Source organism: Humulus lupulus, chromosome 8, assembly GCF_963169125.1.
Source record: "Humulus lupulus chromosome 8, drHumLupu1.1, whole genome shotgun sequence".
Taxonomy (NCBI): domain Eukaryota; kingdom Viridiplantae; phylum Streptophyta; class Magnoliopsida; order Rosales; family Cannabaceae; genus Humulus; species Humulus lupulus.
In genome coordinates, this window is record NC_084800.1 from 46,935,479 (window position 1) to 47,007,567 (window position 72,089).

General features: G+C 38.1%; 4 protein-coding genes across 6 annotated transcripts; all 4 read left to right on the forward strand.

The window, feature by feature from the left end:
- Positions 1 to 27,565: 27,565 nt before the first annotated feature.
- On the forward strand, positions 27,566 to 28,826 carry LOC133795358 (uncharacterized). Its single transcript, XM_062232812.1, has 2 exons — positions 27,566 to 28,341; positions 28,565 to 28,826. Exons 1-2 carry the CDS (start codon positions 27,566 to 27,568, stop codon positions 28,824 to 28,826), a joined length of 1,038 nt encoding a protein of 345 aa, XP_062088796.1.
- On the forward strand, positions 27,606 to 32,844 carry LOC133797087 (probable glycosyltransferase At3g07620). The gene is made up of 5 exons (XM_062234882.1): positions 27,606 to 29,386; positions 29,589 to 30,347; positions 30,439 to 30,569; positions 31,095 to 31,443; positions 31,731 to 32,844. Exons 2-5 carry the CDS (start codon positions 29,637 to 29,639, stop codon positions 32,397 to 32,399), a joined length of 1,860 nt encoding a protein of 619 aa, XP_062090866.1. The 5' UTR covers positions 27,606 to 29,386; positions 29,589 to 29,636; the 3' UTR covers positions 32,400 to 32,844.
- A 577-nt stretch (positions 32,845 to 33,421) lies between these two features.
- Positions 33,422 to 36,848, forward strand: LOC133797088 (probable glycosyltransferase At3g07620). Of its 2 annotated transcripts, none has more exons than XM_062234884.1 (5): positions 33,422 to 33,704; positions 34,223 to 35,100; positions 35,186 to 35,313; positions 35,457 to 35,805; positions 35,902 to 36,848. In XM_062234884.1, the coding sequence occupies exons 2-5, from the start codon at positions 34,231 to 34,233 to the stop codon at positions 36,568 to 36,570; spliced, it is 2,016 nt and encodes a 671-aa protein (XP_062090868.1). In that variant the 5' UTR covers positions 33,422 to 33,704; positions 34,223 to 34,230; the 3' UTR covers positions 36,571 to 36,848. The 2 variants fall into 2 exon arrangements, with proteins under 2 accessions (XP_062090868.1, XP_062090867.1); XM_062234883.1 differs by having other exon boundaries at positions 33,423 to 33,704; positions 34,151 to 35,100.
- A 587-nt stretch (positions 36,849 to 37,435) lies between these two features.
- On the forward strand, positions 37,436 to 42,179 carry LOC133797090 (uncharacterized). Of its 2 annotated transcripts, none has more exons than XM_062234885.1 (11): positions 37,436 to 37,559; positions 37,745 to 37,804; positions 38,489 to 38,550; positions 38,725 to 38,845; positions 39,029 to 39,293; positions 39,424 to 39,531; positions 39,731 to 39,859; positions 40,027 to 40,076; positions 40,175 to 40,272; positions 40,389 to 40,673; positions 41,322 to 42,179. In XM_062234885.1, exons 3-11 carry the CDS (start codon positions 38,503 to 38,505, stop codon positions 41,829 to 41,831), a joined length of 1,614 nt encoding a protein of 537 aa, XP_062090869.1. In that variant the 5' UTR covers positions 37,436 to 37,559; positions 37,745 to 37,804; positions 38,489 to 38,502; the 3' UTR covers positions 41,832 to 42,179. The 2 variants fall into 2 exon arrangements, with proteins under 2 accessions (XP_062090869.1, XP_062090870.1); XM_062234886.1 differs by having other exon boundaries at positions 37,446 to 37,543.
- Positions 42,180 to 72,089: the final 29,910 nt, after the last annotated feature.

Below are 72,089 nucleotides of genomic sequence, written 5' to 3' on the forward strand. Positions count from 1 at the left end.
AGAAAATTTTTTTACTTTCACTTTTTGATCCATTTTTCAAACTATTCGCATAAAACTTAGTGTTTCGGTTAGAATGCTGCTGGTCGTAGACACGAGCAACGTTATTCCAACTTTCAACATAAGCTCCCAGGCTGGGCGTCTTATCTCCTCATTTCTCTGTTCACAGTTTACATGCAAGACCCGTGGGGAGAAGAAAGACCCATCGACGACGACCTGCTAGCTCAACTGCTCGAGGACGAAGAACAACCCTCATCATTGATACCCGAAGTTCCATTTTCTCGTGCCAATCCAAACACTTCCCCTGTCTTGACTCAAAATATGGCTCGCACCAAAACCAAATCCCATAAAAGGAGAACTTTCGATCCTTCTCATCAGCCTGCTCCTTCGGCTGATGCTCCCTCGACTAGTGGTCGAGATGAAAATGCTCCCAACCCCAACATCCAAAGACACGCTCGACTCTGACACACCATTCAGCTAGATGTTGAGTGGCATTTGGTTCCTGCAAGCAGAGTGACGATCAGGATGATCACCAATTATCTCAAGAAATATGATCTCACGGGGGTGACCTTAGTCAGACCCAGCCAAGACCAAAGGGCGAACCTACCTGGGGGCGCCTTCAGCGCCTGGTCGAGGTTTCATATCGAGGCAGGGGCTACCTTGCCTCTTCACTCATTCTTCCAGGGGGTGGCCAACTATTTCGGAGTTGCCCCCTTTCAAATATCCCCAAATGGATATAGGATGCTCGCTGCACTCTATATCCTGTATAGCCAAAAGAAATGGCTCGTGCCAACGCCTCATGAGGTCAACTACCTGTTCGACCTCAAATCTAACCCCAACCAAGAAGGCACGGGGTTTTTTTACTTCTGTCATCAGGAAACCGGGCGCACCTTCCTGACTGACACAACCCACATATCAAACGTGGGGAGGTACTACCAGGAGTACTTCCTCACGACTGACATGGTCGCGGACAACCTGGCCTTCGCACAAGGAGGTAAAACTTTCATATCACTGGCTATCACTTCTTCACTTCCTGTTTTCCTCCACATTTTCTTAAACTGTTAATGTCTTCCAGGTCCATGGCTGCGACCAGAACCAACTCCAGACATGGAGTTGAGATCGGCGCTCCTAGCCAGCATGACTGACACAAAAAAGAGCGTCAAGCATCTGGTTACAGAGGCTAACCTTAGGCTGGTCGGCCTCTTGACCCCTCAACCGGACACGAGGGTGCCTTCAACAGGGAATGCATTTGCCGAGGAGGAACCCGAGCAACAACCTCCAGTGTCACCTCCACGGAGGAGGCCGAATAGGGTCATGATCAGGGAACCTGGTGGCACTCCTCCAGCAGAGAGGCCCTCGGCCCCCTTGGGGAAAGGAAAAAATAAGGCCACCGAGCCTGTCGAACTCTCAGACGATTCATCGGATGATAATGGTACAATTATTTCGCTTTTAAACAATTTGCCAATTCCCTGTCATCTATTCGACGGGGACGGAAATTTTAAATATGCTCCACATTTAGTTCCAGACTTCTTCTTGTCAAAGAGTAAGTATAAGACTAGTGGAGTCTATAGGATAGCGACCAGTAATAATAGCTCGGGTATTTAACTTTGCAATCCTTCTTTGCTTCTTTTCCGTATGTATTGTACGTGGTCATTTATGCTATCTCACTGTTCGATACTTTGCTTCTTCTTTTTCATACATGGAATCCGTCAATGTGTTCGACATCTACAACACTCCTGAGGCTGCTGCAGCTCCCCCGAGAAAGAGGAAAAGCAGTAAGAGACACCATGGGGAGAGCAGTAAAGCGCCTCAGGCGAAGAAGGCTCGAAATATAGGCCCTTCGGAAGATAGGCCCTTCGCCACCACAACTCCAACTTCTCCCCACGAGCAGCAGACTCCTTCTGCTCCGGCCGGATCGACTCCTCCTCCCGCGGCCCCAACCGACCAATCTCAGTAGGCTGATCCTGCTCCAACCGGGGGCAAGATGGTTGGTCGCGCCTTTAAACTGGTCAAGGAGAGGATTGTCAAGATAGCAAAGCACGACCGATGTCGAGAGGCAATGGCTGCTACAGAGATGATGGGAGTTGACCCGATCCTGAACCGTGCCTTGAATGAGTTCACCAATGTAAGTCTTCTTTTTCTGCAGAAACAGGTCTTCTTTAGTTTACTATTTTTCTAACTTCTATTCTGACTGTAGGCCATGCTGACCCTCACTGCCGGCCGAATCCACTTGGGCGCCATCACTGAGCAGGCCAGAACCTCGGAGCAACGGCACGAGGATGAACTTAAAGCTGTCGAGGCCAAACATGTTGAATAGTTGGCAATGGTGGTTGAGGAAAATGCCCAACTAGTTAAGGAGTTGGAGGAGAAGCAGAGGTCTCTGGAAAAAGTTCGCGAGCAGAGAGACCAATTTAAGGAGTCCAATCGCTTTAACTTCCACACGGCCCAACAACTCGAGGTGGACTTGGTCGCGAGCAGGCAGGAGACCACTGCTCTGGAGGGCCGGCTTGAGGATTTGGAGAAGGCCAACGCCAGCAACTTGGAAAGGTACAGGAGTGCCACTCTTCGATGCTTCTACGACTTCTGGAAGCATAACCAAGGTGCCAGCTTCGACTACCTTCCTGAGAATGCGAGGGTTGCTAAGCTTGCTTGCTACGCTGCTCAGTTGGCTGAGGAAGAAAGATCAAGGGTTCCTGCTTCCCCTGAAATCTCACTGGTCGTTGGGATGGACGGGGCAGACAACGAGGCCGCATATGTTGTCGAATAAAACCCTTCCCAAGATCCTCCGGCTCCTCAATATCCCTGAGCCCCTTAGTCTCTTTTTTTCTTTTGTTTATACCTCATCTTCTTTTAACTACACAACCTACGGGTCGTGATGTAAAGAAAATATAATTTTATGTTGCTGCATAGGCAGCTTTTCCTTTTAATTAAATGATTACATCCGAGCAGTGACTGCTCGCGGTGTAAAATGATTCGTTTTGATATTATAACATATTTACATATTATTATAACATATGTTCGCATGACCGAACTTAGCATAGTACTTTGGTTTGATTTAACAAAATATAAAATTTAGAAAAATATTCTAAGTACCCTAGCATGCTTTCACTTATTTTGCTCATGTGTTTACATACCTTTTAACGATATGCTTTGCTTACTTGTACCTTATATGCCCCTAAGTGATCGAGGAGCTTTAGGTCATTGGTCACTTGCCTTGACCAGAACCTGCTCGAACATTACTGCTCGTAGCCTATATGAACAGAATTATAATACAGCAAAACAACACACGTAATGAGCAAATACTTGTAATAAATACAATAGTTGGCAAGAAATGACTGGCTGAGCACAGTCCCTTTTATTTCTCGTAATAAATGGACTAAACATGTCTGTACGAGTGATCAATAAGATCTTACATTTTTTCCAAAACTTGTAAAAAGTAAATTTATACAAGCCAATTCTTTAAGAAGAAATGTTCATTGGTAATACTTGCGCAGGTGTTCTCCATTCCAATGGCGAGGAACGAGATCTCCATTTAAGCGTGCAAGTTTATAAGTGCCTGGGGGTAGGACCTCATCAATTTGGTAAGGCCCTTCCCAATTTGGCCCGAGTACTCCAGCAGCTTGGTCGCAGGTGTTAAGGAAAACTCTTTGAAGTATAAGATCTCTGACATTGAATTTTCTATCTCGTACTTTAGAGTTGAAATACCGGGCGACCTTCTGTTGGTACTCAGCTACTCGGAGCTGGGCTTGTTCACCCCTTTCATCAATTGAGTCCAGGGATTCCATCAGTAGCTGGCTGTTAGAGTCTTGGTCGTATGTCAATCTGCGGTGCGAGGGCGGATCTAACTCGACAGGCAACATAGCTTCATACCCGTATGCCAAGGAAAACGGGGTATGACCTGTTGCTATTCTGTGGGAAGTTCTATATGACCAAAGAACTTCAGGAAACTGCTCTGGCCATGTTCCCTTAGCTTCTTCAAGTCTTTTCTTCAGGGTATCCTTCAGTATTTTATTAACTGCTTCGACTTGCCCGTTCGCTTGAGGATGAGCGACTGAAGAAAAGTTTTTGATAATATCATGCCGTTTGCAGAATTCTGTGAATAGATCGCTGTCAAACTGGGTGCCGTTGTCCGAGACTATCTTCCTTGGTAATCCATAGTGACAAATGAAGTTCTTGACCACGAAGTCAAGAACTTTCTTGGTCGTTATGGTTGCGAGTGGCTCAGCCTCGACCCATTTGGTGAAGTAGTCGACGGCAACCGCTGCGTACTTTACACCACCTTTTCCTGTAGGCAAGGATCCGATTAGATCTATTCCCCAGACTGCGAAGGGCCATGGACTCTGCATCTGCTTTAACTCGTTGGGAGTTGCTCGTGGGATTTTAGAAAATATCTAACACTTGTCACATCTTCGCATGAACTCTATTAAGTCTTCATTCATGGTTGGCCAGAAATAGCCTTGTCTTAGGACCTTTTTTGACAGACTTTGCCCCACAGCGTGGTCCCCGCAAAAACCTTCGTGTACCTCTTTCATCAACTCTTTGGCTTTCTCCTTTGTAATACATTTGAGGAGTGGCAGTGAGTATCCCCTTCGGTACAGGATTCCACTGACCAGGATATACCTAGCAGCTTACCGCTGAAGGGTCCTAGCTTTGTTTCTGTTCGTTGGTAGCACGCCACTTGACAGATACTCTACATATGGTGTCATCCAGGTATCTGCCATCTGGATGACCAGAGTGGTTTCTGCTGCTTGGATGCTTGGTACTGATAATCGCTCGACTTGCACTATGTTCAGAGTATCAGCATCCTTTGCACTTGCCAGCTTTGCCAAAGCGTCCTCGTTGGAATTCTGATCGCGAGGTACTTGCTGGAGACTGTATTTGTCGAACTGGGCTAACAGATCATTTGCTTTGTTCAGATAGGCGACCATCTTTAAACCTCGCGTCTGGTACTCCCCCAAGACTTGGTTCACCACCCGTTGAGAATCGCTATAGATGTCAAGCACGTTTATGTTCATATCCTTGGCTAACCGCAATCCAGCGAGTAATGCTTCATATTCAGCCTCATTGTTAGAAGCAGTGAAGTCAAATCTAATTGCACAGTGAAATCGATGCCCTTCTGGCATTATCAATATCACTCCTGCTCCTGCATGGGATTCGTTAGATGAACCGTCTGTGAACAATTTCAACGAGGGTGCTTGGATTTGACATTTAGGCTCGTTGGGCTCCTCAATCTGCCCGCCACCCGCGGGCTTTGTGAATTCGGCGATGAAGTCAGGTAAGGCTTATCCTTTTATCATTGCTCGCGGCAGGTAAGATATGTCGAATTGCCCGAGTTCGACTGCCCACTTCAGTAACCTTCCGGCAGCCTCTGGCTTTTGCAGGACTTGCCGAAGAGGCTGGTCGGTCAATACCATAATCAGATGAGCTTGGAAGTAAGGTCGCAACTTCCTAGAGGCCAAAACTAAGCAATAGGCTAACCTTTCAATGGGGGGATACCTCAAGTCTGCTCCGATCAACATTTTGCTTACGTAATAGACAGCCTTCTACACACCTTCTTCTTCTCTTACAAGAACAACACTAGCAGCGTAATCTGTGATTACCAGGTAGATGAACAAAGTCTCTTTATCGACCAGTTTTGACAGGATGGGTGGTTGCGCCATATGCGTTTTTAGTGCTTGAAAGGCCTGTTCGCACTCATCTTTCCATTCAAACTTCTTATTGCCTCTGAGTAGATTGAAAAATGGGACGCATTTGTCTGTTGATTTTGAAATAAATCTACTTAGAGTAGTAATCCTCCAGGTCAGGCTTTGGACACCTTAATCTTCACTGGCGACTTCATCTCGATCAGGGCTTTTATTTTCTCGAGATTAGCTTCAATTCCTCTTGAGTTAACTATAAATCCCAAGAACTTCCCTGATCCTACTCCGAAGGAGCATTTAAGGGGATTTAGCTTCATCCTATATTTATTCAGGACATTGAAGCATTCCTGCAAATCCCTTACATGCTGTTCTGCTTTCTTCGACTTAACCAGCATGTCGTCAATGTAAACCTCCATGTGTGTCCCGATCAGCTTCTTAAACATGTGGTTGACGAGTCTCTGGTAAGTCGCACCAGCGTTTTCCAAACCAAAGGGCATCACCTCGTAACAATAGAGCCATGTATCAATTCGAAAGCTAGTGTGATCCTCGTCAGGGGGATGCATACTGATTTGAGTATACACAGAGTATGCATCCATGAATGAGAGGATCTCGTGTCCTGCAGTGGCATCGACCAACTGGTCGATCCTCGGGAGTGGGAAACAGTCTTTGAGGCAGGCTTTATTTAGGCCTGTAAAATCCACGCACGTACGCCACTTGCCATTTGGCTTGGGCACGAGTACGGGATTAGAGACCCATGATGGATAAAATGCCACCCTAATGAACCCATTCTCCTTCAGCTTCTCGACTTCTTCTTTCAAGGCCTTTGATCTGTCTTTGTCGAGCAGCCTTCTTTTTTGTTGCACTGGTGGAAAGTTTTTGTCGATGTTCAGGACATGGCTGATGACTGCAGGATCTATCCCGACCATGTCTTTAAGCGACCAGGCAAAGACATCCTGGTTCCTCCTTAAGAATTCCACTAGGGCTTGTTTTGTTGTTGTCTCTAAGACTTTACCGACTTTCACAACTCTGGTCAGAATTTCCTCATTGAGTTGGACCTCTTCAAGGTCCTCGATGGGTCCCTCTTCTTCTTCAAAATCCCCAAAGCAAGGATCTAAGTGTAATGCCCCGGATTCCCTAATACGGTTTAATGGCTTGATTAGTAGGCCGGGAGGGCCATAATTGTTTAATTATGCCATTAAATGTATGTATGCATGTTTATGAGAATTATATTATAATATGACGTTAAATGCATGCATGTGGGTTCACATTTTGTTTATAGGGGTGTTTTGGTAATTTGCCCGTTGAGGGCATAATTGTATATTTGCTCGCATGTCAATGATATATTGTGAGGTCACATTATAATGTGGATTGGTTCGAGTATCTTGGCATGAGACGATCTTTAATTATGATTTATCGGTTTAGTCATAACAGGTTTAAGCTCGGGGCTCGGGGTGAGTCTCGGGGTGTTTTTAATGATTAGAGCGTTACTGGGAATTATAGGGTAACGGGATATGAATTATTGACGTTTGAGAATATTGAGATTAGCGAGAATTGGGAAGCGTTAATTATGATTAACGGGATAAGTGGAAAGTACCAATTTTACCCTTGAAATGGTTTTAGAAGCCTTAAGTGACTTAAGGGCATTTTAGTCATTTGGGTTTGGATTTATATGACCTTAGATGGCTGTAGAAAAACAGAGCAAAAACAGGGTTTCTCTTTCTCCTTCCCGTGCATCAATTCCTTCCCTTTCTCCTTTGGAGTTTTTGAGCTCAAAGTGGGGTTTCAAGCTAGGAAATCAAGGGGCTGGGTTTGTGGACTTGGTTCAACCATTGAAGGAGGTTCAACCATGAATTTGAGGTGAGTTTAGCCATAGGTTTCTGGTTTGCACTCTGTTTTCCTTTAGTTTTTCAGCTTATGAATTTTTGTTGATAGTTTGGATTTGAGGAGGTTTTGATTGAATTTTAGCTTGGGTTTTGATGAGGGAGAGTTATGGGTGATGTTTAGAGGTTAAATTGAGTGTTTGGAGGAGGTTTGGAGCTGGTTTGAAGGCTTGGTTCCAAGGGAAAATGCAGGGGAGAGTTTGCTGGTGCGTGCTGTCATTTTGGCAAAACTGGGTATTGAGCCGCAGCATGGCTATGGTGCGCCGCGGCTCATGGCGTCTGGCAGAGAGGGTTGTCTCTGTCTGAGGGGCGCGCCGCGGCGCTGCTAGGGCATGCCGCGGCCCTTAGGGCAATTTTGGCCAGAATGGAGTTTTTAGCTTGGGGATTCAAGCCTTAGGCCTCGGGGTTGAACCTAGTACCCGGTTGAGTAGTGTTTGATGTCTCGGAGGCTAGGTTTTGGTGTGGGAACCTTCTGTTGTCATTTTTATTGATGAATCCTATATTTTTGGTTATGACCAGATGACCGTCAAGGAATTTAAAGGTTGATCGTTCTCAGGGGTCGTTCTTATAATAACTTTCACTCGAACCAGAGGTAAGAAAATAGTGTATGAATACAGTTGCACCCTATATAGGTATATGGCATGCATGGTTTGTTATTGAAGCATGTTGGTTGATATATGTGGACATGGATTGCATATTAAATGCTAGCGAATGTTGATTACTTGTTTATGGCACTGACTAGTCAGGGACCGACCCTAAAGTCGAGGAACATGCATTGAATGGCTCTATGGCATTAATGCTGGACCGACCCTAAGGTCGAAGAACTTATAAGCGCTTGCCTGGTGACCCTATCAATTAAGCCCTGGTGACCCTATCATCGCATGGCTAGAGGGAGTTGTACCCACTTTTGTGACTTTTGGCTATTGTCACCTATCTGTTTTGGACTGTTGGTCCTGATTGATTATTATGATCATTGTTGATATTATATCATGCTTTATTGTGTTTTCTTGCTGGGCCTTGGCTCATGGGTGCTACGTGGTGCAAGTAAATGGAGAGAGAAGCTCACCCAACCTTGAGTGGAGAGCTTAGGTGGTGTTGTGTACATATACGGCCGCTTGACCACCACGGCCAAGGAGTTCTCAGAGGAACTAGGGGTTTATCCTATTTTTGCCGCTTAGGTCGGCGGGGATTGTATATTTGGAATGGTAGCGACCTTTTTGTATTGCAAACATCTTGTAAACGTTTTTAATGGCTCATGAGCAGTTTATATACTTAATGCAGAATACCCTTTCCTTTTTATTGGTTTTCACCTTAACCTGATAATTACACTTAGATCACGTTTTTAACCAAAGGACTCAGGTAGTGAGTCAAATTTTCGGTTCACTGTTCACCGTAACTGTTCTGGGGTAGCCAGGGCGTTACACTAAGTCTCTATCTTCACTTTGGGCAATGCCTTATTTAGGGAGATTATCAACTGAGCGGGCTCGAACATCAGTTGCCATCTGCAACTCCTTCCCGGTGGCATCTCTCGAAACACCCTTCTTTTCCTTGGTGATCGAGGCGTTATAGCACTCCCTCACTTCCCTCTGATTTCCCAACACACATCCTACCCCTGCGTCTATTGGGAATTTCATGGCGAGGTGCCATATAGAAGTGACGGCCCGTAGGTCAACCAGAATTAATCTCCCTATCACAGCGTTGTATGCTGAAGAACAATCAACTACTATAAAAGTAGTGAGTAATGTGCCTGCTGTGACGGGGAGTCTAATTGACCCTACTGGGGCGAGCCCTTCTCCGGAAAAACCATAAATGGTTTGGTTGAACGGCTCCAGGTCCTTTACGGACAACTTCATCCTTTCCAGCGAGGACTTATATAGGATGTTGACCGAACTTCTTGTATCAACCAACACCCTTTTCACCATCATATTCGCGATCTGTACGTCCACGACTAGCGGATCGGAGTGTGGGAATCGCACATGTTGGGTGTCATCGTCAGAGAAGGTGATCAGTTCCTCCTCTGTTCGAGCCTTTTTTGGTGCACGATCTTCGACACTCATCATCTCGATGTCCTGGTCGTGGCGTAGGGTTCAAGCATATCGTTCCCTCGCTTTTCCACTATCTCCTGCAAGATGTAGGCCTCCACAGATAGTGAGTAGGGTACCTGCCATGGGAGCTGGCTATAAAGGTGGCGAGCATTGGCGTGCAGACGCCGACTCGTTGCCACCTTGACTCCTCCCGCGGTTCGTACATATCTTCTTAAATTTCCCTGTCTTATCAGGAACTCAATTTCTTCCTTCAACTGGTTACACTCATTGGTGTCGTGTCCGTAGTCGTTATGAAAACGACAGAACTTTGTTGAATCTCTCTTGGAGATATCTTTCCTTATTGGTGCGGGTCGTTTGTAAGGCATGCTCGAGCTGGTCGCCTAGTAAACCTCGGCTCGGCTTTCAACAAGGGCAGTGTAATGGGTGAATTTCAGTTCATACCGATTACCTTTGGGGCCTTTACTCTCGGAGGTCGAGGGTTCGGTGTTCGCCCGCTTTCCACCATTCTTACCATTTCCGTTTCCGTTGCCTTTGTCGTTGCCATTGGGCTTAGACCCATTGTCGGCTTTGGTGGGTTCTTCCTTAGGCCCTTTGTCTTTTGCTGGAAATTTCCCTTCATTGGCAATCGTGTCCTCGAGCTTGATGTACCGATCAGCTCGATCTAGAAATTCCTGGGTACTTTTAACCCCATGCTTTCTGAGACTACTCCAGAGGGGAGAATGGCACCTAACCCCAGCGGTTAGGGCCATCATCTTTCCTTCATCGCCCATAGTCTTGGCTCCTGCTGCAGCTCGCATGAAGCACTGAACGTATTCCTTCAAGGGCTCCCCCTCTTTGTGGCATATCTCGACCAGTTGGTTCGCCTCGGTAGGGTGCACACGTCCCGCGTAGAACTGTCCGTAAAACTCCTTCACGAACATCTCCCAGGATACTATACTTGCAGGAGGGAACTTAAAGAACCACTCATGGGCGGCATCAGAAAGTGTCGTTGGGAAGATCCTGCAGCAAGCATCTTCTGAGACTTTCTGAATGTCCATTTGTATCTCAAACTTGTTAATATGAGATACTGGGTCTCCATACCCGTCGAAATTTGGCAGAGTTGGCATCTTGAACTTGCTGGGGGTTTCTGCCACAGCAATCCTTTGTACGAAAGGGGTGCCTCTCCTCCGATCGTATTCAATGTGCGATGTCCGCCCCCCGACCAGCTGCTGCACAGCCTGGTTCAAGGCATCGAGTTGAGCCTGAACGGCTTCTGAAATTGCTGGGGCCGGGGGAATGTACTCGCCGTGCCTTTCTCGGAGGTCGTTGAGTACATCCTTCAAATCATCGTCTCTTCGCCGCTACTCGCTGGCTCTGAGTCAGATAAAGACATTATTTTGCCTAGGCTTCCCCCTAGCGTTATGACCTGCTTGTCGGTCTTCTCTAAGTGGGGGGCTCCTGCCTCCACCTCTTTCTTCGTTCCTCCGACCAACATTTCCTCTGCCTGAGTCGGCATCATTATAGCCGTGGCCATCATTGAACCGTGACTGGCTATGGTGCGACCGACTATTTCCTCTGTTGCCTCCTTGGGCTGGTATTTCCCGAGCGTTAGGGGGAGGTATGCGTTGGTCGGTGGGTCCCCGTGCATTGTCATGCCATGGGGGGCCCCTGACCGCAAAGCCTGTCTCTGAGTTCCTTCTGTTGGCAGAAGGACGCTGCCCCTTGCTCGATGGATGCGATTCTTCACCCCCTAGGCGTCTAAGGCTGCTGCCCGACTCTATTCTGCCTTGGGCGCGGGGGAATGCCTCGGCCAGTCTGAGACGGAGGTTGCGTCTCAGGATCCCTAGGTGGGATATCCTCCTGAGACATAGGTGGCTGCTCCGGCCTCTGAGGGCTTATTGGCTGGAGCGGAGGACTAGGATTGGGACCCCTTTAAGGTGGCCCGCTTGGGGGTTGATCAGGCTGGGAGGCTGGCACAACCTGATTCCTAGCCAGCTGGATGGATGCTTCAAGGGCTGCCATGGCATCCCTCTGCCGACGGTCCATCTCCACCTGCTGCTCGCTCAGCTCCTGACGCTGGCTCTCTATCTCCCTTTGCTGCGACACCATTATCTCGGCAGCATTCTCCTGATTGGCCCTCAGATTGGCCAACTCGTCTTGCAACACCCCTAGTGTTGTCTTCAGGGTCTCAGAGTCCAACTCCTCCTCATCAAACTCCAAATGAGGTTCGTCTTCAGCCACATTTGGGGGAGGAGGCTGGGATGGTGCAGCGGCAGCCTGTCCAGTTTTCTTGGTAGTTTTCGCCATTGGATCTTCTTGAGTTCAGTCTCTCAATGAAAGCACCAGAATGTTGACCCTCGTTTTGGTCAACGACACGGAGTCAAGAAAACGACAGAAAAATCGTACAAAGCTTGGGTAAACGATCTAATGGGAAATAAAGAACACAAAGAATTATAGTGGTTCGGCCCCAATGATTGGTAATGACCTACGTCCACTTGATACTATTATTAATATTGAACTTCAAAGGTGTGATCAAAGAACTAGGGTTCTTGAGTTTCACAGACCTTAGAAGGAGAAATCAATACAAACGATGGATAATAGTAATGTAATTCAGAGTCAAATCCAGAAATCAAAGGATAGAAAAAAGATCCCTCTCCTTGAGCTATTTCTTGTATATTTATAGGCTCAAGATGGGTTACATGAGTCAATTAGTTATTTCTTTCCTTAATAGACGGATCTTCAGGTCATAATGAAAAGATATTCTTGGATATCATTAATAAACGGAGTCTACGGCCAGGCTGGTCGTATATAAATCTTGCACTTCACATATGGAAATATCTCTGGTCGATATGCGAGCAATATCTTTGCCACGTGCCAAAAATTCTTGCCACGTCATTAACAGCTGTTTTTTGAATAAACATTTGGCATCTAGTAAGCAAAGCATATCAACAGGTATGTAAACACACAAGCAAAATAAGTGAAAGCATGCTATGGTACTTAGAGTATTTTTCAAAAAAAATTTATTTTGTTAAATCAAACCAAAGTACTATGCTAAGTTCGGTCATACGAACAGATGTTATAATAAAATGCAAATATTATAATATAAAATGCGAATCCCTTTACATCGCGAGCAGTCACTGCTCGGATGTAATTGTTTGTTAAAAGGAAAAAAGTTGCCCATGCAGCACTAAAGATAAAAATTGTCTTTACATCACGACCTGTAGGTCGTGTATCTACAAAATAAAATTAAAAGAAAAACAAAAACAAAAATACTATGAGGCAGGAAGGTCTTGTAGATTTTCCTGGTCGAGTGCAGCTTCGGCTTCATTATCCACCCCTTCAACGCTAGTGGCCAAAGAGATTTCGGGCGAGGCTGGGGTCTTCGCTCTCTCTTCTTCCGCCAAGCGGGCAACGCATCGGGCTATCTCAGTTTGCCTTATGCGCTCAGGGAGATAGCTAAAATTGGCCCCTTGATTATGTTTCCAGAAAGTGTAGAAACACTTGGATGTGACACCCTTTTACCTCTCCAGATTACTGGCGTTGGCTTTTTCAAGTTCGTCGGTCTGAGCCTCCAACTTTTCATCCTCTTGCCTGCTCCCGATCAGGTCTGCCTCGAGCTTTTTGGCCTCGTAAAAATTGATAAGGTTAGACTCCTTATACTTCTCCCTTGATTCGATGGCTTTATCCAAGGCAGTCTGCTTTCCCTTCATCTTTTCAGCCAATTGATTCTTTTCCTCGAGCAATGCCACATTTTCCTTCTGGGGCGCCTCAAGCTGATCGACATATTTCACTTTGACGGCCTTAAGCTCCTCAGCGTGCCGTTGCTCGGACGCCTTGGATTGCTCGGTGACGACCCCCGAGCAGAGCAGACCGGCAGTCATGGTCAGCATGGCCTGCGATCAGAGCAAAGGGTAGAATGACTATAATAGATAAAAAGATTGGATTTCAACAGGAAGAAACAACTTACACTTGCAAGCTCATTTAGTGCGCGGTTCAAGATCTGGTCGACCTCCATCGATTCTGTCCCAGCCATGGCTTCTCGGCTGTGCTCATGCCTCAGGATCCTGGTCATCTTGTCCTTGGCTGATCTTAAAGCACGGCTCAATATGTCATCACCTGTTTGAGTAGAGGCTGCTAGCTGTGTCTGGTCAATAGGATCCGGTGGAGAAGGGGTCGAATCGACCGGTGCTCGAGGGGAGAATGAGGTGGTGTTGTATTTGTTGAAGGACCAGCTACTGGAGGGTCCTCAATACGGGTTTTCTTGGTCGGAGGCGCTTTACTGCATTCCCCGTGATGCCGCCTGCTCGCTTTCTTCTTGCTCGCAGCAGCTTCAGGAGCTTTAGGTGCACTGTACATGTCGAACATCTCTTCGGATGGCATATCTGCAAGAAGACAAGTACCCGATCAGTTAGACAATATAAACAAATGAGTGTGCTATGTCAAAAAAGGAAACAAAGGCAATTGTAAGTAAAATACCCGAGCTATAATTACTGGTCGCTACATTATATACTTTACTAGTGTTACACTCACTCTCTGGCATGAAGAAGTCTGAATCTAAAGTGGGAGTGTACTTAAAGTTGTCGTCCCCGTCAAATAAGTGACAGGGAATTGGCAAACTATCTAAGAGCGAGAGATCAGTACTGTTCTCATCTGAAGACTCGTTAATAGGTGCAAGGGGTTCAGAAGCTTTCTTTTTTCCCTTTCCCTGAAAGGCAGGGGGCACGACTGCTCGTGGGGTGCTGGAAGGTTCCCTGATTGTCACACCAGTTGGTCTTATCCATTGAGGTTGTGACACATCTGGGTGCTGCTCGGGAATTTCCTCGCCGGTGGTACTCCTTGTCGTTGACTCCCTCACGTCCTGGTGAGGTGCCAGAAGCCCGACCAGTCTCAGGTTGGCCTTGGTGACCAGATGTTTGACGCTCTTCTCTACGTCAGTCATGCTGGCCAGTAGCGCTGCTCGGACCACTATTTCTGGAGTAGGAGCCGGTCTCAGCCATGGACCTGAAATACACCAATTCTCTAAGGGGAATGTGGATAAAATACAAGGAAAATAAGCGACCCGAAAAACGAAGAAGTTACCTCCTTGGGTGAATGCTAGGTTGTTGGCGAACATGTCGGTAGTCAAAAAGTACTCTAGATGGTACTTCCCCACATTGGATTTGAAGGTGGTATCACTCAGGAAAGTGCGGGTCGTTTCTTGGTGGAAAAGATGAAAGAACCCCGTATTTTCTTGGTTAGGGTTGGATTTAAGGTCGAACAGGTAGTTGACCTCGTGTGGCGTAGGAACAGGCCACTTCTTGTGACTGTAAAGGCTATAGAGTGCGGAGAGCATCCTATACCCATTTGGGGTTATTTGGAAAAGAGCGACCCTAAAATAATTGGTCATTCCTTGGAAGAAAGAATGAAGAGGCAGGATCGCTCCTGCCTCAATATGATACATCGACCAGGCGCTGAAGGCGCCTCCAGGCAAGTTTTCCCATTGGTCTCTGGTGGGTTGGACTAAGGTTACCCCAGGAAGTCCGTACTTCCTGATATAATTAGCTATCATCCTAACCGAGATTTGGCTAGGAGGAGCAACGTACCATTCGACATCTGGTCGAATGACGTTTCAAAGTTGGGCTTGAGTTTGGATTTCTGGGTCAGGGTATTTTCTTCTTGACCACTGGTCGAAGGAATTTCAGCCCGAGGAGCAGGCTGATTTGAAGAAGGATTGGCTAATTTCTTTTTTGAGCTGTAGATTTTACTCGTCCCATGTTTAGAGGTGGGGTCGAAGGATTGTTTGGGATATTACGAGAAAAAGGGATCTCTGGAATTATCTGTGATGGTTGTTCTTCGTCCTTGCGCAGTTGGGCCAGTAGATCATCGTCGATAGGCCTCTCACCTCCCCACAGATCTTGCATGAAAGTCTGCGAACAGAAAAGGGGATATGAGAATCTAATGGCCAAAAGCATTAAGATGTTTAAAAGTTGGAATAACGCTACTCGTGTATAAAAGTCAAGCTTTTATACGACCAGGAGCATTCTCACAAAAAACACTTCATTTCAAGCGAACAGTTTGGAAAATGGATTAAAAACAGAAGTGAAAAGTTTTTCAGAAAAAACTTTTCGACTCTGAAAGGACGGGAAAAACCCAGTTTTTTCTACAAGCTTAGAAATCGAAGTTTAATTCGATTTCATGCCCTACATTAACTATTCTGACTACCGAACTGATTCCTAACCCCAGCAAAGTGTCTTTTTCCTACCATATTAAACATCGATCAATATACCCATTTACCGCAAAATAGTTTTTGTCAAGAACATTCAAGAACTCAGGATACGAAATAGATATAAAAAAAAATTCATGGCATTTCAACGACTGAAAAGGTTGATAAACTTACTTGGGTAAAGGATGAAGTAAGTTTCTGAGACACTAAGTCGAGTGGTTGGGCAAAAACTCCGTGAATCGATGGAACCGTTTGGGTTTTCTGGGCTCTGAGTGTAGAGTTCTTCAGAGTTCTTGAGGAAGAGAAGATTGGTAAAAAGTGAAAAGTAAAAAGAATGGGTTATTTATATTGATCGTGACGCTGTAAAAGAGGTAATGATGGGATTAAATTTTCAAGGTATGGGGAAACGCAACAGCCGTCAGACAACTTTTGGGAAACTGAAAAGACATGATTTGTTGCCATTTTCAAGAAGACATGGGCGACTCTGACAGATTTGGTGGGGTACGCGAAGAGTCGGTCTCTTAAGTTTACTTTATGCTGGTCGCAGTAAAATAAACTTGGGGGGCAAATGTTCACCCAAAAATGGCTTCTGATGACATGGCAAGAATTTCTCACACGTGGTTGGCACGTGGTAACGTCAAAGTGAAGGAATGTTGTTCGATAGTCGACCAGGTGTTTCTTCCACTATCAGATCTCGTGATTAGATGTGACTAGTCTGGTCGCATGCTTTAGTTTAATTCTTTGAAGATATGTAATCTTGTAATAACTACATTTATTATTTTCTCTTTATTGCCTTAATACGTTGATATTAAGGATAATTAGGGCTTATGGGCCCATGTAACCCCCCTTGAGCCTATAAATATGAATGAGAGGACTCAAGGAGGAGACTTTTTTTGGACTTTTGATTTTTGAATCTTGAATTTGAATACTTCGAGAGAGAGCATAGTGTGACTATCCACCATTTTGTTGTAATTCTCCTAGGGCTTGTGAAACTCAAGAACCCTAGTTCTTTGATCACGACATTGTGATTCAACATTAATAAGAGCACTAAGTGGACGTAGGTTATTACCACACAGTTGGGGCCGAACCACTATAAATCACTTGTGTCACCTCTTTACCATTTGATTACACTCTTGATTTTTTCTGTTTATTTGTCGTTGGCCAAATCGAGGGTCAGCAACAATAAAAATTAAAAACTTATCTATAAAATTCAACAATCCTCCAATAGATCTTCTACGGTCTCTAAATTTCTAATAATTCACATAAAAAATAACATAATGCAACACAATACAACAAAAACATAACAATGACATTGAAGCACCAGGAATGGATCGATGTCATTTATTCATTTGTCACATATAGGTAGGTATAGGCGAATAAAAGATAACGATTTTCGAAGCTGTGCTAATGGTAAGAAGAGGTTTTAATAAAAAATACGGGGAAGTATGAAATTTTCCAATGTTCGACCAATCCCTTGTCTAGGGCAATAGAGGGTAATATCTAGCATAAAAACTATTGATATCACGTTTTCTTACCTATATTTTTTTGCAGTATTTAGTTTGTAACTTTTTTTAGCAAATTTAGTTTGTAACTTTTTTTGCCGCAATGAAATCTATTATCATTAAAAAAAAAAATCATAATCTCGTACATCTTATAAAAGCTAGGAGCAAAACAAGTTCTCCATTCACCCAAAGAGTATGCACAATTAATACATGGTGATGAAAATGAATCAATGATACTCTTAGAAAATTGGATAATGAACTTGCAATATCCTCTAATAAAGACATGAAATCATTAAAAATGAAGATCTCTAAATAAAGCAGTCACAATTGCTAAAGAGTCTTATGCAACAAAGTGCAAAGAAAGACCAAATGATAACTTTGAACCATTGCCACTATTAAAGACACATTCTGCATCCTTCTTGTGTAACATCCAAATATACAATGACAATTATGAATCTCTTTCAATAAATCTACAAAAAAGATAAATGGAAGATAGATAAGTAAATTTTTAAAAAAGATAATAATAAAAATAATAATAATAAACACTATACAATTAAGGTTAATCAATTGCAATTAAAATTAAATATGATAAAAATATGTTTAGAGTTAGAAAAACCGAATAAAGAAAAAACTAAGCTTATAAATTAGAAAGAAACAAGAAGAACAAAATTTATCTTTGTACTGATGCCTCAATGTCCAATAACTAAAACTAAAAATTGCAACCATGACTTACAATAACAATTCACTATATCAGAACTTATAATAACAAATAACTTAAATAACTTAGAATAACAATAATAATAATAACTAATATAATATAATATAAATACCAAACAAATTGAAAAATACTATAAAATTAATTCAACACTAGAAGAGTGATGACCGAAATAAGATTATTTTAAAACATTGACTGACCAAAATAAAATAAATAAATATCTCAAAATATTATATCATAATATTAAAATTTGATTATCTTATTTTATCTCAAACTTTTTTACTTTAAAATTTCTCACAAAAATACATTTTTAAAATTTTTTTCTCTATATAATTTAAATATTATATCTTTAAATAGATTTTATTCATTTTAAAGAATAAAATAAATAAATATAATAGTATCACACATATATACACAAAAGTTTATAAAAAATTAATAAATTATTTATAACTTAAAATGAATAGTGCTTCTTTACACGTGGAGAAGCACTATTCATTAAGGTAAAAAAATATATATATACTAGCTCAAGTTTACCTCATCCATTGGAAGACTCCTTTTATCATTTTTCCTCTATATTTTAGAGAATAAAATATATTACATCATCCATTGAAAGTGCTCTAACAAAAGAACCGGATATATATTAGTATATATTTTTAAATATAAATATATCTCATATAATATATTTATAAATAATTAATATGTAATTCTAATTATAAATATTTAATTTAAATGTCTAAAATCAATTAATATATACTAGATTTTGTCTCATTACCTGTTTGAACTCTGTATTTTAACAAATTATATTTTAGACCTTGTGTTTTGTAAAAAGATTCAAAAAAGTACAATACATTAATTTTTTTAAAAAATATATATTTTTTATTTAAAATTTTATTAGGGTACCTATGGTTACCTTATATATGTTAGGGTAATATCCGTTCCCCATTCGTAAAAAATAATAATTAGTATTTTTGCCCTCCAAACTAGGACCAATTCAGATTGTGCCCCCTGAATGATTCGCGAAGTTAAAAGTCCCCCTGAACTATACACATAATTGAAATGTGTGACTTTTGTTAGATTTCATCCTAGATGGTTAATGGAATAATGACGTAGCATCTTAGTCACTGATGTGGTAATGCCACATGTAGAATAATAAACAATTTCGCTCCTCGAACTTTGACCATTGTCAATCGTGCCCCTTTTATTTAAAAAAATATAAACCTTAATTAAAAAAAACATTTTTAAAAGATTAAGAAAATAAAAATACTAAAATCTTCAATATTAAAAAATTGAAGATCAAATTAATGAAAAATAACTATTTTTTTAATTTTATTTTCCAATATTATATAAATCTATTTTAAAATGAAAGTGAAAAATAAATCCTAAAATTAAGTTTTTCCTCATTTGATCTGCTTCATCCTTCCCAACCACCCCAATAACTACAGCAAGATGGACAGTTAGAGGACATGATAGAGACAGTTAGAGGATGCGAGAGATCGTAGGACGCAAAAGGATGGAGGACGTTTGTGCTACACAGATCTAGAATTGAGTGGTCGACAATGAATGAAAACCTATTGTAGATGTGATTTCCTACAATCGATTAGACGGACACCAGGAACCTGTCAAGAACAAAGAGAGAGACGAGAGTTCAATTGGGAGCACCGGTAGGGTGTCAGCCAAAGGGACTCCGACGCTCAAGTTAGTTGGGTTGTAACGAAAGCTAATTGAAAGTAATAAAATTATGATGTAAATAATGAAATAGTGATGGATGGATGAGTAGTGGAATGGTCAGAGTGACGGTGGCAACAACGGCGAGACTGGACGAATGGGTAAAATCCGGTCAGATCAGACAGATTGATTTGACTTGCTTGACTGGATCGTTGAGAGAGAGAGAGTAGCCTTCATTTCAATGAGAGAGTTAAAGAGAGTAAAATGATTATCAAATGTTCCTCCCTCAACCCATGAGGGATTTTTTTATAGTCATTCTCTTCTTTCCGTTCTCCTCTCGTCTATCTCGTCCGTCTGACCCTTTCTCCGTGGTTCCCTTTCGATTTTCATGGGAAGAGGAGTGGGTATTTCGACTACTTCAACATCTTTGGCTGACTGAATGCACCCAGACTCAGGTATAGATGCTAGCTGGCCCGCTTGGATGGCTTATTCAATATGTGCGACCCATTTACATCGGGTTGGGGCCTACTGGCTTATTGGGCCTGCTGACTATTTGGACTTTAATTGTAGACAAATTTTGTCCATTAGACCAATAGTAATGGTAATTGACATCTCTGAGATACTATTCTTTGCAGTCATATATTCCATTATGAGTGCATAGATTTGTGGTTGTTGAAGACATCCATTTGTTCAAATTTACATATAAAATTACTAACAAGATAAAACTTATTTATAATATGAGTTTGTGTTTGATGCACTACAAGAACATACCGAGAATAAGAAATAAGAAAAATATAACATGAATTAAATTATTTAATGTTTTAGTATTTTTTTAATTTTTCTTAATCTTTTAAAATGAATTGGTGGAAATAGACCTTTTCTATAGTGCATTTTGCACAATAATCTACTTTCAAAATATTATTTTTTTTAATAAAAGGGATACAATTTGGTAGTGATCAAAGTTCGGGAGAGGGGGAAATTAATGATTATTCTATACGTGGCATTGATGTGACAATGTCACTTCATCGACTAAAATGTCACTTCATATTCTGTTAATCACATGATGAAATACAACAAAAGTCTCACATTTAAATAACGTGTCTAATTTGGGGGAAATTTTTAATATTGTGAATCATTTTGGAGCACGATTTGAATCAGCTATGATTCAAGGAGAAAAATGTTATTTATTCCATGCAAAAATTATAGGATAATAGAATAGGATATAAGTAAAGCTCTTTTTATAGACTAGGGTCATGGAATGGAGATATCTTACCCACGCCCTATAGTTTAAAGTTAGAGCGTAAATTAATAATAATAAAAAAAATTGGTTTAATCGTGAACATGTAGCGTGATGCAACATGACAACCAAATCCGTTAAAAAAAGTTTATGAACAATTTATAAAAATGAACATACTGAAATAAATGAATTGGTTAGGTTATACATAATGAATAAAATGAATATTTTGGTTGTTGAAAAAATAAAATAAAACGTGAACGCGTCTTAGGTAAACATAAAAGTTTCTTTTAGTGACAATTCAACTTACATTAAACAATATAGTTTATTTACTTGTTTAATTGAATAATAAAATCATATAACAAACTAATTTATTTAATTTAATTTATAACCAATTAGTTTGATGCACATATAACAATATAAAAATACTAATTGGTTAAATTTGATACCTAAATTAAACTTGTTTGTATATTTTGTTTTATTTACAATTAAAATAAACATGATGATTGTTACGGATTTTCTACATGCAAGTATATGTGTTCATTTAACAAGTAATATAATGTAAGAAAGGTCGAACCCACAAGAATTATTACTAAGTACCAATCATTAATCCTAATATTTTATTTGGTTAACAATAATTTGATTATAAGAATTAAGTAAGCTATTGAAATAAGAACGTAATTGCAGGAATAAAATATAACAAATGAAATATAATTCAATAATTAAATGAACCAGGGCAATTAACTTCATCTACCATCCACTTTACATTTTAATAACACAAATTATACTATTCAATTCTATCTCATGATAGCAACTCAACAAAAGTAACTTATATTCGTACTAGGATATACAAGTCTCAACCTTATGTAAATTTTTTACATCTCTGTGATAAATGAACATAAGACGGGCATTAAGTAAGATAACCCTAAAGCAACACAGACCAAATAAGTATTCTCATCCTATAATGAAATCTATGTCTATTCAATTACAACATAATCAATTCTCACTTCTCAGATTTCGAATCAAAATCATATAAATCATGTAATAGATGACCAGTCAATCACAAGCATTAAGCATAAATTCGAATAGATCACAAGATAGAATATAAATCATAAAACTTGCATTAATTCAAAATAAAGTTTCAGGAGAATCCATTAACACCCTATAAAAAAGTTTAGTTCATGACAGAATTCATAATAACCATAGAAGAATTAAAAAGCATCCAAATTATAGAAATTAAAAGTAGAAAAGAAGAAAAACTATGATAAGTTATTTGATTCCACTTGCAATCCTCCACAATGTGCTTCTCTCTGTCTCCTAGGGGTAGTCAGATGCTTAAAAATGTCATTAAGAAAGCTTTTATTGTCCCTAATTGATTCTATGCGAAAGGACAAAATTGCCCTTGAAAAATACCCTAACTTCTGTTTCCGTATGGACTGGCGCTGCGACTTCATCTGCTAGCGCCGCGACTCTGGGTTGCTTCGAGTTCCAAATTTCGTCTCTGTAGTATGTAGCGTCGCAGCTCTATCTGGTAGCATTGCAACTTTAATTCTCATTTTAATAGAGCCTCAGCTATGTCTCCCTAGAGCCTAGGCACTAACTCTGGCATATTTTTTTCCTTTCTATGTAACTCTTAGGGCTACGACTCTACACCATAGAGATGCGACTCTAATTCCAATTTTTCTCCAAATCATCAATTTGACCCATGGTTTCGCCCAGTTTCCATTTCTTAGCCCGTTTAACACCATTTCTTCAATAATTGAGCGTTTTCCCTCCAATTTCAAGTTATTTCCTTAATAACCACACTTAATCTTGAAAACACAATAAACACACGCATAATATCGCACAAAGCCAAATAAAAGACTGTTACACCCAGATTTTGAGAACGGGAGTTTTGATCTCGAAACTCAGGCTCGTAAGGCGTAAGCTCGGGATTTGAACAATCTTCATGTGACCTGTAAGTCAGAGACAGTCTCGCTAAAGCAGTAAGGACAATCTCAGATTGGTGAGCTCGGAAACTACGTAGTCTCAGAGGTGCTCAGAGGTTATAAGTTAGGCTCGTAACTCATAGTAGCAATGGTTCAACACTTGTATAAACTTCTTGATTTATTTCCTACCCTCAGACAAGATGGTTTGAGCTCGAGAGATGTAAGCTCGAAGAGGATGGTTTCGTCAATAATTACTTGTTGGGAGCATAGGCGAACAAAGATGACGAGCTCGTAATAGGCAAACGGTTTCGAAGGCACGTGAATCTAGCATCCAAGCTCGTCAGCTGGGTGTGAATGTGTTTATTGTTGTAAAATCCCTATGTTTAAGGGATATGATGTAATTTGTTATTAAATCCCAAATATCATGGGATATTACTACGTACGTAGTAACTAATGCATTTAATGACATTATTTTATTTTATTTGTAGAATAACTTCCCGAAATCTATGAGAAGAGATTCAGAAAACTTCTCTATAAATAGAGTGAGATAATTCATTTGTATGAACCAAGAGATTGATATTGGGAAAACTTTGTATAATTGCTTCAAGAAAGCTATCAGATAATTCCAATAAGTTAATAACATACTCGTGGACTAGAGAGATTTTAACTGCTAAACCACATAAAAAATCGTGTTTGATTATTTGTTTCCTCTGATATATTTTATTTAATTGCTCTTTTTCTCTAAGTTCACGAAAAACGGCGTCAACAAATACTAAAATTGCATCTTAAACACACACCATAAAAACATACCAAAACTAATCCTAACAATGATCCAAAACAATATATATATAACAAAATTTAAACAACGTGAGAAAGTAAATAATTTGGTTTATTTTATTAAATTCTACATAAGAAATAAACTTAATATGCATAGTTTAAATCATTAGGACTAAATAATCACTAAAATAAAGTAATTATTTTAATATATTTTGTTTATATAAAATTAGTAATCTTCGTATATATTGATGATAATTTATACATATTCAAATAAATTTGTTTATACATACATAATAGAATGCTTATAAATAAATATACATAAAATTATATTTAAACAAAAAACTAAATTTAAAGCATATAAAAAACCATCAAAGTGGACAAAAAAATAAAATAAATGTTTACTTCAATAGAAATGAATGGTTTTTTTTTTAAATGAATGAGAGAAGTCTGCATTTTTTTTAAACGAGTTGTTTAATGTGTGTACCGAGTATATAGGCAAGTCTTACCTTTTCAAACACTTTTTTTTTTTTTTATAATTGTGGAAAAAATCATCTTTAATTTACCATAATTAAACAGAATCCAAATAAAACTATATACCTTAATATTTATGTATTGTGGTATGATATAAGTTTAACAATGTAATTAGAAATAATAATATTATTGAATAATTCTTTGGTAGGGGCATAGAAAATGCCCCAACCGTAAGGTCGTTTTCTATTTTTGATATCTGAAAAAATTATAATGCAATTATTTTTTCATGCAATTGTATATTATAGTTATATTTGTTATATATTATTTATAATATAATGTAATATTATATTATTTTATAATATAATTTTTTAGATTAAATAAATGTGACAAATAGCGTAACATATAATAGAGAGTTACAATATTTAGATATGTGTGAATATCCAAATATGTAACATATTTGGTGTTACAAATCTAGTCACAAATTTGTAACTTCCAAATATTGCTTATTATTGTGTAAATTTGATGTTACACAATATTGAGATGAATTTCCTAAAGTCATATGTGAAATGACTGTTAGAGATATGATTTTAACCCCAATAATGTGTTTTGGGAGTTACAAAATTAATTGGGAGTTACAAATTAATTGGGAGTGGATTGGAACCGTTTGGAAAAACAACACATTTTTGTGTGCTGAAATTGGTCAGTGGTCGCGGCCAGAAGATGTTGGTGGTCGTGGCCTAGGGAACAGAGCGGCCACTGATACTCCTGGTCGCAGTCACAGGTGCTTGACTGACCAATTTTCTTCAGTTTTTTCCAACCTTTTTGAACGGCTCAAAAAACCCAAATAACTCACAAATCCCATTTTTAATTCCATAAACATCAAATTAATCATTGGTAATAGCCATAAGGATGTGGAATTTGAAATTCAAAGGGTGTCTCTAAACTCTATAAATATGAGTCTATTACTCACTTGTAAGACACAACTTATCTATCCATTAGAGCACTTGGCTAGAAAACACCTAGGGGCTTGATTATTCCATAAAGCAATTTCCAAAATTTGTGGGAGATCCCTTAGTGCTTGAGTTAGGGGGAAATAAGCTTTTGGACAAATGTTTCAAACCTTGTTCAAGTTGGTGATCTACAACACTCTTCACTTTGGTTGTGTGAGTGAGAGTTTCTTGTTATTTGTTATTGTTCTTATATTTTCTACTATTGCTTTTCTTCTTATTCTTCTTGTTCTATTTACTTGTATTTTTGTTTAGAGTTGTAAGCCTCTCATTTCTTTTGTTACAAACATTTTTACTCTAATTGTATCATTTTGCTTAGAGTTATATTTCACAATTCTCTTCTTCTAATCCTTCTCTTATTTATTTGTATTTTCGGTTATAGAGTTGCAACACTATTTAATCAATCTAAAGTTTATTTGTATTATTTTGTCCAGAGTTGTAATATTTCTTACTAATTTCCATTGATATAACATATATTTTCGTAACAATATCAAGCATCCCACCAATTTTTAATAAATTTTGAATAATTTATAGTGCCAAAATTAGAGCTCAAACAGTCAATTGCACCCGTGACTAAGTTTTTTAATACACGTGGAAAACAGATTGTTTGAACTCTGATTTGACCACTGTAAATTATTCGAAATTTATTGAAAATTTGTTAGATGTCTGCTATAACTATAATATACACTGTCATAAAAAAATAATTAAGTTATATTTTTTGCAAATAGCAGAAATAGAAAATGACCCTACAGTAGGGGCATTTTCTATGCCCCTAATGTAGAATAATCCAATATTATTATTGTATATCTTATCATTTTTTGTTAACCAAAATGTAATTTTGGCATTTTTTTTCACACATATGAACTTTTTTTCTTTATTTATTTATTTTTTTTACATTTTTTTCTACCAATTTTTTCATTCATCTTTTTTTTTTCTTTACATTTTTCATTATTTGTCTTCTTCTTCTTTTCATTTTTATTTATTCATCTATTTTTTTTTCTTTCATCTATTTTTGTTTTTTTTTTCATATCTTTTTAGTTTTCTTTCCTCGGTTTTTTTTCCTTATTTTTTCTTCATTTTTCCTTCCATTTTTTCTTCTTTTTTTGTACTTATTATTTTCTTATTCCATTTTATTTTTTCACACATATTTTAATATTACATAATTATTTTACTATTTTATTATTTTAATTGCCTTTTTTTTATAGTTTTTTCCACTATATGTAAAAAAAATAAAATCAATTCTTTTTAGCATTTTATTTTACTATAACCCTTATAGGAACATCCAAATTTGGAAAGAAAAACAATAAAAAATATGAAAACGTGAATGGGAACATTCAAATCTAGAAAAAAAATATATATATATAAATGTGAATGAGTAACCAATTATCATAGTGGGAACATCTAAATCTGGAATATATATATATATATAGATGAAAACTTGAAAGGGTAACTAGTAACCTTGATAGGAACATCCAAATTCGTAAAGAAAAAAATAGACATGAAAATGTGAATGGGTAACCAATTACCGTGATGAGAACATTCAAATCTGAAGAAAAAAAATCTAATGAAAATATGAATGGGTAACCTGTTACCCTAGTGCAAACATTCAAATTTGGAAAAAAATTAGATATGAAAACTTGAATAGGTAACCAGTAACCTTGATAAGAATATCCAAATTTGGAAAGAAAAAATATTTATAAAAAACATAAATAAGTAACAAGTTACCCTGATGTAAACATTTAAATTTGAAAAAAAAAAATGATATGAAAATGTGAATGGGTACCTGGTTACCCAGATTGGAACATCCAAATTTGAAAAAAAATCATATATGAAAACGTGATTGTTATTAGTTACTTTACCCAAATAATGATAAAATAGTTAAAAAAAATGTAAAAAAAAAAGTTAGAACAAAAAAATTGATTTAATTTTTTTATGTATAGTAAAATAAATAAGTACAATAATAAAAAATTATAATAAATAATAAAATATTTTGAGTTAAAGGGGAGACGCTTAATAAGAAGTTTTCTCAAAAAAAGTTTGATAAAGAAGGAAGAGAAATAAGACGTCAACGAGAAGAGAAGTTGAAGAGATAAAAACTAAAAATAGTAAAGTGAAAATGTATTTATGATTTTAAATTGTAACATTAAATTATGAAAATAAACATTAAACTATATAAAAACAATAAAATAGATTAAGTTACCTTTTTAAAATACTAAGTAAATATTGTATAATAAAACTAATTAAATGAAAAATACTTAAATGATTAAAATAATATTCTCATTTAAATAAACTTAATTAAAAGTAAAACTACGACCATAGAGCAATTTATATATAAAAATACTGGAAATTAAATTCATAAAATTATATTTTTTTAAAAAGCCACCCAATAAGTTATTTTTGAAAAAAAGCAATATTTTTGTAAACTTGATAAAAGAACTCATAAAAGATGTAATTTCACGTGGAAATCAAATGGTGGAAAATCATTGGTTTGTCTAAAATGCAAAGCAGGAAAAGAAAGATACATATGGCGTTTCTTATGAAATGGGGTTGGAAAGCTCTTGTAGACAACCATAGTTTATGGAGCTCAATAGTCAATGCTAAGTATATTCATGGTAAAGAACTTATGGATTTAGAACCAAAGCCTATAGACTCTTATGTGTGGAACGCTATTCTAAACCAAATAGCTCTCCTGAATAGAGGGATGTGTCGGAAAATTAGAAATGGAAGAAACACTTCCCTTTGGTTTCACCCTTGGGTCCCCAATGACGTTTTCCAGCCTACACCGCTGCTTGATGCCACACTCGGAGTTAGTAGAGTTGTTGAATTCATGGATGAGTTCAAATGGAATGAAAGGAAAAGAAGGGATTGGTTTCAAGCTTCGAATGCAAGGAGGATCCTGGACATCACGCTCCCACAATCGGATGGAGAAGATGGATGGTTTTGGCCAATTGAGAAATATGGCCTATTCTATTCTCTATTAAATCTGCTTATAGGATGGTCTCAAACAATGACAGAAAATGGAGAAGTAAAGCACTCATACAAATGGATATGGGGGTCAAAAATCCATAGTAGATTAAAACTTTTGTGGTGGCAAGTTCTGTCGGATGGCCTTCTAACTAGAGTGAAGCTTAACAAGTTAACCAAGATGGGAGATGTCTCTTGTCCCTTATGCGGTGTGGCGGAGGAAACCACGGGACATTTATTTTGGGAATGTCCTGTTTCAGAATCAATATGGTTTGGGTGCCACTGGGGAATTCGCCCTACGACCATTTGCTTCACGGATTGGATTCGATGGTTCAGGCATAATAATAATAGGCCCCCAACTCTATCTTTCCAATCATTATTGATACCGTGTGGCAAGAGAGAAACCGCATAATCCATTAAGGGAAAGCTACTGCAAGGCAGGAACTCATTCGTAGAGTGAATCATAGACTAAACGAGATCGATACTTTGACTACTCACAATGTAGACTGCTGGAATCAGTGGACACCTCCTCCACAAGGCTGGATAATCTGTAATACAGATGTGTCTATCTCTATACTACCGAAGTGTGTCCTTCAAATCCTGCTACAGTCGAGGCTCTAGCACTTTGTGAAGGTGCAAAAATTGCAGTAGCCAAGCAAAGGAAAAATGTGGTATTCCAAAGCGACTGCAAGGAGATTACTGATGTGCTACAAAGAAGGGAGTTGGGGAACCAACCCATCACTTCTTTGTCGTCAAAGAATTTACTTAATGGGAAATTCAGCATATATCGAGGTCTTGTAATTATGCTGCGCATATTCTAGCTGAGTGGGCTAGGAAAACTCATCAATTTGGCTTTATCAGCGTGAATGAGGTTCCGCGGGGTCTTCTCCAGGATGACAAGGAATTTGACCCAGGTTAATCCAGGCACAAATGTTAGATTGGATGGCCTCTGGCCGTTATTCCATCTTGGTAGTTTCAGTGTTTTGTTGTTTGGTTTTTTTCTGTTCATTTCTGTTTATGTTGTTTGGGACTGATGGTTAGACTTTAGCTAGTATCTTTGGCTTGGGATCCTTTTGGATTCGGATTTTAGTTAATCTGTTCTGGCTGCTCTGTTTCTCGGGCACCAGTTATAAAAAAGGTACATATTCCATTCCTTGGGATTCCTTGTAAAATCACAAAATAGAAAGGGCATATTAGCAATAAAAAATTCAGTATAGTTAGCCGGTAGTAAATAGCCCATTACAGTAGCCAAATAATGCATCTTTCCCCTTCATCTTTTCTTTCTTACCGTTTAAGCACAGGCCTAGACGCCAGTTCAGTTATCTGTTGGCTGCTTACGATATTCCTTCAATTCCATTATTTTCTCTGGAAAATGTCTCAGGTACTCTCCTAACCTCTTATCAGTTGCTAGTAAGAAAGTTTAATCTTTTAGTTACAAAGAAAATTTCCTAACTTCAACTATACCTTTTGTAATCTCTTACTTCATTTTTGTCAGTGAACAGTGATTTTTTTTGGGGGTAATAAGAGATCCCAATTATATTTTATGGGTCTTTGTTGTAATAGATTTATACATTTTCTTTCAGCCATGTCAAAGCAATTGATTTAATTGGTTGGCTACCCTGCAAAATATTATGATTGTGGATATTTCTGCGTTTGCGCAGATGGTATTTCGTGCTGAAATGCGGAGACTGCTTTGCATTATCGGCCTTTTAGTTACTCTTCTTGTTGTTTCACAGTGTTTGACATTTCCATTTGGGAAGACCTTTTACTTTATATCTGCTAATATGGGTTCAAGTCCTATGCTCACCGACAATGCTGATAGCTTAAATAATTTAAAATCAGCCAAAATATATGCAATTGAAGTGGTGGCTGGTAATGATTCTAGTCCTTTTAACGAGGACAATGAATTTAGCTATGAAAATGGTGTGGATGGTGAGGATTACTATGAACTAGAATCAGATGGCGATAGCAATTTAAGCAAAATGTCCATATCTGAGAAGGGCGTAAGGGGATTTGGAATGGAATCTGATATTAGTAGGCATAATGTTTTTACTCAGGCTAGTAAGAAAAATGAGAGTTTTAAAAAAGACAGAGATCCTACTATTAGTACAAGAACAACTTCTAGTGAAGCTAAGAATCAAGCTATTTTGTTTAAAGACAGCACAAGAGATTCGGATATGAGAGGACAGACTGAGAACAGGAAGGCTGAGCTGTGGATAACCGGTTCAGAGAATATGAAAAACTCTAGTCTGTTCATGCCAAAGAGGCGGGCTAAACATCGAACAACAATATCACAAATGCACTCACTATTGCTTCAAAGTACTCTTTCTTTTCGCTCAATGGTATAGGTTTATTGTTTGAAGATTCAATTAGAGTGATAAGCATTATTCAATATGTCCTAGTATCTCACTCAATACATTTTGTTGGTGATAGAGGCCTAGGTGGTCTTCTGTTCGCGATCGTGAACTTCAATCTGCAAAGCTGGAGATTGAGAATGCACCAATCATAAGAAACTGTCCAGAACTTAGTGCATATGTCTTCCGGAATGTTTCTAAGTTTAAGAGGTGAGCATGAACTTTTTTTTTTTTAAATTCCTGCTAATGGGATGAGCATCGACTTCTTTTTGCTATTATAATAGTGTTACATGGTCTGTTAGTTAAGTTTTGGGAAGTATCGTACTTTACTTTGCATAACATGTTTTATTGGAATAATGCCTTTTTTTTCCTTTCATATTTTTGTTATTAAACACAGTGTTTCCTTTGAAAGTAATGTTTTCTAATTCTTATTTTCAATTGCAATCTCTTCCAAATGTACATGGTCTTGCCAATAATAATTTACTATCAGATTAGTAAGTGGCATCTGACAAGCAAGCACCCTCAATGTGTTGTTTTACAGCTAATTTATCTGTTTTCAATTTTCCTTAATTCTAAGATCTGCAAGAGAATGTTTTGCTAATTGGTAAAGAGTTGATTTCTCTAATCTATGAACTACGGATTACTTACAATATTGTTTTGGATAATGATATCTGGTCTTCTATATGATCATTGCTCTTAATCAGATATTCTAAAGTTTTCACATTTCTTTTGCAGGAGTTATGAATTGATGGAGCGCTTGCTCAAAGTTTATATATACAAGGAAGGAGAAAAACCTGGATTCCATCAACCTAATCTGAGAGGAATTTACGCTTCAGAAGGGTGGTTTTTGAAACTGATGGAGAGAAGTAAAAAGTTTGCTGTGCGAGACGCTAAGAAGGCTCATTTATTTTATTTACCCTTCAGCTCAAAAATGCTGAGGATAAAATTTTCTGGACAAAAATTTGGGGGGAAAATGGAAATTGAGAAATATCTAACGAGCTATGTGAGTTTAATCTCAAGAAAATATCGGTTTTGGAACAGAACTGGAGGAGCGGATCACTTTCTTGTTGCTTGTCATGACTGGGTAAGCTTCCAGTGCAACATTACACATCTTTTCTGTATTTTATTTTATAGTTTTCCGGTATCAAGTAAGGCTGTTCTTAATCTTCAAATTGAAATGGTTGGGAGCTTACATGTTACAAGTTTTTTGTACCTTGTAAAATTGATAGGCCAAGCTAATTAATGCTCAAATGGTAGTATACTTATGTCTGATAATACACCTTGCTAAAAGTATTATCAATTGCAAGGTGACAAGGTGACCTTGGAAAACCTATAATATTACTTACAGCTGTTGTGCATATGAAATTTCAGGCCCCTTATATTACAGAAAAGTGCATGAAGAATTGCATTCGGGCTCTTTGCAATGCTAATGTTGGTAAAGACTTTAAAATTGGCAAGGACAGTAGTCTACCTGTTACTTATATTCGCTCTGGAGAAGCCCCTCTGAAGGATGTTGGAGGAAAACCGGCTTCAGCGAGATCTATCTTGGCCTTCTTTGCAGGCGGAATGCATGGCTATCTCCGGCCAATTCTGCTGCACCACTGGGAGAACAAAGAGTCTGACATGAAGATTTTTGGCCCAATGCCACGTGATAATGAAGGCAAAAAGCTTTACAGGGAGTACATGAAGAGCAGCAAGTATTGCATATGTGCCAGGGGTTACGAGGTTCATACACCAAGAATTATTGAGGCCATCTTTTATGAGTGTGTGCCTGTCATTATATCAGACAACTATGTGCCTCCTTTCTTTGAGGTATTGAACTGGGAGACATTTTCGGTCTTCGTTCAAGAGAAGGATGTTCATAACTTGCGAAATATTCTACTCTCAATCCCGAATGAGAAGTACAAAGCAATGCAACTAAGAGTTAAGATGGTTCAGAAGCACTTCTTTTGGCATAAAACACCCGTAAAGTATGACGTATTTCACATGACACTTCACTCAGTTTGGAACAATAGAGTTCTTCAGGTAAACCCCAGATGAATATGAAATCAGAGAGCCTTGAATGAAAGGAATAGTAAAACAAGCCAAAAGCAAAAACATGGCCTTGACAAGTCTGCTGGGGCTGTTTTCTCATGCCATTTTAAACAATATAGATGTAAGTCTAGTTGGCACTGCCTTCAAAAGTCACCCTTGAAGTTGAAGAAAAGTGATGTGAGACAATCCAAGCGTATAAATTTCTCAGCTGAAATGAAACTGAAAGGCCCTTTTGGGCTTTGCTTATTCTTGAATGGGTGATGTAAAAAAAATTACATGGTCATATACTGTTGTCTCTTTACGTGAATATGTATGTATATTTTTGTCGGTTGTAATATAAATAATGGAAAATTGCTATGAAGTGCATCAGGCCAACTCCAATCATAAAAGTCTTTTGGTATCGGTTCAATACCAAAATAATAAAATTTTAGTATCATATTTTTTTTCTCTCTATTCCAACCACGACAGAGAGCATCCTTGCCCCAAAATACCACATTATTTTTTTATTAAGAATAGTCAAATCATTTTTTTTTCTTTTTTTAAAACAAAGAGCAGGTGATTAGCTACTCTTGATATAAATATAATGTGTGTTCTTTTGGGTAACTTGGAAAGTTGCTTGGGTGTATATATACTCTCAAGATATTAGTTTGGGGCACCATCGTTCACTAACTACAAATCCTCTTATTTTACATACCAAATTACGGGTTTGAAAGAAGATCTTTTTTTTTATTATTAATTATCCATACAGTTCCTATAACAAAGGATAAATTTCATAAAACTATAAATAATAATTAAGCTTCTTAATTTTCCGTTTAAATATTGTTGAAAAATAATTATATTGCGACTTTTTTTAATTAATATTACGAATATCTATTATTATTATTTGGGAAAAAGAAAAAAATACTTAAAATTTCTAACATTGTATTTAATGCTGATTTATTGTTTGTATTTATTATTATTGTTATGTTTTTTTTTTTTGGCCAAGAACAAACATTTTATTACTTGTATAATGAGGTAGATTCCCTTATATTATTGGCAACCTGTTTTTTTGATTAATCTATCAAAGTCGAGTGTCGGATAAGTCAAAAGATCGATCTTTGCGGTATCATTATCAATTCTTTCCCTTTGAGATCAAAATCCCACTTCTTTCAACATAAAAACTCCAAAGGATTCTTTCGCAGTTTGGCTTCACTCTTACACTTTCACTACACTCACCTGTTTTCCATCTTTGGAATTCTCAGTCTCAGCTCAAACCTCAAACGTTTTATACTACCTCTAGCCTCACTCTCATCTCATGGAACCTTCGGGATAGTAAGTAAATTTTCAACTCAAAATGTCTTTTTCTCTCGACTAGATGTATGTACTTTTTTTTTTAGTTACAGATATTAACTTGAGTCTTTGTATTAATAATGGTGGGAGATTTCTGGGTTGTGGACGTTGCTTCTTGTTATTTATCATACTCGTGTAATTATTTATGACCCCTTTTTCCCTATCAAGATTAATCTGTTTGCTTAAAAGTGGTGGGTTGTAGTTACTAATTTTTGTACCATTAGATTGTAACCTAGCATTCACAAGCAAATTGTACATAAATATGCTTAAAATAGTAAGGGTTAGGGTTGGACAGTTTATGTTTAGCTAAACTTCCTGTATGATGTATTCCGCTCGCAAATGGGGAGTACCCATATACATTTTTCACTTGTCAGTGTCATAGTCTGATCTTCGAAAGCTTAGCTTAACTGCTTCTAAAATTTATGCAGCAACTGAGAAGCAAGTTCAAGTTTGTGTCCCCTAGCATGATGACTTCCACTTAACTTGGGTTGTAAGTGTAGGGTGATTCATGGAGCACCGGTTTCAGTTTCGCAAGCTTGGCCGCAGTAAAGCTCGAAGATGGATTTTTGTGGTGGTGTTAGTGGCTGTTACTCACTTGTTGTTTCAGTCTTTCCTGATTCCATATGGGAATGCCCTTCGCTCTCTGTTTCCTGACAGAGAATTTCCAAGTAATGTGAAATATAATGTGCGTGGTACTGTTCACTCTTCCTCCAAGTCTACTATGATTCGAAACCCTCTTACAGTATATGTTTCAGACAACTTTGATGCTGGAGGAGAACTGGGGTTTGGTACAAAAGAAAAGGGAAATGACATATATAAGCAGCTTAGTTTTAGCATTGAAGAACATGGCCTTGATGGAACTTCTCGTAATGTTCTGGATAGATTTGTAGATAACAGTTTTCCATCCAAGAATTCTAGAGATGTAAATGCGGTGTCAGCACTGGTAAGCATAAAAAATGAGGAGAGTGATCCTGTTGCAATGGATGATGCTAGCAAAGATCAGCCAGACTTCTCTGAAGAGCAGATTAAGGAACAAAATGCTGAAATTCCTAAGGAGAATGTTTTGGTGGAGAATATAAGTCTGATGCGGGAAACAATCGATGATGGCTCAGACACTCCTTTCAAACCTTCCATGCTTGTATCTTCTGCATCAGCTTTAATCAATACAACATATTCAACTGCTTCAACATCCAGCAAAAGCACTTCTTTGGCTTCTACTTCCAATCAAAGTGATACTCAAATTTCAAAAAACAAGTCTGCAATTGTGAGTATCCCTGGAAAAAAGAAGATGAGATGTGACATGCCCCCGAAGTCAATAACCACATTTCAGGAGATGAACCACATATTAGTAAGGCATCGTGCTAAATCACGTTCAATGGTATGAAAATATAGGTTTTACTGATCAAGCAATTTCCGTAATGCTTTTTTCTAACTCAGAACTAACGTAATTAGATTTATTGTAGAGACCAAGATGGTCCTCTGTACGTGACCGTGATATTCTAGCTTTGAAGCCACAAATTGAGCATGCTCCTACAACAAATGATCGGGAGCTTTATGCTCCTCTCTTTCGGAATGTTTCCATGTTCAAAAAGTAAGCAACGTAACAATTTTCAACCCTTGCTTGCTCTTAGTTTCATACCGTGCAAAATTCAATGTGTTAACATTAGAGGGTGAATTAATGCAGTCTCTTTCTGAAAATTGTTTAATTTCAAAACTTACATATTTTTTCTCCAGGAGTTATGAACTCATGGAACGCACACTCAAAGTCTATGTCTACAAAGATGGCGAAAAACCTATCTTCCATCAGCCAATACTGAAAGGATTATATGCTTCAGAGGGATGGTTTATGAAACTGATGGAGGGAAATAGGCAGTTTGTGGTAAAGGACCCTCGGAGGGCTCATCTGTTTTATATGCCATTTAGTTCGCGAATGCTAGAACACACCCTGTATGTACGGAACTCTCACAATCGAACTAACCTGCGCCAATATTTGAAGGAGTACTCAGAAAAAATAGCTGCGAAGTATCCTTACTTCAATAGAACTGGTGGAGCAGATCATTTTCTTGTTGCATGCCATGACTGGGTAAGCTCTTTGTGCAACTCTTGTCGATAGACAACAAATGTCAATTAACTTTGACCAATGTTAACTGGATGAAATTATCGAATTCTTACATTACAGGCTCCATATGAAACAAGGCACCACATGGAGCGTTGTATGAAGGCCCTTTGCAATGCTGATGTAACTGCGGGCTTCAAAATCGGAAGAGATGTATCTCTTCCTGAAACATATGTCCGGTCAGCAAGGAATCCTCTAAGAGATCTTGGTGGAAAGCCTCCATCCCAAAGGCACATTCTTGCCTTCTATGCAGGGAGCATGCATGGCTATTTACGTCCCAACTTGTTGAAGTATTGGAAGGATAAAGATCCTGATATGAAGATATCTGGTCCAATGCCTCCTGGCGTTGCAAGCAAAATGAACTACATCCAACACATGAAAAGCAGCAAATACTGTATCTGCCCCAAGGGTTATGAAGTGAACAGCCCAAGGGTCGTCGAAGCCATCTTTTATGAATGTGTTCCAGTGATCATATCTGACAATTTTGTGCCTCCATTTTTTGATGTCTTGAATTGGGAAGCATTCTCTGTAGTTCTTGCTGAGAAAGACATTCCAAGGTTGAAAGGCATTTTACTTGCAATACCGAAAGACAAGTATCTCGAGATGCAACTTGCGGTCAGGAAAGCTCAGAAGCATTTTCTATGGCATGCTAAGCCCATGAAGTATGATCTCTTCCATATGACCCTTCATTCTATTTGGTACAATAGAGTTTTTCAGATAAAACCCAGATAAAATAACGAGTATGATAGCCTTTCAGAGCCAGCTAGCTCTAAGAAACTGAAGAACTCGATAAAAATGTAAAGAAATGCTAGCCCATGAAAGTTTTTTTTTCTTTTTTCTTTTGTATAATGTCTGCCTTCTGATTGTGTATCTGTTGATTTTGGTGATTGGTGGAGGTTTCTGTACATATGTTGTTGTACCATTCTCAATCGATTTTGTGAAACTAATATAAATATAACTGTTACCTGTTGTAATGTCAGGAATCATGACTCTTTCTCTGGATTACTCAACCAATCTAGTCCATATTTACATTTCTTTTTAAAGCGTACTGATCCTCTTAGGTTGTGAAATGATTTAAACGAAGTGAATATGGATCGGAGCCATAAGAATATTCTTTATTAATTGGTTATTTTCTTTTTACTAAGCGACAAATTCTCTCCAAGATACAACATTTTCAACAACCACGCATGCCGCAACTAAAAGGGTTTCAATCAAGTAACCGTTTTCATGGAACCTTATCCAATGACGTTAGTCCACGCCACCCCTAAGACGGAGTACCAATACAACACGTGTCCCTTTCTTCAAACCTGAGCAATCCTGTTTGTTCCAGACCTTTTGGTGGGTCCATTCCCAAATCCTTTTTTCCTTCTCATTTTTATCCCTAGAGAAAGTTATCACCAAAATATTGTCTTATGGCGTTACTTGACTGAAAAGATATCTGAGACTAATATGTTACCATTAAACTTGATACTTTTCTCGATTAAACACACACTAAACCATGTAATTATTACTTCTGGGTCGATCCTTATCTTTTCTGAACATTTTAAAGAGAGGAATTTGAATCTACCGATGTACGTAGTTCAATGGTGTGTGTTTTTTTTAACTAATAATTCTTTTTGGTGGGCCATAGTAGATATTGAAATTAAAGCAACTGGATAACGATCATCAATTGCTCCATTCCTTTTCCCATGACTAAATCTACAGAGTAATTTGATTGTTCGGTTGGTACTCTTTTAAATGATGTTTCTTTCACGTTCTAACTTTAATTTATTACTTTGAATTTCAAAACTTTATTTTCTTCGAAATGGGTTCCTGATCTTTTTTATTCTTCCCTTTTTCCCGCTTTAAGTTCGATTCCGATTTGGTAATTGGTTTCTGAAGGCTAACCCGTTTCTGGGTTTTGCAGATTTGAGTGTCTTTTTCGTTGTTGGGCTTCCAAGTTCAGAGTTGGGGAGCTCTATTTAGTGTAATTCATTTTCTTATGCCTTTGTCTATAAGCAATTTTTTTTTTAAAGATTAGTAACATACCCGAATGTCAGGTAGTTTGGTGGTGGAAAGTACGCCAAGTGTGAATTAGGTTGTTTTTGTAATGTCGTTTCTATGCATTTTACAATCTCTCTTGTAATTCTCTTCTATTGATTTTTTGACTAGTTGCAATTTGATGGATCTTCAACTCCAATGAGTTTGAACATGAATTTCTGTTTTTGTTCTGTATGAATGTTCCAATAGTGTTTTTGCCCCGAAGTGTTATGAATTGGGAACCATATTAATCATTGTGATTACTTTGCTGATGCAAACTTGGAACCGTGTATTGAGCCTGTCTGCCGAGTTTCATTTCATTTCGTCTAATTCGAAATATCTTTTTGAAGTTTTATCTTTCCCTTGTTCAAAGGTCAGTAGTGCCATAGAAGATGTCCATTCAAATTGTATGATCTGATTGAATAAACTGAGTTTATCTCTTTCATCAACTCTCGTACCCTTTTAGCCTTATGTTAATGATAAAGTCTATTTATTTTGGAAGTATTTGTTATGTTATCATAGAAATTTTTAGGAGATTTCTTTCGCTCTCTCTTGTGTTTATATAAATAAAGTTTTCCAAAGAATATCAAAATAAAATTTTTGGTTTTCTTTTGCTGTTGAATGACTTCAGGATCAGAAGAATTGATGGGACATGTACGTGTCAGGAATGAAATATATGAAATACCTTCAGCTGTAAGTGCCAAAAACTCAAATCATCCTTTTATTTGTTTCTGTGTGTTTATGCATCTCTTTTGACAAGTATTTTAGTATTTCTTTGCCTAATGAGTGATGCATTTCTCCCTGTTCGGTTCTTCAGTTTGGTTTTATTGATTGCCTTTTTAGTTCTAATATTCGTCCTTGTATCAGGCCCATGGAAATGCTGTGAAATATACAGATGTTATTGAACTCGGCTTGTCAATAGATGACATTTTCACCCGTCTGTGGACATTGGCCAATTGTATAGGCGACCAATTGATGCAATTTATTGGTGAGTTGTTTTGCCTTTAATGGCTGTTTACGTATCTGTCACAATTAGATCAAATTCTTTGATATGCAAGATGTGTTGTTTTCTACATGTCATGGATTCACTTAAGTTTCTCCATTATCTATGTTATTTCCACGAAACCTAATTTTGTTTTGGTTTTTTTGGGGCTTGATGATGTTATTGCAGAGGATCTTGTGCTCAGAGATCTTAATAGATGCCTAGAGAATTTAGTGGTCAATTCTCCTGAACAAGATCCATTAGCTTTGAGAAATAGCATATCTGAAACTTTTTCAAAAAGTTCTTCATCATCCAAACCGTGTTATGACTGTACATTCCCCAGAATACCTGCAAGAAGAGCCCAAGAATCCAAGGAAGAGTTTACTGTAGATACAAGTTGTGACATTATAGAAATTGTTGATTTTTATGCGGGTTCTCTTCTCATTTTTCAAGAGTAATTAATATATTTTCTTCTTTTATATAAAGCTCTAATGGATGAATGGTTGAAATTCTTTGTAATTTTAAAGCATAAGCATTACTTTTAATGCATTAGCTGATTTTATTTACATTTTCTTCGGCTGAAGGTTGTTGATTTTCCCAATATTCGGATTGCAGTTTGCCTGGAGGTTGTCACTGACCTCTTGCAGATGTTGTTTCTCTTACATTAGATGTGCTCACCTTCGTCTTCGTAGGTAAAAGAAGTAGGTCTTTACTATTAAACAAGTGGGTGTATTATACCCATTGAAGAGATTTTGATGGCTTCTTTCTGCTTTTTATTTTAGGACTTGGTTCCTTTAACTTTCTAAGAATTGTGGCTTATTTACTCTTACTGTTATCTGTAACTTAATCTGACATCTCATAAGTCACTAACACTCATTCTTATAACTGCAGCATCCTATCTCGAGTACAGAAGACATTGCGTGGTTCTTCTGATGATATTGGATGGTTACAGAAAACTCCAGGAATGCCTTCTGTGACAGATGGTACAGTGCGATTTCTGGAATTGCTGGCAGAAATAAGGTGCCATTTCCATATTAATTCGATACTTCTTAACTATTCTTTGATTTTCATAATATGTTTTTGAGTCATGACTTAAGGAGTCTAACCATTAGGTGCTCTTCATTGATCATCCTTATTATTAGCTCTTCGATTGCTGTTAGTTTAATTATTACTTGTACTGACTTTAGGAATGGAGAGCACTCCCTCCCTAATTCATATGTTTATCTACTGGTACCTGGTATGGGAAGATCCCTTTGTCACGATATTTAACAAGATTTTTGCTCTGCTTTGGACATGTAAAATTAGTAACACCTTGCATAAATTTTGATTTTCCAGGCCTCTTTAGTAATCATGGTCCTTTGTACTTCGTGGGAACTAAAAGGTTCTTTTCAAAAATGGGTCTAGCTTGCCATATCGCAAAGATTCACAGTGAGGTATCAAATGATTTTCTCTTGAATAAGTGCGGATTAAACATCCCCAAATTGTCAAATGTTTTCTCCAACATTTTATAATTCATCTTCACTCTCTTTGCTTTCTTGTTTGTATAAAGGCATCTGTAGAACACAATGCCTGGGAACTTAAGCAATACATTGAGGAGCTATATTGGGGATCTGGCAAGCCCGTGATGCTGCTAGGCCACAGCAAGGGTGGAGTTGATGCTGCAGCTGCTCTATCAATCTATTGGAGTGATTTGAAAGACAAAGTGGCTGGTTTAGCACTGGTACAAAGCCCATATGGTGGCACGCCATTAGCTTCTGATATTCTCCGCGAAGGCCAGATTGCTGACAAGGAAACCAGGAGGATTATGGAGCTTTTGATATGCAAGCTGATCAAGGTAACGATTTCTTTTCTCAAAGTATTGATGTCTGAATTAATTATTTATTAGTGAGGAAAAAAACTGAAATTTATGTGAGTAGCTTAAGTTTTCCTTAGGAACATTTCAGAGTCAAGCAGGAGATAATGGAAATGAAAATAAACTTAAATATCATTTGGGCCTGGTTAATGCTTATTTTGGGCTGTCTATGTTTATAGACCTTCATTTTTAGCCTCGGGTTAATTTAGTGTTCATTACTACACTAAACTTCTATGATTTGGGTTCCTTGTACCCAGAAACTTCATGGATCAAAGGTTTAATATGCATGAGTTGCATGTCCATGAAGAGAATGAACCAATCCCATCTTATTCTTCTACTGAAGGAGTTAGCCACTAGGAAGCTATATTTGATATAGTTTAATGCATTAGCCTCAGGGGTTAATTAAATGTGAATATGCACGGAATCACTTTCGCTCTGAAGCGTTCTTGGAATGGCACGAATGATGTTTGGATTATGCAGTGTCTTCGTTGACATGGAAATGCATGTCATGTATTATATGTGGATGCTATCATTCGTTATCATATTCCAACTGTCTCAGATTGAGTTATCGGTTTGATTTTAAACTGATCTATTTGTAATTTACATGTAATCTCAAACATAACATTAAAGGGTGACATACGAGCACTAGAGGATCTGACATATGAGAAAAGGAAGGAATTCATCATGAAATACAAATTACCAGAACAAGTTCCTCTAATCTCCTTCCACACCGAAGCCAGTATTGCTCCAGGAGTCCTTGCCACCATGACTCAGATAGCTCATGCAGAGCTTCCTTGGCTTCCCCTTCTGACGTTTGACAATGAAGAGTCTGATAGTTTTCTTCAAGCAGGACGCCAGGTGCCTGTGGTGATGCCTATATCTGCTGCCATGGCTTTGTGCGCGCTACACCTGCAGTTGCGGTACGGAGAGAAGAGTGATGGTTTGGTAACACGCCGGGATGCTGAAGTCCCAGGCTCAATTGTTGTCAAACCAGATAGGAAGCTTGACCATGCTTGGATGGTTTACTCTTCTTCAAAGAAGAATCCCACAGAGCCAGATGCCTGTGAAATGTGTGAGGCTCTTTTGACTCTCCTTGTGGAGATTGGGAAGATGAAGCAACAAGAAATGGGACAAAGCTGAGAAACAAGCAACACTTCAACAGAAGCAATTCTTTTGGGGGATTAAACACATATACTTTTTTGTTTTACAATATTATATTGTTTAGCAAAACATTGATTGTTTTGAAATCAGAATCAGAAGTATTTTGATATGCAATTTATGGACTTGCTTTATTCGTATTGAAGCTCTTGCAACAAAGAACCTGTAGATGTGGACATGATTTTCCTCCCAAGTGGTGGTTTTCCTTTTGATAAACCTGTTGTTTTGATTTAATACTCGGATGGAAAAATAGTGTTTATAAAACATTGTACTTTATAATGGGCGATATAGATCAAGAAGAATTATTGTTTTCTTCTTGTCGTTTTTCAATTTTGATGTCGTTTTGATTTCTGTTTGCTAGTAACCAAAATTGAGGGACACCTCCACAAAGCCAAAAAATAGAACAAAGCTACCATAAATTACTAAATCCTCTTATATACTAACTAGCCCAACAGGAGTTAAAAGACCTAGTTTAGCAAGAAAAATAAATAATCGAAAGAATATTTTTTTTTAAAACAAAAAAATCACATTTTAATCCCATATATAAAAATAAAAGATGTACCATGCAGTAAAAAATATATATCAATTTACAAAATATAAAATGTACCATAAATCAATAAAGACAAAAATAAGTTTACTTAAAAATATGAAAATTTTGTTACTTTAAGTCCACTATTTTGATAATTTGTCAAGACAAAATACGAATTAGTAGAATTTTGAGGTGCACCCTACTCGTGTTAGTAAATAATTTTATCCCATTTTTTTTTTATAATGGTGTATATTAAAGTCATTAAGTACATTCTTATAATAGTATAAATTTATTATAATTTCAATTAACGTGGTATATGATTTTACTTTAGTGTTATACAGATTTTGTACAATAGTATATAATTTTTTCAATAATGACACAAATTAGAAGAGTGGTTTATTTAAAAATAAATAAATAATAGGCATTGATCAAACTCGTTTGAGTGAATATATCATTAATTATCATTTCTCTGAATCTTTATGCTTGTTATGAGTGTGGACTGGAACTGAAAGGACATTTGTAAGGTACATTATTAATGTTTTATTTTATAAAGGAAACTTGCAGAAATATCATTAAAAAAATGAAAATTCATATATATAAAAGGAGTATTCTATTGTAGGAGCTTCACAAAGAGTCTCACTATTGAGGTTCTTTTGTATTTTCAATCCGTGAATAATTTTTGGCGCGATTTATTTTTATGATCGTGTATATTGTAGTTATTTAGAGCATCCTGCAAATTTTCAGAAAATTCTGAATAATTTACAGTATCGAAAGCTAGGTTCAAACATGTTATTTTCTATGCGCATAAAAAAATTAGTCACGCGTGCAACAACTTATTTTTAAACTAGTTTTTGGCACTGTAAATTATTCAGAATTTTCTGAAAATTTGCAGAATACTCTAAATAACTAAAATATACATGGTTATAAAAAAAATCGCGTTAAAAACTATTCACGAGTTAAGATTTCAAAAGAATTCCACTGGTAAGTTTTTTTTTAAGCCCCTACCATAGAAGTTTTTCTATATATAAATATACTTTACAAATTTATGGATGAGACAAAATAATGAGATTGTGTTTTGCAAAACGTACTTGAACATTGTGCTATAAACTAATAATAGAAATATGTCTACAATGAGTTAGAATAACACAACTATTAACCATTGTAACTATTAATGATTCATAGTAACTAAACTATAAACGATCAGTAACTTGTGGGATCCATCGCCTTTTAAAAAAACCACTTTATTTCACGTGTTTTAAAAATGTCAATCTATCATATCACATACTATGTATATTTTTACAACTTCCTTATATCTTTAATTGATTTTAATTTTTCAAATAGTTGAGAAAAAACAAAAAGTTTTAGAAAACGAAAGAAGTACAGATTGTACAAAGTAAAATGGATCTGATAGGCTGTCATTGATATAAAAAAATCTCAAGATGGGTCACCATAGACTATCACTAGATACGCATGAGAATGGTAAGCTTGACAATACTTGGACAATCAGTATTGGTGTGTTTACTTGTGTGATTAGGTAACGCGTATGATTATCACTGTTTATTCATTTAAATTTATCAAAAAAAAAAAATGAATTATGTAAGTCCTACATAATTATGAGATTGACAATCTCATAAAATTAGAGGAATTTCCATTTCCATTGCCTCTATAATTATGAATTGACAACTTTATGTAGTTTTAAAATTTAATATCAAATTTAACAATTTTACATCACTAGGAAATTTTAATTTCTAAAAATCAAGTAAATAACTTATTTTGATTTCGAAACGTCAATAAAATTGGAAGTGATTTACTAAAATTTATTTTAATTACGTAAAAGTAACGCCCCATAAATTCTAATTGCGTAGAAGTAAACGGAACTTAAATTTTTTTGGTAGTTAAGAATAGAAAGGAATTATTTTGCTGTTACGATCATTGAAAACATTTATGGGCCACCCCTATACTCATTTTTCAAGGCCCATAAAATGACAAGATGCATAGTCCAAAACATTAAATTAAGTAGGCCCACTGTGCCCAGGCTTTAGTCAAGAAGTTCTTGAAATATTAAAAAAAAAGTACAGCACAAGTCGAAACAGCTAGCAAAAGGTTCAAACAAAGTACGAGAACGAGCGTGTTCATTTTTACAATGGAATAAGCCATAATTTACTATTTCTGATTTTCCGTTCACAGATGGAAGCAATCTCATCATTACGATCATGTCTGGTAGTAGAGAATCCTTTGTTAAGCAGTAAATTTTTTGTTATGTAATTTTTTTTATATATATATATTTACAAAAAATAAGTTTTTATAATGAATTTTCTCTCTAAAAAAAAGATTTTGTGATGAACTTAACCTTCATAAATATACTGGGAAAAAATAGGTCCAGAATGTGCTGCCATCTCTCGACATAGTTGCAAAAACCTAGGTGGCAGGAAACCTAATATGGTCACATATATATACATGTACAAGTACAAGATATACTTATACATTTTAAAAAAGAATCAAAATTCAAAATTGTGACAACTCTACGAGAACTATAGTAGTATAATATATAGAAAATCATTTACGTTTGAGCATGGGTGACACATGATTCGCATGTGGATGAGATTGCATAAAATTGGTATTTATAAATTTATTGGTAGAAAATCAGAGATGACATAGAAAATCAATTAAAAAAGAAAATAAAAGAAGGAACAAATTATATAAATAAATTGGCTCCACAGTATTTAAGAGATAAAAATTGTTGTTGGGCCCTGCTGGGCCTGAGATTCATTAATTACTTAGAATATCATGCACTTCAATCGCCATCTCCATTAATATCATCAATTACTCAATACCAATGATATTTTCCTACTTTGAATTTTTTTTATACAAGAAAGAATTGTTTCAACTTACAATCAGTCTAAAAGATAACAAACCCAATAAATATATTTATTAACAATATTGTATATATATAAAAATATTATGTTATTGTTGATCCTAAAGAATATTATTGAGGATTGATTATAACATATGAATAAAATGACTTTGCACTATTTGAATTTTGTATCAAAACCGGTGAAGAGACTATAAAAAATAAAAAATAAGTAGTGTTATTTGTCACCTTAAATTACCCAATATCAGAAAAGGTGTTTAATAATTATTAAATTAAAATGTATGAGGTTCAATATTAAATTACACCAATAATAATATGTCACATTTTTGTGGTGTTGGACACTGCTGTGTCCTTTAGCAATTATCATAAAAATAATTATATAGGTGTTAGTTAATAACACGATGTTTCAGTCTGAATTAAATATAATTAATCTCACTTCACAGCTGAGCGTTAATCACTACACTAATTGCTTATAAGGCCACTTGGTATAATCAAGAAAGAAAGATAAGATGCTACATATCAAGGCCAATAAATTTACTTTCCCTAAAAGATAGTATGAAGTAATGGCAATAAAAGAAAACTATACCTTAAAATTGTGTTAAAAGCCCCTCATATATATACATGTAATGTATTAATATTGCTGGTAGTTTTCTCTCAATAAAGGCTTTTAAACTTTCACCAATTTGAGAGAGAGAGAGGACCTTATTGGAAGGGAAAAAAAAACAAAACTATTTATTATTGTACTTCATTTAAAACCCAGCAATTCAGTACTACTAGATGTACGGATTTCTTTTGAATTAGCAATTATTGCAATTCTTTTTATTTATTTTTCTCCCAATCCTCCTTTTTCATTATTTAATTAATATAAGATTATTCTGGAAATCACCTCCAAATTTTGTCACATATTCAAAGTCAAATTTGTTGACAATATGCAAGTTTGAAAATGCATTAGTACGACACAACACTAGAAAATATGAGTCTAAGTTGATATTATCATGATAGTATATTGTGAGTTATGTCTCGCTTAAATATTAAATACGAAGACACAATATGACATTGCATGACAAAACCGAAAGCACGATGTGTAATCATAGACAAACTAGCTCAAAAATACAATATGGATAAAAGCTCAAATGAAGCTTGATAAATTGACATTAATAATAATAATAAATATTTATTTTTGAATTATATTTAAATTAAAATGGTAATAAAATCTAATATAATTTTGATTTTTTATAGTTCTATATTTAAACAATTATAAAAAAATAAAATTAAAAATACATTGATTTGATTTAAAATTTGTTAGTTACAATTTTGAGTATTTATTACTATATATTCACATTATAATAATTGATTGTCATAAATATCTGTAATATAATTAGTGAAAACACCATTTTTGGTTTGTGCTATGGCCAAATACCTGCATGAACCTTATTATTTGTTAAATTACATTGTAGATCATATATTTTGTAAAATAGATTAAAATAACTAAAATTGTAATTTAAACAAAAAATATATATATTTAGCTTACTGGTTCAAATTTTCATCATTATTCTAATTTAGGACACAATATGATCTAAATAAAACGGTTATCTAGCCGTATTGGACTTATCTTTTCTAAATATAGGTTAGGCTGATATTGTTAGACGATATAATCTTACCTGTTTTTAAGCTAGGTCCAAAATAAGCCCAAAATGGATCATACTAACCCATATTTACAACTCTACATATAATTATAATACTTACATTGAATCACTAAGTTAGGAATTTAATTTAGGGTAATTATGTTTTTAATTTTTTTTAGAAGGGCATTGCCATTGTTTAAAGGTTTTTTTTATCGCTATATCAAGTGACAGAGCCAGTGAAGCGGACTAATTGTGTATAAAAAAATTTAGGGGGGTTTTATTGCTATTTTTTGGAAAACTTTTACATTATAATAATTGTTTTTGATGATTTAATATAAAAATTTTAAAAAAAACTAAAAAATTAGGGGGCTTGATAACTGGCTCCGTGCATGCCTATATCAATATATATGGTTTTCTTTTCAAAATAAAATTTTTGCTCTCTATATATAATAAATATAAGAAAACTTCATAAATAATGTTGTGCTATAATTATCTAAAAAAGTTATTTATATACAAAAAAGAAATTTTTGAAGCTATCTTTTTGGCTCTGATGGGTACGTATTTATGTGTTATATCATGATTTTGATAATTTTGTTTAAATTAAATGTGAGTCGAGACCACATTGAGTTGTAGTTCACGAATTAATTTAGAGATGTGCAGCCCAGAAATTAATTAATAATGTCCATTCTCAAGGACCCAAAATATGAATATGAACACGAATATGAATATATAAAGTCCTGAAAATGTATACCAATGGATAATTGGAAAAAACACAAAAAAATAAAAAATTGAACAGAAGCCTTTTAGTTTTGACAGATCACATTCACAGACATGGTCCGTACACTTGAAATCAATTATCACTGAGATATTGTCTTAGAAATACGAGTAAATTATGTGAAAATGAAAACTTGGGTAAAAACCAATCCCATTATATGAATAATACATATTAATATTTATGTAATTGATTTACAAGAGATGTAAAATAGTGTGTAATGATACATTTATATAATTATTATATTATAATACATTATTCAATATAAAATAATGAGCAATAATAAGTGTCCACAAAATATACACTAAAACATTATAATAGTAGATCTTATGATTGGTTGAAAAAATTGACACATTACTCTAATATGTAATATTTTTGTGCATGTTTTATGTGCACTTATCATCACTCTCTATTATGTTGTTACATAATTATTCAAATAGAATCAGTCAGTCAGTGAACTACATCCAAATATACATATTTATTTAAATAGAGTCAGTCTCAGTGAGTGAACTATATATACATCCAAATTCTCAAATGTAATTCCAAAATAATTTTTAATTTTTTAGCATTCATAATTGAGTAATCCTCTTTTTGACAAGGATTCCCTAGGACCCAATGTATGATTAAAACAATTTAATACCATTTTCATGAAATGTGTAAGTTTTTGTTTCTGTACCAACATAAATTTGGAGTGACACAGAAAATTTGAAGAAGAATACATAGGGGCCCTTCAATAAGTATTTGAATTATCTTGTCTGTACTTGATAAAAAGATGAAATATTACTGTGACAAAGCTATTTTGTACTACTCTCTTGTAAGAACGACTTTTATTTTCATTCTATTAATAGAGAGATTCTTAATTTTCCACAGAATGGAAAGATTCCCAATTTTAGTACACTACACTTAAATGATTTTCACTGTTAACTTTCTCATTAAACTTCCTGATCATATCTTAATTTGGTTAATTATTATAGTACTTTATTTATGATAAGGAAAATATCATTTTGGCCTTTGTATTTTTTTCGAATACTCGATCGACCCATGTGTTTTGTTAAATAATAATTCAGATTATGTGTTTTATAAAATGAATCAAAATAGTACCCTAGACCCGATTTCGGTTAAAATATTTTCAATTATAAGATTAATTCTTAAGTCGTTAGTGATGCGATAGATTAAGAGAAATAGAGAAAGTGATCGAGGAGCTGATAATGAAATATTATATTTAAATTTTTTTTTATCAAAAATTGGGTATAAAATACTATTTTGATCAATTTTGTAATACATAGGATCCAAATTGTCATTTAATAAACCACGAAAACCAATCGTCTATTTAGAAAAAATACAGGCCAAACTGATATTTTCCCTCCATGATAACTCATAAGTATAACACACCATAATTATGTGGCCTTTATATATAATTATTGTTATTATATTTTTTGGGTGGTAGAAGGCATACTACACCTCATCTAAATGTAATACTAAATTAAATTTGAAAATTTTAAATTAAAAAGATTAAATTTTACTAAATTAAATATATGTGCAGTGTAACGTATAATTGACACAATTTGTCAACGTCTTAAACCACTTCCTACCATATGGTGATATAAAGAACAATAATAATCACATATCCAGGCCATATATAAAGAAATTTAATCACATAACATTATTATGTGATGCAATTAATGTGGTATTATTGCTTGCATTATTGTTAGAAATTATATTGAGTTTGGTGCAATTGTATGAACTTGATTCGACTCCAAGAAATAATGTACTAATTTGTAAACCAAGAAATAATGCACATACACATTTTGGAAATGTAAATTTTGAAAAAATTGACAAATGCAAAACATACATCATGTTCAAGATATATTTTGGTATGTTTTCAAGTTATAAATTTTGAAAATTTGTATTTAAATATTTAAAACGTGTAGATCTAAAAAAAATACCAAAAATAAAAAATAAATTAATCACAAACGGACACTCGAGTGAAAAATTATGTCTCTTACAAAAATTACATCGAACCACCATCAAACAACCATCGAACCACCATCGAGCAACGTCAATTTTTTCATGAAAATCTTGATTTTAAAGACCCCATTGAGGTAGCGTCGAACACCATCGAGTTGGACATGCTTTTTTGAGTTATTTATCAGATTTGAAACTCTGAAATATGTAGAAAATTGACTTTGCTCAAACCACGCCGATTTTCTGCATATTTTAAAGTTTCAGATTTGAAAAAAATCACAAAAAAACCCAAAAATCATGTCCATATTTGTTCGAAATATAATATTTTAGTGTTCTAAGTGAAGAATACTCGGCGTCCCATTGATTTCTATTATATTTTACCTTACCCGTGGATTTTTTTTCTAGAGAGGGAGTTGAGAAGAATGAGTTGAAGGAGAGAGAGGGAAGAGAGCAGAGGAAGTAGATTGAAAAAAATTACGAAAGGTGTATTTTAGGTATTATCAAGATAATTGGTATTTTTTTTAAAATGATTTAAATGACTAGCATTTTTTTTTTTTACTTAAAACTTATCTTTAAGCATAAAAACTCAATTTTTCCGGATTTTATTATCAAAGTATGATAAATAAAGTATTTGTTATAAGAAATAATTTCTTAAATATTTATAAATATATTTTTTTTTACTTAAAATAATTGATTTTTTAAGCAGAACTAAAAAATAATTCTTACAAAAAGTGAAATAATATTTGCAAAATTATTATTATAAGAAAATTGTAAAAATATTTATATTATAATTAGTGATCAATAAATAAATCAAATAAATAAATTGATGGTATTAGTATTTTATTAAAAATAATTTTGAAATTTGTTCAAATATGTATTTTGTATTGTTCCTAAAATACAGTTGTGTAAGTAGTAGGATTTTAAACAAAAACAGTGTAATTTGGTATTTTTAAACATAAATTATTCCTTGGGTTGAGGTAACACAACAATGAGAAGTTGACGCCTTACAGGTAGTGATGCACACGGGGCGGGGAATTGCCTGGGAGTGTTCCCCCCATCCCCGTCCCCGTTTATATTTTTAGTCCCCATCCTCGCCTCATCCCCGCTTATCCTCCGTAAGGGGTGGGGTGGGGAATGCCCTATTGGGGCGGGGTATCCCCACGGGGAAGCCATTTATTTAAAAAATAAATTTTAAATTAAAATTTTAAAATGAAAATCATAAATTATAAGTAAATTAAAACATTTGTAACGCCCTGGATAGCCAAGACCGTTACACTGTGTGTTTATAAAGTACCAGACTTGCTAATCAAGTCATTTAATTAAAATCGTGTTGCAGAAGCTACAAAGGATCTTGGGTTAAAAGCGTTTTGGTCTTGAAAGCCACACTTTTCATTAAGAAACATTATCTGGTTACACGGGATCCCAAAAATACAAGTTTAAAAATCGTTTTACAAAATTTGTGAGACTCAGATACAATAACCAGCCACACTAAGGCAAAACAAGCAGTTAGGTTATCCCTGTCCTGGTCCACTCCTCGATCGTGGTGATCGAACAGCTGGCTATGCACATTCCACCTCGGAGCTCTCCACCTCAGGCTTGGTCCAGCTTGCCCTTGCCTTTACCTGCACCACGTAGTACCCATGAGCCAAGGCCCAGCAAGAAAACACAATATCAACAGAGCATAAGCAATTATCAGACAAGTCAATATCTCACGTTGCATCACATAGTCTCAGACAAATAGCCGTTCAATATAGTCAGGTATTCCACATATTTGGCATATCAACTCATAACATGCACAGTTTATAAACGATAACCAGGGCTAGCGCTCACAGGCTGCTCCCTCTGTTATCCTAGTGTTCATGGCTCCCAGTGGCCAAATCGCGCTCTGTGCGCTAATAGTATGTACGACACTCTTAGGCCGCTTTTACATGTCCCATGGCGTGATACCAACATTGACACGATACAATTCTCGGGAGCACTTAGTCCCATCACAATCATACAACCGGGTGCAGTTTTCTTACCTTTCAATTCACAAGCTTTAACCCCTTGACTCCTTGAGCATGATCCCCCTCGAGCCCCGGAGCCCTAGCGCTCACCTAAACATAATCATAGCCAAGGTCATCATCAAACCTCAAGTTCAAAACCTAGCCCCGGGGCCAAACCCGAGCCCCCAGGATGTCCTAGTTCCACCAAACAAGGTGGTGGAACCAAACCCCAAACCTTAGGTCAAAAACCCTTGCAAATAACCCTAAAATCCCATTCAGAAGGCAGGGTAGCGCTACAGCGCTACAAGCAGAAGCCAAAAACCCTTCAGCAACATGGCCTAGCGCTACAGCGCCCAAAGGCTAGCGCTGTAGCGCTAGTCACAGACAGCCCAGCACCAAAATTTCTCTTCTGCGATTTTCTCGAACCAACCTCAACCAAACCTCTTCCAACTCTTACCCAAACTTAAAAACAACTTCATGAACACACTCCACTCATCCCAAGCACCCCAAACACCTAAAACCCAAGCACATGCATCCACAAACTCATATTTCACCATAGCCACTCCTAAGCTCTAAAACTCAGTAAAAACCAGCTGATCATCAAAGTTTAGAGTTTAGACCTTATAACTTTGATAGAATTTCGACCACAAGCTGCTTCTAGACTCCTTTGGCTTGCTCCTCCTCAGCCTCAAGTCTGAATTCCCTAAGGTTCCACCCAATTCCAACTTAAGCACCACAACTCAAAAACCAGAAACTGAAACTGAAGAATTCTAAGTCTTACCTTAAGTGTTGATGAACCCTTACAAAGCCTCTGTTAATTCCTTAGTCTTAGGTTAGGATCCTTGATGCCTAGTTAATCCCAGCTCTGCTCTGAGCTTTACTCCAGAAATCCTCAAGAAACAAGTGAAGGAAGTACAAACCCACCTAGAGAATTCTCTCTGTGTTTCCCTCTTTCTTTTCCCTTCCTTTTCCTTCTTTTTCAGGCTTCTTTGATATTCTACAAATTCTACTAACATAAAGCCTTAGTATAATCTAACTTCTGTAAAGCAAATGTCCATTATACCCTCCCTATTAATTCTAACCCCTTTAGTCCACCTAAGGGTATCTTAGTCATTTTACCCAATTCCCGCCAATTTCTCGAGTGTCTCTATTATTCCCCGCTTAATTCCCGATACCTAATTAATCACCAATGGTATTCCTCAATGTCAAAATAGACTCCAATATATCCGCCGGACTCCCATTTATACCCCTAAGCTCACCCCGAGCCGGGTATAAATCCCCGCTATGACTTTTCCGCTACTTTGCTCACTAGGATCGTCTCGAGTCACAGATCACAGATATATCCACATAATAATGTGGTCTCGACAATTATCACATATATCAAAGCAGTTATGCTCATAATGGCCAAAATTACGATTATGCCCTTCTAACCTAATCAGGGCCTATATGCATACTAACACACATAGTCATGCATCTCAAATATTCAAGTAATCATATAACATGCTTTAAATCATATCAGGCATCTTAATCATTAAATTCACACGTAATCCCCATTATGCCCTCCAGGCACACTAATCAAGGCCCTTAAGCCTTATTAGCGAATTTGGGTTGTTACAACTATCCCCTCCTAATGAGAATTTCGTCCTCGAAATTTACTTGAACAACTCAGGATACTGATCCCGCATCACCGTCTCAAGCTCCCAGGTCGCCTCCTCGACCTTACTATTCCTCCAAAGCACCTTAACTAGAGGAATCGTCTTATTTCGCAACACTTTATCTTTTCGATCCAAGATTTGAACTGGTTGCTCTTCATAAGCCAAATCTGCCTGTAACTCCAGATCCTCATGCCTCAACACATGAGTCACATCTGAGACATACTTCCGAAGCATGGAAACATGAAATACGTCATGAACCCCAGACAACGATGGCGGCAAAGTTAACCTGTAAGCCACCTGACCAATCCTTTCCAGGATTTCAAATGGTCCAATAAATCTAGGGCTCAGCTTGTCCTTCTTACCGAACCTCCTCACCCCTCACAGAGGCGAAACTCGAAGAAAGACGTGGTCACCAACCTGAAACTCCACGTCTCTACACTTAGGGTCAGCGTAGCTTTTTTGTCTACTCTGTGAAGCGAGCATCCTAGCCCGGATCTTCTCTATGGCCTCACGTGTCTTCTGAACCATAACTGGCCCCAAATATCTCCTCTCACCCATCTCATCCCAATGAATGGGTGATCTACACTTCCTCCCATATAACATCTCATAGGGAGCCACTCCAATCGTTGACTGGTAACTGTTGTTGTACGAGAATTCAATCAACGGAAGGTACTTACTGTTGGGGTTTTATGCCCTAATTAAAACTCAAATTCTTTGTAATCTCATTTTATTATCAATAAAAGAATAGAGATCATTTTTTGACTTAGTCAATCACTTTGCTCACATGTTTTATTTTCATGATTATTTGTTTAATATAAACTTCTATTAAATCCTGAGCATATAGCTAATCTTATTTATAGTGACGTAATCACAGTGGAATATAAATATGATTATATGTTCAAAATAAGTTAGTCCTAAGATTAGTCAGTGCACCGGATTTACACTGACTTGCCAATCTACGATATGATCTACTTACACATTACAGTGTTATGTTCTTTCCAGAACATTAGCAAAGTAGATAATATCGGATGTATTTGTTACATCGGACAAGACCGATATTGACAGTTGATAAGATAAGTAAACATACCGTTATTATCTATTCTAGTCATATCATATAGTTGACCATAGGTCAATTCAATCTCAATTCTGAGTGGTTAGTATTCTAACTGATTGTATTATTTGAGTTCTTTGACTTGTTCGTTACCAGCTTACCCTACGGACTAGCCCATACTTACATCTCGGGAACTCGGTAGTATAATTGAGTGGGAGTGTTAATCATAGATATGATATCTATAGCTTCTGATGAAGAAGTGAAACGATGGTTTCCTTTTAGTTTGGTTCAAGGTGATAAATGATAGAGATCTCATTTCAGTAATTAAATTAGTTTACTGAAATATCATTTACAAGGAACTAAGTGTTTTAAGGATAAAATACAATGAGGGGTAAAACGGTATTTTAGTCCTATCTCATTGTAGACCGTCTATAGAGGATTGAGTGAAAATTATGGTTGTAACAATGGATAATTAATAGCGTATCTATATTTGTTATAGAGCGTTCTATGAATTCAAGAGTGCAATTCCAAGTCTATAGTGGAGTCACGAGGAATTAATAAGTTAGTAAATTTATTTGTTAGATTTATGATAACTTATTGGAGCTTGATTTCATAGGCCCATGGTCTCCATTGTACCTTGTATAAAATCATCTAGATAGTCTCAATTAATTGATTTAATTATCAATTAGAATTATCAAAGTTGACCAGGTCAATTTTGGATAGTTTCACAGAATTGTGTAATTTTGAGAAGAAAAGAGAAATTATGGCAGATTTATTAATTAAGATAAATTGGTATCTAAATTAATAAATAAGTTTAAATCAAGGTTCAAATTATAAATAATTAATTTGATAAATGATTTAAATAATTATTTAATTAATTAAATCAATAGAAAATAATACAGGCCTTGATTTTAAGTCCAATGGGCTTATAATCAAATGAGAAATTTCACGGGCTTATAACCCATGATAATTTCGACCTAGGGCTTCAAAATGGCTATTATTTTATTGATTTTTTAATTAAATTAAATGGCCTAATTGAGTCTATAAAAGGAGTGCTTAGAGAGAAGTCAAAACAGAAGTTTAATAAGTCTTAAGTGAGATTTTCTGATAGTTTTAGATTCTCTCTAAACACAAGTCCTTTTCTAAGCCACTTTGTTATTTTCTCTTCTTCTCTCTATATCTATCTCATGTGTTGAGAATTGCCCACACTAGTCTAGGTGGTTCTAAGGATACATTGGAAGATCGTGAAGAAAATAGAAGATCGGTTCAGTTTCTTGATAATACTCTGCGACAGAAAGGATACAAGAGTTAGAGAAACTGAAGGAAGGACTCTTAATTCCGCTGCGTATACTGTAAGTATTATATTATTTGTTTCTCTTTGAATTCAATTTTAGAAACATGTTTTAGGCTATCTCGTATTAATTTTTTTAATATTAGATATACATGAAAATAAATAAAGATCCTGATATAAGATAATCCAACACTTACTCCATGAACCCTCAAAATCAATCACACATGCTCTGAGCATATCCTCCAATACCTGGATCGTCCTCTCAGACTATCCATCAGTCTGAGGATGAAAGACTCTACTGAATTTCAGCTGAGTTCCCAAAGCTTTCTGCAAACCACCCCAAAACTTGGAAATGAAGATAGGATCCCGGTCTGACACTATAGACTTAGGAACCCCATGGAGACGTACAATCTCCCTCACATACAACTCAGCATACTGATCCACAGTATATGTTGACCTCACCGGAAGAAAATGGGCTGACTTGGTGTATCTATCCACTATCACCCATACGGAATCATGAAGTCCTACTGTCCTGGGTAAACCTCCCACAAAGTCCATAGTAATATCCTCCCATTTCCATTCGGGAAAACCCAAAGGCTGAAGCAACCCTGCTGGTCGCTGATGCTTAGCTTTCACCTGCTGACAAGTTAGGCATCTGGCAACGTACTCAACTACATCCTTCTTCATCCCGGGCCACCAATACAAAGTCCGTAGATCCTGATACATCTTCGTGGTACCCGGATGGAGCGAGTACGATGTCGTATGAGCCTCATCTAATATCTCTCGTCTGATCCCCTCTTCAGCTGGAACACAGATTCGTCCCTGATACCGAAGTAAACCAATCTCAGAAACAGAATAATCCTTAGCTACTCCCGCTAAGACATTATCTCTAATCTTCTGTAACTGAATGTCTGCCAACTGCCCTTCTCTGATCCGCTCTAGCAGGGTCGACTGCAGAGTAATGTTGGCCAACTGGCCCACTACTAATTCTATCCCCGCTCTAACCATTTCATCAGCTAACTCCCTTGAGATCTGAACAGAGCTATACAACTCTCCTGGACCTCTGCGGCTCAACGCATCCGCCACCACATTGGCTTTTCCCGGATGGTAAAGAATATCACAATCATAGTCCTTTACCAGCTCCAGCCAACGTCTCTGTCTCATGTTTAGGTCCTTCTGTGTAAAGAAATACTTCAGATTCTTATGGTCAGTGTACACCTCACACTTCTCCCCATATAGATAATGTCGCCAGATCTTCAGTGCAAAGACCACCGCTTCCAGTTCCAAGCCATGAGTAGGATACCGCTGCTCATACTCCTTCAGCTGTCGCGATGCATAAGCTATGACCTTCTCATTCTGCATCAACACACAGCCTAAACCCAACCTCGATGCATCACAATAGACAACAAACTTTCCTTCCCTCGAAGGAAGACTCAACACTGGCGCTGTAATAAGTCGTCGCTTCAACTCCTGAAAACTGTCTTCACACTTATCTGACCAGATAAATTTCTAGTTCTTTCTTGTCAATTCTGTCATCGGTGCTGCTATCTTGGGGAATCCCTCTACAAACCGCTTATAGTAACCTGCTAACCCAAGGAAACTTCGCACCTCCGAGGCATTCCTTGGCCTCGGCCAATCCCTAACTGCCTCTATCTTAGATGGATCCACCTTAATCCCATCTGCACCTACAATGTGCCCAAGGAATGTCACTTCAGGTAACCAGAACTCACACTTGTTAAACTTAGCATACAACTGATGCTCCCTCAACCTCTGAAGTACATGTCGAAGATGAAACTCGTGCTCTGTCTCTGAACTGGAATACACCAAGATGTCATCAATGAAGACTATAACAAACTGATCTAGGAAGTCCTTGAACACCCTGTTCATTAAATCCATAAAGGCTGCCGGGGCATTGGTCAAGCTAAAGGACATGACCTTGAACTCATAGTGCCCGTACCGCGTCCGAAAGGCCGTCTTAGGTATGTCCTCATCCTTGATCCTCAGCTGGTGATAACCAGATCGAAGATCAATCTTTGAGAACACCGTCTTACCCTGCAGCTGATCGAACAAGTCATCAATCCTCGGTAGGGGATACTTATTCTTAATAGTCAACTTGTTCAACTCTCAATAGTCAATACACATCCTCAAAGTCCCGTCCTTCTTCTTAACAAACAGAACTGGAGCACCCCATGGCGAGTAGCTAGGTCTGATGAACCCTAAATCCAGAAGTTCCTGTAGCTGTATCTTTAACTCCTTCAGTTCCGCCGGTGTCATTCTGTATGGTGCCCTCGACACTGACTCTGTCCCTGGTGCCAACTCAATAACAAACTCAATCTCCCTACGCGGCGGCAACCCAGGAAAATCCTCAGGAAACTCATCTAAGAACTCACAAACCAATCTGGTCTCCTCCGGTCCAACTGGTGAAACTTTGGTGGTATCCACCACACTAGCCAAGAAGCCTATACATCCACCCTGTAACAAATCTCTGGCTCTCAATGCAGATATCCTGGGTACGCGGGGTCCATGCACCACTCCCATGAAAACAAAGGGATCCTCGCCCTCTGGCTCAAAGGTCACCATCTTCTTCCTACAGTCAATGGTAGCTCCATACCTAACCAGCCAATCCTACAGTCGAGTGTTTATTCCAGAGCAGACAGAGTTTGGGACTGAGACTAGCTCCTCAGGAGTGGCAGGTCAGTTTTCTAGTTTTATTTTTGAGTTGTGTTGACTGGTTTTGGTAGCATGCTGTTCCTTTGTTTGTTGCATATAAGGAGGCATCAAGTGGATATGCTGATCACATGGTTATGTTGCGAAGGGAAAACGATGCTGTATTGGTGACTTAAGAAATAAGTTGGGTTATAGAAATGACTCATCAGTGATATTAATAAAGCTGGTTATGACTGGCTTGGGTTTGATCTGCGAATGGAAAATCCTTGAGGCAGTTGGTGTTGAGCATAGCTTTGGTATGCTGGTGATATCTGTATAGAGAGCTAGAGTTTATGGCAGAGAGATGCATAGAACTCTTAGCTAGTGTGGTGGATACCACTTAGATTGTGCTAGTGGGATCAGGACAGGTTGGACTAGTTTATGAGTTCCTGGATGGTTTCCAGGGGATTAGTCGGGATGTCTGTAATATGAAGAGATAAAATGGTGGGTTGATTGGTGCCAAGGATAGAGTTGAATTGAGGGCATTGTATTGAATGGCTTAGTAGAGTTGTAGGAACTCGAGGCCTAGATACTGAGTGAGAAGGAATTCTCAAGAGTTGATCTTTGGCCTGGTTAGTACTAGTTAGGGACCAAGGGAAAAGAATATGCAGAAGGCTGTGTTCATAATAGATAAAGAGCACTAGGAAGTGCTGGATTGTATTTTGAGAATTTGTTTAACGCTGAGTATTTATGGATCAGATGAACAGAGCGTTCAAGGGATTATATGAATGGGAATCTGTGATCGTCTGGGACGGTGGTATTGTGGTGTATTCTCTGTGGAAATTTGCTAAGGCCAAGGGATACCTTAGAAGGTGGGAGTGTCCTTGGATGAGCGTGGTATTATATGTATTTTGTGGAAAGAATTCTGAGTTTCTCTTTACAGATCAGGATCAATTGGCAGGTTGTTATAACACCTCAGCGATACAGAGAAAAGATTGCTTATGTAACACGTTGGTGAAAGAACTTGACCAGAACTAGAGCAGAGTTTCTGGTGGGACAATGGACAGTTCTTTGCTTGAGATTATTATCTCAGAGGAGCTAAAAGGAAAGATGACTAAGTGAATTTCAGATAAGAAAGATTGAATGGAAGTCCTAGTTGGGCTAGCTAAGGGTGATACAGTGTCATGTATGAATCTATTGTGATACAAGGGTCATAAGGATCAGACTTGGGGCGATGATGGACACTGGGATTGAATGGGAGATTCTGGATGAATCTCATGTCATTTTCTGGTTCTCTTCATTCAGGCATCATGTCGGTATATCAGGGTATGAAAGTTTATGGTGATGGCCTGAGATGGAGAGGGGCATAATGGAATGCGTGGTAAGTTCTTAATCTGTTAGCAGATTCAGACAAGGTATTAGGAAATCAGTAAGGACATTGCAGCCTTTAAGTATTTTGCAATGGAAATAAGAAAGCATTGCGATGAGTTTCGCAGTGGGGCTGCCCAGGAAGGTGGGACAACATGATTGAATTTGGGTCACTTTGAACCAGTGTTATGAGTAGGATTCTTTTTGTTTATAAGAATAAGTGACACAGTGGATCAGTGTTCAGATCTCTTTGTGAAAGAGATAATGTGCCTTCTTGAGAATTAAAGGTCTATCTTATTAGATGAAGACTTTATTGCTACTTCCAGGTTATGGAAGGGTGAGGGGAAGGCGATGAATATATAGATGAAATTTAGTACAGTTAATTGTTCTCAGGCTGATGGTAATCAGTGGGAGAATTATCCAGAGTTGAACAGGTACCTTGTGAGATAAGGTATGGTAGAACGTGTTCGTCACTCTTTCATTAGAGTGAAATGGATGAGATGTTATGTCTGGATCCTGAGATGGTTCAGGGGACCATTGGGATTATTAGAGGTTGGAGCATGGATGCTCACTTCTCAGAGTAAATGGAAAAGTGCTACTGGACTGAAAAGCAGGAACGTGGAGTTCCAGGTAGGAAGTTGTGTCTTCCTAAAGAATTACTATGGAAAAAGGTAATGAGTGAAGGCAGGTTGAGCCTAGATTGATATGGCAGTTTAAGTCCTGGATAGGACTGGTCAGACTATCTTTTGTTGGACCATAGTTTTGGTTCTGATAGTTGTACATTGTGTTATGTATTTTCATGCTGTGGACATGGGTTGAAAGAACTCATGAGTTGAGTTATGAGATTCCGAGGAACAAAGTATACCTTGATTTAAGGTATGTTGCAGAAACAGTGAGGTCGAGAGAGTGACCTGGGAAATTGGCATTAATTGTGCGGAATTCTTATTCCGGGCTATTCAGATAAAATTTTGAGGACGAAATTTCTGTAAGGAGGGGATAGTTGTAATGCCCCAAATTTCCTAATAAGGTTTAGGATCTTGATTAGGAGGCCGGGAGGGCCATAATTGATTTATTATGATATTTAATGATTATATGCATGTTTATGTGAATTATATTATTATATGATGGTGAATGCATGCATATGGGTGAATTATAATATTGCCACATTATATGTGGATTGGTTCGAGCCATTTGACATGAGACGATCATGGGAATGCAAGTTTTCGGTCTAGTCATAACGGGATTAAGTTCGAGGCTCGGGGTGAGTCTCGGGGTCATTTTGATGATTAGAACATTACCGGGAATTAAAGGGTAATGGGGTATGATTTGTTGGCATTTGAGAATATTGAGAATAGCGGGAATTGGAGAGCGTTAATTATAATTAACGGTATAGGTTGGAAATGACGAATTTACACTTGGGAGTGTTTAGAAGCTTTAAATTGGCCTAGGGGCATTATGGTCTTTTGACCATAAGGATTTATATCAGCTTTGGGGTTTAGAAAGCTGTGGAAACAGAACAGAAACAGAGTCTTATCCCCATCATTTTCTTCTCTCCCGTACATGCTCCACCCTTCACTTTCCTTTGAATTTTGAGAGGCCAAATTGAGGAGTTAAGCTAGGAGATCCAGCCATGAGTTTCATGGTATACCCTGTTTTTCTATTAAGTTTTCAATTGAGGTTTTTGATGTGTTAGTTGTGAATTAATGGGAGTTCTTGAGTTTGGAAACTTGGGTTTTGATGAGGGTGAGATGTTGATGATGTTTAGGGGTTGAAATGGGTGTTAGGTTGGTGTTTTGGGTTGGTTTGAAGAGCTGGTTCCAAGGGAAAAACGCAGGGGAGTTTGCTGGTGCGTTGCTGGTTTTTGGGCTGATCAGGGTAATGTGCCGCGGCCTGGCTATGGCGTGCCGCGGCCTAAGTGTGTTTCTGAGGCAATTATGCCTCTGTCAGGGGGATGAGCCGCGGCCCATCAAGGCAGATTTGGCCAAAAAGGGGTTTTTGACTTGTGGATGCTTGCCATAGGCCTCGGGGTTGATCCTACTACCCGGTTAAGTGTGGATTGATGTCCCGGAGGCTAGATATTGGTTTGGGAACCTATGTTGGTCATTTTTTATTAATGGTATCCTATATGTTTGGTTATGACTAGGTGACCGCTAAAGGACTAAAAGCTGATCGTTCTCAAAGGTCGTTTCTTTTATTAATTCTCGCTCGAACCCAAGGTAAGAAAACTGCACCCCATATGTGACATGCATGGCTATGATTGATGCATGTTGGATGTTTAAATGTAAAAATTGATAGCATAATGAATGCTTGGCAATCTTGCCCATTTGCATATGATTATTATTGAGGCATGCTAGATGGTTAAGTGTGATGCATGTGATGCACGAGAAACATGTGATTAGGGCATGCCATGAATGATGAATATGAGATTGGTCAGAGCTTGTGTCTCTGTGTTTGTGCATTATCATAATTATGCTAGCAACTGTTTAGTGAGCATGCTGAATGCCCTGTTCTTGGATAATTGGCATATGATACACATTGATAGCATTGCTTACTTGTGCATGGCACTGACTAATTAGTCAGGTTTGGCAAAGGTGCTAGTACCAAATGTGAAGTTGTGACTCACTAGTCAGGTTCGGTAGTGGTGCTGGGCACTGGTCACGCACTGACTAATTAGTCAGATCTGGCAAAGGTGTTAGTATCAACTGTGAAGCCGTGACTCACTAGTCAGGTTCGGCAGTGATGCTGGGCACTGGTCACGCACTGACTAATTAGTCAAATTTGGCAAAGGTGTTAGTATCAACTTTGAAGCCGTGAATCACTAGTCAGGTTCGGCAATGATGCTGGGCACTGGTCACATTGTGCTAACTCACTAGTCATGACAACCCTAGTGTGTAGTGCAAGCTATGTCGATTGGACCTAATCGACCCTCTGCATTGAATGACTCAAAGAGCATTAATGCAGGACCGACCTCAAGTTCGATGAATATAAACAAGCATTTATCTAGCCAAGGGCTAGCCATGTAGAGCCATTGCGGGGAAATGGGCACTGGGCCCCTAGTGACTTGGTTGTCAGTCACTCAGTATGGTTTACTAGAACCTCAAGTGATATTCACTCGTCTGATCAGGGCTATGAGCTCTGTATGATCATTTTGATCATCATATGCAAGGCTTGGGCACAGAGGCCCCTAGTGACTTGCTTGTTGGTCACTCAGCATGGTTTATCGGAACCTTTAGTGTTACGACACTCATCTGATTAGGATTGTCTTGATAATCCTCCAATCAGAAGGCCAGGACCTCTTGTCTCGGATACCCCAGCATCTGTTTGAATTCATTTGCATGCTGAGTAGAGCTATGATTACTAGGCATGCCAGATGTGATTTGACATCATGATATGACTGTTTATGAGCATATGAGTTTTCTTGCTGGGCTTCGGCTCACGGGTGCTTTGTGGTGCTGGTAAAGGCAAGAGGAAGTTGGACCATCCTTGAGTTGGAGAGCTTAGGTGATGACGTGTACATATGCAGCTGCTCAACCAATACTTGGGCGAGGTTTGAAAGTGGAACTAGGGCTGGACCCTGTTTTGCCGCTTAGAACGGCCTGTTGTAAATATTTTCTTGTAATAAACTCTGAAATTATATTTTTGGGATCCCAATGTATATATTAAACGTTCTAGTGAAACATTATATCTTAACCAAAGTTTTTAACCCCTAAACCGCTAATCACACTTAGTTACACGTTTATGACCAAACGACTCGATTAGCGAGTTTAGCACTGTTTGCAATGTGCACTGTAGCGGTCCCTGGAGTTGGGGCGTTACTATTCAAGGGCATTTTGGTAATTTGGCCACAGTGGGCGTAAATGTAAATTTTGGGTGCATGGTTGAGAATAATTAATATAACCACATTATAGGGTGGATCGGTTCGAGCTTTACGACATGAGACGATCATGAGATGTAAGTATTCGGTCTAGTCATAACGGGTTTAAGTCCGGGGCTCGGGGTGAGTCTCGGGGTGAATTTATTGATTAGAGCATTACCGGGAATTAAGGGGTAATGGGATGTGATTTATTGGTAATTGAGAATAGTGGGAATTGGAGAGCGTTAATTATAATTAACGGTATACGTTGGAAAGGACAATTTTGCCCTTGGGGTGATTTTTGAAGCCTTAAGTGACCTAGGGGCATTTAGGTCATTTGGCGAAGGATATGTATCAGCCTTTTGAGTTTTAGAAGGTTGTGGAATTGTTAAAAAAAACAGAGCATCAATAACCTTCTTTCTCTCCCTCACCCGTGTACCATTTTCCTTCCTTTTCTCTTTGGAATTTTGGAGCCAACTTGAGGAGTTAAGCTAGGAAATCAAAGGTAGGAGCTTAGGGTCGTGATTCAGCCATTAAAGGGGAAACAAAACCAAGTTTGAGGTAAGTTTAAGCCATGGAATCCCTGGTTATACTCTGTTTTTTATTTAAGTTTCAGCTTGTGATTTCTTGATAAAGAGTTGGAATTAATGAAAGTTTAGTTGATGTTTTACTTGGGTTTTGATGTGGGTGAGTTGTTGATAATGTTTAGTGGTTAAATTGGGTGTTGGGTTGAGGTTTGGGACTGGTTTGAAGGGTTGGTTTCGAAGGAAAACGCAGGGGAAAGCAAGCTGGTGCTTGCTGGTTTTGGTAATGGGCCGCGGCACGGCTATGGTGAGCCGCGGCCTACGTGCATTTTTGTGAAGGGTTATGCTTCTGTCTAAGGGTGAGCCGCGGCCCATCAGGGCAGATTTGGCCAGAATAGGGTTTTTGACTTAGGGATGCTTACCATAGGCCTCGGGGTTGGTCCTAGTACCCGGTTAAGTGGGGATTGATGTCCCGGAGGCTGGATATTGGTTTGGGAACTTATGTTGATCATTTTTATTGATGTTACCTTATGTTTGGATATGACTAGGTGACCGCTAAAGGACTAAAAGCTGATCGTTCTCAAAGGTCGTTTCTTTTATTAATTCTCGCTCGAACCCAAGGTAAGAAAACTACACCCTGTGTATATGTGACATGCATGGCTATTATGGATGCATGTTGGTTGATTATTGAGCATGACATGTATGGCTATTATGATGCATGTTGGTTGGCTATTGAGTTTGACATGCATGGCTATGATTGATGCATGTTGGATGTTTAAATGTAAACATTGTTAGCATAATGAACGTTTGGCAAGTTTTCCCATTTGCATATGATTATTATTGAGGCATGTTGGATGATTAAGTGTGATGCATGAGATGCACGAGAAACATATGATTAGGGCATGCCATGAGTGATGAATATGAGATTGGCCAGAGCTTGAGTCTCTGAGTTTGTGCATGATCATGATTATGCTAGCAACTGTTTAGTAAGCATGTTGAATGCCATATTCTTGGATAACTGGCATATGATACTTATTGATAGCATTGCTTACTTGTGCATGGTACTGACTAATTAGTCAGATTTGGCAAAGGGGCTAGTATCAACTGTGAAGCTGTGACTTATGAGTCAGGTTCGGCAGTGATATTGGGCAACGGTCACGATGCACTGACTCTTCAGTCAGAATTGGCAAAGGTGTTGGTATTAGCTGTGAAGCTGTGACTTATGAGTCAGGTTCGGCAGTGATACTGGGCACTGGTCACGTTGCACTGACTTATCAGTCAGAATTGGCAAAGGTGTTAGTATCAGCTGTGAAGCTGTGACTTATTGGTCAAGTTCGGCAGTGATACTAGACACTGGTCACATAGCGCTGACTTATTAGTCAGAACGGTCTTAGCGTGGTTCACGCAAGCCAACGAAGATTAGATCTAATCGACCATCAGCATTGAATGACTCAAGGAGCATTAATGCTAGACCGACCCCGAGGGTCGATGATTAAGATAAGCACTTGGAGGCTAGTGGCTTACCTAGCAGCCACTCTCCCTCTTGAATCATATGATGTTCACTCATTGGTTTGGAAGCTTTATGCTCCGTGTGATTATAATGATAATCATTTGATAATGTTTATGAAAAGTATTATGTTTTCTTGCTGGGCTTCGGCTCACGAGTGCTATGTGATGCAGGTAAAGGCAAGAGAAAGCTGGTCCATCTTTGAGTTGGAGAGCTTAGGTGATGATGTGTACATATAAAGCTGCTCGACCGCCACGGCCGAGGTTTAAAGTGGAACTAGGGTTGAACCCTGTTTTGCCGCTTAGAACGGCCTGTTGTAAACATTTTCTGTAATAAACTCTGAAATTCTATTTTTGGGATCCCAATGTATATATTAAACGTTCTAGTGAAACGTTACGTCCTAACCAAAATGTTTAATCCTTAAACCGCTAATCATACTTAGTTGCACGATTTTGGCCAAATGACTCGATTAGCGAGTTTAGCATTGTTTACAAGGCACACCGTAACGGTCCCAGGAGTTGGGGCGTTACAACCTTGTCCGACCAGTCATGTGTTTGTCTGCCCAGGCATGACCTTGTCCGACCAGTCATGTGTTTGTCTGCCCAGGCATGACCATGTCCGACTAGTCATGACCATGTCCGACCATCCAAGTGCATGTCAGCCCAGCCAAGTGCATGTCTGCCCAGACAAGCCAAGTGCATGTCTGCCCAGCTAAGTGCATGTCTGTCCAGCCAAGTGCATGTCTGCCCAGTTAGGTGTGTGTCTGCCCAGTGAAACTTTGGCCGACCAGCCTGAATGTGATATGAATCGACTAGACAGAGCAGGGCTATGCAAGAGATCCCAGAAACGGCTCTAACAAGAATCAGTCTTGGCTTGTGCGGGAATCTCTCAGTTTATCCCATGAATATAGTATATTGTTATATTATGAATATTATTGTAAATTAAATATAATGAGAACAACAAAATATCATGATTATGGGGGATACCATCTATACGATCATGAGCCTATAAATACAAGGCTTATGGCATCTGTTGACGCGGTTATTCGCGAACAGGTAATTAAGAGAAGAAGAGAAAGGGATTAGTGCTAAAGGTGAACCGAAATAGATATATGATCTTAGAGGATGAAAAAGGTGACTCAAGACACGGTTTTTAAGTGGTTCGAAGGTTAAAATCCTTCTACTCCACTAGTCAATATTATTGATCTATACTGAGTATTTGATTACAAAGTATTTCTTACAAGAGATTATTTTTCCAACCCCTATCAACTCCCAGGGTCTCCATATTTATAGGAGAAGGCACCTGGAAGTTGGTAAGAGGGTCATCCCGTGACCTTCTTACTTGTCGTATCAATTCTGTGACATTCATGATTAATTCCTAAACCTGACACATAAGTGTGGTCAAATCAATAGGTAAGGAGATAATGGGCCGCACGGCCCAACCCAGTCGTGGGTGTCTGAATACGCACGTTCCTGCTGCGTGTCCGAGAAGTCAGGGGGATATGAGACACGTGATGCCTGATATATGCACGTTTACCTTGCATGTGTTGACTTCACAAAGGGTCATAGCCTCCATATGAAGCTCGTACCACGAGCTTCATACTTAGCTCGATCATCAGCCTTCAGAATTCCTGCCCCGGCCTTGGGCAGTGAAGGCGAGCTCTTGGGGCTTCCTCGAGCTAAGAGGCACGACGCTACGACAGAAGCTCCAGCCCCTGGGGATGATCATGAGGTAATCATGGTTAGGCCGCAGCTCGGATTGCTAATCAGCCCGTGGGAAAATCAGGGCGTACAACATCATAAAGGGGACTTTGGAACTTTTGATTCCAATTCTTATTTTCTTGAGAGAGAGAGAGTACTTGTATTTGAGAGAATTCTTGTATTCTTGTAATCTGCACTGTAGAAACTCAGTTGACTCAGGTTCATCTGATCTTGAGTGCAGATCTATAATCACAACTCTAAGAGGATTAGGCAATTACCAACACATTGGGGCTGAACCACTATAAAAATCGTCTGTGTCGTTTATTTCTCTTGAAGGTTTTTATCGTTTTTAACGTCTACACATCGTTGGCCAAAAATGCGGTCAACATTTTGGTGGTTTCATTGAGAGCCTGAAGAGAAAGACAGACGGTCCCTGAAGTATTATGGCGCCTAAGAACACCAATGCGGCCTCCTAGAAGACAGGTTCCTCTAAAGAGTATGCCAGATCAGAAGGTCCTAGCCGACAAGACCGTGAGACTGAGCCTAGAGTCGTGCTCGAGGACGTGACTCCAGAAGTTGAAGAACTCCAAGAGGCCATGGGGGCCTTCCAGGAGGAGATGGCACAATTCAACGCCAGACAGGAGGCGTTTGCTAAAGAGATGGCTAGGCAGAAGGCGGCGTTTGAGCAACAGAGACAAGAGATGGAGGCTAGGAGCGAGGAGATCAAGCGACAGCAGGAGGAGGCCGATAGGCGACATCGCGAGGCTGCACTTGCTCTGGAGGCAGCTACACATCTGGCCCAAGCCAATGCCCAAGCTGCAGAACGAGGAGCAGCCACCCCAGGAGCAAGGACCACAGAAGCTGGTCGTAAGAACACTGATAGACCCAATTCTCGAGGGCCAAACAGGAGTGGTAGTAACCCGCCTGGTCAAGAAGAAGATGGGGTCCGGTCGGGCATTGCCTCAACCCAAAGGGGGAACTCTAGAACCCCCTCAAGAAGCCACCGATCAGAGACTTCTAGATTAGGAAGTCACAAATCAGGTAGCAAGAAAACTCCACCTGAGCAGGAGCAAAATAGAGCTCCTCGAGGTAAAGAAACTTCACACTTCAAAGATAGGCATGGTCGTGATGAAGCTGATAGTCATCACACTGACTAGTGGAAGGAGAAGAATGATAACAACCATTAAGGAGGAAAAGATCGCCCATCGCAGAGAGGAAGGCCACCACTGCATCCCAAACAGCGCAGTGACAAGGAGCATGTCACACACGACAAGCCTTTCGAAAATACTCAGAATACGGTGTTCGATCGGTTAGGGAGACATACCTACCAGAAGGATTTAAGAGACGACATCGCTGATAGAAGAAGGACCGTCCCGGTCGAAGGGCGAGATCCAATCCGACCTACCAGTAAAGTAGAAATACTTGATGATGGTCTGCCGGATAGGAGCGCCCGACCAGACGGTCCCGAGAATGAGTCCCAAGCAGTGGCCTTAAGCATCCAAGCCCAGCTTGAAGCTCTGACAGCAACAGTTCAAGGTCTAACGAAACGACCCTCTGCGATCGATCCAGTAGACCACAGGAGTGGTAGCCCGTTCTGTACTCGAATTAGAGCAGCCCAGCCACCAGTAAAGTACAAAGCACCGGTACTGCCAGTTTATACAGAAAAGGCAGATCCGATAAGGCATGTAGGGAAATTCGAAGATCAAATGGAGCTGCTCGAAGTGAGTGATGACTATCAGTGCAAAGTCTTCCCCACCACATTGTCCGACACTGCCCAAGAGTGGTATTGGAAGTTTAAGCCAAACTCCATCACTTCTTGGGAGAGTTTCAGGAAAGAGTTTTGCAGGCAGTTCAGTGCTGCCTGGACCCCTCCAGTTTATGCCAACCACTTGGCAGATATCAAACAAGGAAAAGATGAGTCTCTAAAGAATTATATATAGAGATTCATGAGAGAAGCCAATAGAGCAACTGCTGTAGGAGACGAAGGGAAGATGGTTGCAATATCTGTTGGGATAACTTATCGGAGCCCTTTGTGGGATAGCATACATAGAAATCCAATTTCAACACTTCAACAATTTCTTGACCGAGCAGACAAGTATATGAAATTGGATGATGCAATCGAGAAAGAGGAGAATGACATAAACAATCCGGGCGGATCAACTGACTCTCCTAAGGATGGTGGAAAGAAACGTGGAAATAACGGGTCTGACCACCATGAGGAAAAGAAAGTAAAGTTGAGTTCAAATGAAAGGCCAACCAAGTATGAGCCTCAGTTCACTAACTACACCACTCTCTCAACCAGCCGAGCAGAGATATATCCTGCTAGACATGAAGAGGTTCCCTACAAGAAGCCTCCCCCCATCAGGAAAGAGATGAGGAAAAGAGATATGAATAAGTTTTGTCGTTTCCATGGAGATTATGGTCACGACACGAATGAATGCAATCACCACAAGGACGAGACAGAATTTCTTCTCCTGTCGGGCAAGTTGAGGAAGTACCGGGCAGAGACACTCCAAGGAGAAGGAGGTAGCAGCAATCCTGGTTTCAAGCGACAAAGATCTCCACCCTTGCAGCCCGGACCTGTGGACTTTACCTTAGACACTATATGTGGAGGTCCACACTTGGCTGAGGAAAGCAATGAATCAAAGAAGAAGTATGCTGAGCGGGAGTGCTAGGATCAGGAGCCATTGGAACGGCGAACGTTTGTGAATATATTATTTCTAAATACCGCTTTCAGAGTGGTAGCTTGACTTCGAGTTGTTAGACTTGTTATTTAAGTTTGGTTTATGAGTTGGTTATTTGCTAACCAGTCATTTTATTTTTGAACAATTTTGGTTGTTTAAGACTCGTTATTAGACATGTTTTGTCCTTTTTAATTTACGAGTAATAAAAGAGACTACGCGCAGCGTGGTCGATTCTTGCTACAAATATGCATGTGTGTTAGTTATCCGAGCAGTGTTCAACTGGTCGGTAAAATCGGACAGTGTTCAACTGGTCGATACGTTCAAGCAGTGTTCAACTGCTTGAATATTTTCCATATATTCTATGTGTTTCATGAGTAATCAACTGCTCGAACAGATTCGGTCAAGTAGCAAGTGACTAAGGATCTTTCAACCCTCGATCACCTGGGGGGCACATGGGGTATACTGGTATATAATTTAACATAGGCAATAAGAGCACGAGTTAAGATATCTGTTTTTAGGCTGACTTGTAAATTTTTGAAGTCCAAAAAGGCCATTAAGCTAACTTGTTTGACAAAGCCTAAGTAACTTGGAATTTTTTAAAATTTTAAGTTAGAAGCAGATATTCGTGTGAATAAACATTATGCTCATAAAATGTTAGAGCAATAAGAGTGTGAGAAAGTATACTTAGTATGGACTTATGAAATGTCTAAAATTTCTAAGATAGAAAACGAAGTACTCATGCGAAAGTATAAGGCATACATCAGAGTGACTTTACTATTCACAAAAAACTTATAACTTTTTAAGTCTAAAAAGACTTAGAATGTTTTAAGTTAGAAAAGAAAAGTAAAGTATAAATGCCAACAACTTAGCTGTAAGAGAGAAATATCAAAGCTGCTAAGCAACAATTGTTTTCACAAGAATAAAGAGCAAACTACTTGCCGGGTACAAGGTTTAGCTGATCAGGTGCAAAGTTTTCCTAGTCGGGAGAGCAGATAAACCTTCCCTGGTCGGCTAAGCATGTATCACCGATCGAGTAGGAAACTCTGTTGTTTAGCATAAATAACATCGATGAGTCTCTGGAGTGGATCAAACGAACACGAGCAAATGAATGCAAAGTAAAAATATTTACTACACAGTAAAAAAATTTCTTTGAGAAGAGAAGTCAATTTTTCCCAAGATTGATTGAGAGAAATCAATCTCTAAAAACACTTTTGGTAAATTCAAAAAAGGTGCTTTGATGGTTTTTGGTAGGGAAAGTTTTAGGCATAGGCTTAAATGGCTATGTCATGTGCCCAAGCAGATGCCGAGTGTGCCGAAGCAGGCCCTCGCGCGCGTCCGAGGGCTGCATCCGAGCGGTGTCCGAGCAGCTGGGTTGCTTCCGCGTGTGCGTCCGATCGGCTGGGGGGCTGCATCCGAATGGCTGGCTGGGCATCCAAAGGCTGATGACCGAATGGCGCGCATCCAAGGGCTGGTGTCCGAGTGGATTTGAGCTGCATCCGATCGGGTATGGTTGTGTCCGAGCAACATTCGTCCGTGCGGCTGGGGTGCTAGGCCTTGGGCTGTGTCCGAGCGGTTGTGTCCGAGCAGCATTTGTCCGTCCGAGCAGCACGCGTCCGAGGAGCTAAGCCTTGGGCATATGACCAGCTAGCGCCGAGGTGTCCGAGGGGCATCAAGGTGACCGATTGGTGGGCATAGAAATTCAAGACTAAATCTTTTACGTCCGAGCAGCTTGGGGCATACCCATTGTCCGAATGGTTAGAAAAAATAATGACCAATTAACTATAATGTCCAAAAGGACAATAAATCTCAAGGACATAGGGCACAAACATGTTTTCTTACTCATAGGATACTACCACAAGATCAAAAAATAGAATTTGAAGAAATCAAAAGACAAGTTCAATCGTGGGATTACGTGAAAGTTATCGACCGAATGGAAGCTTTTGGATGACCTCAAAAACATTTTGCTAGAAGAAAAGTTTATTATGTGAGTATATCATATAATAAACTTGGGGGGCAAATGTTATCCCCAAAAATTGGAGTTCGATGACGTGGCAATAGAAATGACAAATGGCAAGGAATAGTTGGGTGATCTAGCTTAGGAGTGACCCGGTAGACCAGTGAAGAATTTTGACTGGCCAGTCACATGTTTGTCTGCCCAGGCATGACCATGTCCGACCAGTTATGTGTTTGTCTGCCCAGGCATGACCTTGTCC

Excerpts from the sequence above, each read along its gene's own strand:
- LOC133797088 (XM_062234884.1), top strand. The coding sequence starts at position 34,231 with ATGGAGCACCGGTTTCAGTTTCGCAAGCTTGGCCGCAGTAAAGCTCGA. Across the intron at positions 35,101-35,185 it reads GTGCTAAATCACGTTCAATG|AGACCAAGATGGTCCTCTGT; the intron begins GTATGAAAATAT and ends GATTTATTGTAG. Across the intron at positions 35,314-35,456 it reads AATGTTTCCATGTTCAAAAA|GAGTTATGAACTCATGGAAC; the intron begins GTAAGCAACGTA and ends TTTTTTCTCCAG.
- LOC133797090 (XM_062234885.1), top strand. The coding sequence starts at position 38,503 with ATGGGACATGTACGTGTCAGGAATGAAATATATGAAATACCTTCAGCT. Across the intron at positions 38,846-39,028 it reads CCAATTGATGCAATTTATTG|AGGATCTTGTGCTCAGAGAT; the intron begins GTGAGTTGTTTT and ends ATGTTATTGCAG. Across the intron at positions 39,532-39,730 it reads GCTCACCTTCGTCTTCGTAG|CATCCTATCTCGAGTACAGA; the intron begins GTAAAAGAAGTA and ends TTATAACTGCAG.
- LOC133797087 (XM_062234882.1), top strand. The coding sequence starts at position 29,637 with ATGATTGTGGATATTTCTGCGTTTGCGCAGATGGTATTTCGTGCTGAA. Across the intron at positions 30,348-30,438 it reads CTCTTTCTTTTCGCTCAATG|AGGCCTAGGTGGTCTTCTGT; the intron begins GTATAGGTTTAT and ends TGTTGGTGATAG. Across the intron at positions 30,570-31,094 it reads AATGTTTCTAAGTTTAAGAG|GAGTTATGAATTGATGGAGC; the intron begins GTGAGCATGAAC and ends TTTCTTTTGCAG.
- LOC133795358 (XM_062232812.1), top strand. The coding sequence starts at position 27,566 with ATGGCGTTTCTTATGAAATGGGGTTGGAAAGCTCTTGTAGACAACCAT. Across the intron at positions 28,342-28,564 it reads GATTGGATTCGATGGTTCAG|ATGTGTCTATCTCTATACTA; the intron begins GCATAATAATAA and ends TCTGTAATACAG.